Source organism: Juglans regia, chromosome 2 (assembly GCF_001411555.2).
Source record: "Juglans regia cultivar Chandler chromosome 2, Walnut 2.0, whole genome shotgun sequence".
Lineage (NCBI taxonomy): Eukaryota > Viridiplantae > Streptophyta > Magnoliopsida > Fagales > Juglandaceae > Juglans > Juglans regia.
Window position 1 is genome coordinate 36,301,170 of NC_049902.1, and position 69,689 is coordinate 36,370,858.

A 69,689-nucleotide genomic window follows, 5' to 3' on the forward strand; every position below is an offset into this window, starting at 1 on the left:
GCCATCAAACACATGGGGATCATTAGCAAAACTCCAATTTCAGCTGTAGCAAAATTGATGACCGACATGAGAGAGCCCAATCTCGTTTTTGAGGCTGAGAGGCATTGACGTAGTAAAATGAAGAACCCAAAATCAAGTACATGATTAGGAGGCTGAAGCTTGAGAGCAAAACACAGACTAGAAAGCTGATTGTTGGAGCGCGATGGGATATTTGACAGATGAAATAAGGGAGTACCGAAACAACAACACTCCACATGTAAACTATGAACACTTTTTTCACCGCATTAAGCCATTTGCATGATCTCATAGTGATGCCGAGTTCACCAGCAGCAATGGCTGGAAGAGTGGATTGGTTTGGACAGAGTGTCCGGTTTCGGTAGCTTGGGGACGAGGGCTTCCATTTCTCCAGCTTTTTGTTTTTGTTTTTGTTTTTAATCACTTTAAACACGTGGTATGGCCACATCAAGCGGTAAGAATGAGAGGTTAGAATGAGGTGGCCTGATAGCAGCTTTAAAAAACACACACACAAACCGCAACGATATGTAGTTAAAACTTTGAGAGTTAGCATAGAGATGGCCCACATTGACAGATGAGGCCCGAATATGTTACCCAGATGTTACAGATTTTACTGTATCTCTGTAAACAAAACCTGAAAAAATCCCCGACAAGAGTCGAGCCAAGCCAATACACCTGCGATAAAACAGATCGTGTTCCTTCGGAGAATGTAATTGAAGGAGAGGACACCTTCATTGTCTTCACGATTAAGATGGAAATATATCCTGAAAGAAAAGGCTGAGGTCCCCCTTGGAAACATCAAACTCCAAAATCTTGCCCGCTGCGTCCTGCATTTAGCTCAATAAAAAAAAAAAAAAAAAACCACTATGTAAGAACAGGAATCCCACGAGTCATGTGAGATTTATCGCTCAATTAAGACCTTGTATTGCCGATCTTGAGCTGATATATTCTCATTGCTCAATCGCTCAACATGCTTATTATTCCCGATGGCATCCAACACAAACGCTGCTCGCTTTATGACTTCCCCAGGGACACCTACAATAGCAATGCAATCAATTCCATTAGAAAATTGGAGGCAGTCGTAGAAGCAGCCCCTAGAAGACCTTAGTTTTATGGCTTCATCTGGGCCTCACTTGTCACAGCAAGAGGGATTATGCTTATATAGATTAATCGAACTTATCTCAATGAGGTTGTTAATACTATTATATCCGTGTTCAAGCATTCTAGTTTCAGTAAAGCTAGATTTTAGTTCAGATGTACCTGCAAGTTGTGCACAATGCAGCCCTGCGGGACGCAAACCGGCATGAACAATTGCTGGTAATAATTTTAAATTGGAATCCTCAACTTAGAAAAGCAATTATATACTAACCATAGCTTAGAAGTGCATGTCCGGGAACAAGCCTGCAAGCAATTAAAAAAAAAAAAAGGAGAGATCACAAATTCTAGCACATTACATGCAATGCAATGAGAAATAATAACTTGCGCATTGTTCAAAGAAGGTGAGGTCACAAAGACTGCCAGCTGAAACTATGATTCATAAATCCTTATGGGGATTGAAACTAATTTAACTCATTTGACTGAGGAACCATTATGACCTATCTGCCTTAAACCTAGAACAACTAGATGACGCTACCCACAGCTGCACATTACTACCCGAGTAAATGGCCACGTATGGATGCATGCTGAGCAGCCAGACAACATGATAGAACACTAAGTTGGAATAACTGAATATGTTAAGATGTTTTCTCACTGCTTCTGTTCAAATGACAATAATTTTCATGAAAATATCCCAAGGGACAATAATAATGGTTTCTAGAGATATTTCGGGCAAAGCAAGTGGAAAGCATCAGATATTTTATATAAATCACTTTGAAGGAAACAAATAGCGAACCCCCACCAAGCCAATTGCATGATGATTACCACCATAAAATGGTCACAGGACAGTATTTCTTGGCAGTAATGTAGAGAGCAAGCAGAAATATACCGATATAGAAACACAATGTCTTCGATATTCGTAGAATTGTTGTCAGGCCTCAGCACACTCATGGTGTAAAAGCTGATCATCTCAGTCTCAGACTGAGATCGTCAAAAGAATACATAAATATCAACACTTCCAATGTGCCCAACCGAGAAAGAGTGAATAACTGAGGAAATGAATCTATCAGGTCATAACCTTTGGTAGGCAACTCTTATCAAATATCTCAGTCAAATGAGTACACACCAGAACCTGCAAGATAATAAAGCATGGTTGAATTGAAGCTAGTAGTAGTTTCTGCTCGATTTTGTTTATAAATATTTACTACTTCAACCACTCTTGTAGGGTAAATTGATTCCATTGTTTAAGAAAACAAGAATGCATGAAAAATAATATCTCAATAATCACCAAATCATGCTAAAATGGCTGTCCTGTTTAAAAAAGGGTCTAGACAGTAATGTTGAAACGAAATTAATCTCAACAAAAGGCTTACTATTTTGAAGAAAAGAAAAAGAACCAACTATTAATAGTATGCTATTAATTACTATAGCAGGAAGTACAGAACCTCCAACCTTTGGGGGGTCATCACACGTGGCAAAGTGAGTTATGGTTCCACCAAGCAGCCCAATGCCATCTGAAAAATATTGAGATCATAAATTCATAGAAAACATCTGGCAATATTCCAGTTCTATAGACATAGCATTTCCAAACAGAAAAGTCCATTTGTCTGTCAGAGACTAACCTTCTGTAAGAGTACCTTTACCAAACTCATCCAGTAGACACAAAGATCGTGAAGTTGCATGCCTGTAGGGTTTTTCATAACATGGAAACAAAAAAGGAATAAAATTCCAGTTCTTTTAGTGAAATTCAACTCCTATAATGGAACCATTTAGCAAATATTATAACTCAGTTCAGTCTGAATAGATCTTCATATTATGGAACCAGATTTACCAGCCAAAACAGGGTTTATAAAACAATTCGAAAGGTAAACACCAAGGAACATGAGATACAGATGCGGTAAACCAGAACTATTTATTTATTTAGTAGTTTTAAGCTAATCTATTCACACTCATTCAGGTATACCTTAGCATCATCCCTACTTGATGCAGATCAATCATGAAGGTTGACAGTTCTGCAGTCATAAACTTGCTTCCCATTGCGCAGAATATCCTGTTATCATAGCAATTTGGTTGGTATTACCAATAGCATATTATTGTGTAGTGGCTGTTCCAAGAAAGATGTTGGAAATATTGAGGTCACACCTATCAGTCAAACCCACAGTTGCAGCATCTGCAGGAACAAAACTTCCAATGTGGGAGAGGAAAACAATTAAAGCTACCTGCAACATTAAATTTTCAATCATGATAAAGTGCCCAGAGAGAGATGATGCTAACATTCAACATCCACTTACACTAGGTTAACAAATCTAAGTTGCACAGTAATTGTCAACACCCAAAATGGTGTAAGATAGGTTTTGTATGCAGGTGTTTGGGACACAAGAATACGGATGCTAGTAATTGAAAATCTTGTTACATTGATGGCACTAGCTTGACTAGGATTAGCAATTAAAGGGATCGCGACATGTTTGACTGTCAAAACTTAAAAGAAAGAAGGAATGCTTTTGAAGCATTATGGATTCATTCACTCAAAACCATGCACAATCTTCATATATACCATTACAAAAGAAAATTTACTCTAAAATAGGATTTTCTGAAGCATAGGAGAGTTCATACACCAAAATAAATGCGCATGACATATATGTAACTATATCAGGAGGATTGAAAAAACCACGTAGATAGAGCAAAATCCATTTAGTTATCAGTGAAAATATGATACATAATGAAGGGTATGATCGTCTCTTGAAAGGAAAAAAGAATAACTGACCTGCTTTACATAGATACTTTTCCCCGAATAATTAGGACCAGTGATGATTTGAATTCTTCCTGAAACAACACAATCATGAAAATTTAACAAGAGTATGCTAAGACGGTGGTAAGATTTGTTGAAACTTAGTTAAGCTGAGATTCATCTGATGTACTATGATTGAGTGTATCTTCCATTTACCATCATCAAGTATCTTTGTGTCATTTGGAATAAATGTATCTACTGTCATTTCCTGCAAAATATGCCTGAAAATGGTATCTAGTACTTGTTACTAACCCATGCATAAATCTCAAATTTCTTAAGCATCAGAACACAGGGAAATAAGCCAGACACCTCTCACCTTCCATTTTGAATATTAAGCAAGCTTTCTGTAGTCAAAGTAGGCCTTACATAATTGTTTTGACGAGCAACAAGTGCTAATGACAAAAGGCTGAAATAAAACAGCTAATAATAAGTTTGAGAGAGAGAAAGAGAGAGAGAATCAACAAATGGGGATTCTCATGAGAGAGCAAAAGAAACACTTATTGTCCAAAATAATTCTCACCAATCAAGTTTGGCCGCAAAATTGATGGCCTTGAGCAAATGGGTTGAGAATAGAAGAATATGTGACACCAGATCTCTAGTAATTGCCCTCTCCATATCTTCAAATAATGAATTCAGATTAAACCAATGTAAAATAGGTCATATCATTGCACTTAAAGCTAGAAACAACGGCTCCATTACTACACCTGTGGTCTGATTGTAGATCATTAGAAACTTGTACCTTCTTATCTTCAACAGTGAATTAGGTAAGAGAATGCTTATAGAAAATGTATTCGATACAATTATGTTGACTATTTCTTTCAAAAAAAGTTCCCATATCTCGGTAATGGGGTCTGTTGATTCAGAATCACGGGATGGGTAGATGTAACAGATCATGAATCCATTTAATTTTCTACCACTGTCGCTCTATCTTTCTTAGTGCCGTCTATAATCAAAGCATTACACTTAGAACTAATAAGACAGAGTCTCTGTTGTTATTCTTAATGTCTATTCTAGATATCAATAAGCAGCCACAGAGTGGGGTGGAGTACACAGTTTATGGAACTACACGGGTTCAAAATATTAAACACCAGACTTTTCCCATATATATGCTAGTAAACAATTAAAACTAAGAATATCTCCAAAAGAAAATACAAAACGGGAGAAACTTATACTGCATACCTAGGATTTTATGATAGATATCTCCAAGCAGGTCATCCAGTTCTCTTGTCTTTGGGGTACGGTAAAAGAATCTTTTTGTCTCCCCATCCACATCAGAGAACTATGTTTGACAGCTACGTATTTTCTTTAGAAAAATCCACACTAATAACATAGGGTATTCATTTGATTTAAATGAAGCATTTACTTACAGCAAACACAAAATCTTGAAGTTCCACCAGTGTGGCTTCATCAAGGTTTTCTTCAAAAAAGCACATCAAGTATCCTAAATATTAACCCATAAAAATCAGCAGGCATGGCTAAGATGTGGTAAATTAGCTTAAAGCCAATAGATAAATCACGATCTGTTGTCAAATTCATTGGCATTATGCAAGATAAAAAGTAGCTCAGAACCAAGATAAACATCATGGCACAAACTTACATATTATTTTACTAGTCACTCTAAACCATGTTGCCTTTTTCCAACAAAAGGATTTTATATTTCGCTTATAAAAAAAAAATAGCTCATATTTCTTTTAGGATTTGGAATGCAAAAGACCTCTAGAAGGTGAAATTTACATTTAACATTATGGGCAATGAATAATTTCTATTTTGGTAAATGTATATATATATATGCATGTATAGTTGTAGTACCATTTGAAATTACATTTTCACAAAAGAAATATTTTGGATCATTGTTGATTTTTTTGTATTAATATAGATACCATTTCTAAAGAAAATAAGTCGACCTTAGAGGCTGACATATTCTTCTAGAATTCTAGTTCTGGGCTGCTGCATTGGACTGTGGTGTAGCATCAATGTTGATTTAAATGTTTTGTAAAAACTTATTCTCCAGTCATTTTCAAGTAAAGTCTCATTGTTTCGCAACTAAGATGACAGACCAACACAAACTACAGCTTCATCATCTGCTGACTATTTGAGACATGAGAAAGAGAACATCAAATAACTTAAAAATTTATTATTGAGTCTGATAAAACAAAATTCTGTCAGAGGAAAATATACATAGAATGTGTATCACTCATGAAGAAATATTGCATGAAGTTGCTTCAAAAAGCAGACTAACCTATTTGCTGTATATAAACAATACAAGGAACAAGCTTGTCTTTACATAGATGAGGAAGTTGTGCCCGTTCCAATGATGACAACTGCAAAACAATGCTATTGAGTAAAACAAATTTACCAGTGGATTAGGATTCCTGTTACTCTCATTAGATGTACAGAATAATGCCAACAGGCACCTCCTCCAGAAATTCTGGTAGTTCCTCGTATATTTGCCTCAGCTCATCCAACTATATGACAACAAAATAGTATGATTTGTCATGACAGGTATAACCTGATTTCAGATGTTTGTGAGGTAGAGATAAATGAAAACCATTTTATGTGAAGCATGAAAGTTTTACTAGATAAAAAAATAAAGAATCTTCATCATCGCAAAATTATATAGGTAGCAATCTTTATCAAATTAAACATACAAGAAATTTTTTTTATTAAATCATTCTATTTTATGTAATTGATGGAGTTGTTTTGCTGCTGTATACCATGGTAAATGCTTGAGTGAAAATTGGAGTTTCTTTATTGGGAAATTTTGCGATACATGGTCAACTTTAGCTCAAGTGAATGTGCCTGATTCAGAAATCCAAGAGGATTTTGAGTGTTTTAAACCAAATTTGAGCTCTAACGATATAATCATTAAGCTAAAAGATTTCCCCTCCTTATACACAAGTCATCACTTATATGTTCTATTATTTGTCTTTCAATTGAGATCTTGCTGGATTTCCACTTTGTTGGACGAGTTTGTTTATGGTTTGATGCTATATAGGAGTCTAAAGTTCCAGAATTATCGAGGTGCAGAGATTGAGTGTGTCATTCATGGATTGCACCGCCAAGTTTAGTGTCTAAACAGTTTTTGGGAGTTTCAGAATTGGTTGTGACGAACTCTTCTATGGTGGGATTTTGAAGCGGTGCCCAAGAACTCGCATTGGTTTTTTCTTTTGAAGAGCTCGTCAAAAGTTTCCACTTTTGTCAACAAAAATCTCGTGTCTCGAATCTTTATTTTTATTGCTTTCAATACTTATAGCTTTTGTTCATTGTGGTTACTTGCTTTCTTAATTTGGTTGAGGAGATGTTTGGATTCGCAAGTCATCTCAGCTCATCTCAGTTCATCTCAACTCATCTCACTACTAGTCATTACTATTCAGTAACTTTAACTCACAAATCTCACTACTATTCACAACTCATCTCATTACTATTCACAACCCATCTCATTACTATTCACAACTTATCTCAACTCATCTCAGCTCATCTCAAGTCATCTTCGAATCCAAATGTCTCCTAAATGTTTCGGGACTATCTTGGATTTTCACATTTCATTTTAATTTGACAAGGTGAGTAGATCGATGAGTTTTTACTTTTCATTTCTTAAAATTAATATTGAATAATTCAATATTGAAGATGCAAATGCTAGGAGAAGATAAGGATGGGAAATTTATGTCTAACCTCATCACAAAAACACTCTTTCACGATGGTTTCATAACCCTTTTCTTTACCTCTATTGACATCAAGAACACCAATTACCTATAAAACACATTGCCAAACAATAACACCAATTGTATCTGAATGTAGCAGGTAAGCATAACAAACCTAACAGAATGTTGAGGATGTGATATAGACTAACCAATTCATAGATGTAAGCTAGCTCTGTTGGAATGTATGAAGCAGCCTGTAATAAAGTTATACATGTACATACACAAAAATTAATTACAAAAAAGAAAAGAAATCATCATTAAACTGCAAAAATACACTCAACAAATAACTAACATAAAATTCTGTTGAATGAACTAGTTTATTTACCTCCTCAACAATGTCCAAGTTGAAATGCTTCACATGCTCTCTAAGACTTTCAGAAATCCCCACTTCAAATATCTTGCTCACGTGCAATAGTGAGCAAACACTCTACAAGAGAATTATTCAAAGATTTCAATTTAGAATTTCTATTAAAAGAACATTCTGCTTAAACAAAAACAAAAGAAGAAGAAGAAACTATCAGCAATTCATATGAATATTTAATATATCCACAAATATAGTGCTGCTTTAGGGTAAAAAATTAGTAGCATTCAATCTGAGAATGTGAATAAATAGCTCTTTGCATCCTCAACAACACACTTGTTCGGTGTAGAATCAAACCACCAACTGAAAGTTACATCTCTCCATTTTTTTCAATTGAGTAAAGTAAATGAAGTATGAAAAAAACTCTACACAATGGCATACAAGGAAGAAATGAGTTTATACATTAATTGTTTTCCTTTGATAACGGGCATGTCTAATAGGATTCTTTGAAAGTTCCGAAGTAAACAAAGCAAAGTTTTTACCTTTTCAAGTAAAAGCATGAAAAATTTTCCGAAGACTAATCGTCCATAAGAGGGTTGCGTATTTTAGCATAAATGACATGGAAATTCCTTGCCTCAGTGGCTCATGTCAATCTTTTCCCTGCTCGACAGATATGACTACACATCTTGAGTTGAGTGGACGGGTACTTCTCAAATAATATTGTTATTTTTTTCCGTGCTGGAAGACATTTAATAAGAAAATTTCCACGTTTTCATTTTATCCACGTACTAACATCAATAAAGGATACTGTCCTGCAACTATAATACAGTTCCAACATCTCAGGCTCTCCAGGTGAGTAACTTATACATCTTTGTTAACTAAGAAAGGAATGAAACGTGAGAGAATACGATATTACAAAAACTTACCTTTAGAAAAGCTGTCCAGTCGCTGCATGTGCATTTAGAGCTTGGGGAGTTGAATTTCTTCGGGGAAGAAAAAGAAAAAGAAAAGCTTCAAAACATTCAGAATTCAAGGGAATACAGGGGCAACTGAGACACTGTTATATGAAACAAAAATTTGTCCAAAAAGATAGAACAATCAGAATTATAATTATTGCCAACCATATATTAAAACATTGTTGGTTAAACAATAAATTTTATTACCGTGACATAAATGCCAGGCGAGCATCTAAGTATTCAAAGTTTGCGGCAGAGAAAAGTAATGAAAATAAATTATTTGATAATCTTCCAAGATTGGATCAAGTTTAATAATCAAGTATGAAAAGAAACAATTGAGCAAATGGTACTAAAGTTTCATAGATTGTTCTGCACTTAACAATCAACAGACCCTGATGTAACTGTATATACATAATAGAACCGTAAATCTTTATTTGGAGGGGAAGTAATACAATATTCTTTCAAAGGAAAGGACTAAGAACAAAGGACAGACATGATTTGTACCTTGAGTATGTGAGGAATGTCCTTTACAGACTTCAGAGTTTCACGTAAGGAAGCCATCAGATCTTCAGAGAAAAGAAAGAAAGATATCTTTCCCTCGTTAAAGAGAGTGTGCTTTAGTTTTGGTTAATAGATGCATAAAGTTCAGAACTCTTTAGGAAAATCATCTTCACTTCAATAGTTTTAAGAGCTTGTTTTCAGTTCTTAGGTGGTACAGATCAAATTAATTTTCTCTGCAGCCAAATCATCTTCAAGCAATGTTGCTAGGAGATCGTAATAATATTCTTTGCTGTCAGATCAAATTAATTTTCTCTTGGTTCTTTCCTGAATCCATACAGGTTGGCTAGACATAGATAGGCCTCACAAGTTTGCACAATGAAAGGATACCGCATTGAGCCGCCTGTTTAAATTTTCAATGTCTAGTATAGGCCTCATGAACCAGCTTCTAATATAAGAGAACATTTGTCTAAGTCATTGAGTTATAAATTATGTCTGACATAGTAGCATAAAATGATTCTCTATTCAAATTTACCTCAAGAGGCGTCTACCCATTGGTGTTACGCACTGCATTGAGGGCAAAGGAATCAGTTCAATATGCAAAGATAACACAAGATTATAATCCAAAGAACTTCTGCAAACCTTATTCATCACGCCAAACACGGAGAACCTGCAATTAAATGAAATATTAGAGATCTTTTGCCAGGAAATACATACTGGGTTCTTCATCAATTACCCTTCTTTTGCTCTACCAATGCCCATATGGCTAGGATGTTTGTCTATTTGGAAAATCTGTAATGCCTCGTGAGCTGCTGCATCGAGTTTGAGAAAATTATTTCTATTTTTGTTAGTAAAGGAGTACATTATAGTCCAAGTTTCATTCCAGAATAAGTAATTTTTGAAGAAGAAGAATATAAGTTCGAAAAGCTGAAAAAGTTTTACACATTGACAATAATACACAAATAGATACAATGAAATTTCTATCACGGAATCAATTGCGATTGATGCATTGCCACATTCCTTTTGTTCCAGGGTATCCACAATCCTTTCATTCTCCAATATCGCAAGAAGACCCCCACTTGCACGAACTTGAACATCACTTCCCATGTCCATCATGGAACTCAGCTGTGTTGGAAAGGAAAAAAAGAAGTTTAATGTAGAAATCAGGACTAAAACAGCCTATATGCTCCAGTGAGACGTTTGCTTCACAGAGATGGGTTTGGCGGTCGCTAGCACTGCCGTGTGAGAAAAAGAGAAAGAAACAAAAGAAAGAAAATCAAGAAGCACAAAGAACCCAATATTCATTTTGTCCAAACATATAATTGCAACTTCAAAGGATCAAAAATAGAATCCATGTAATGAAGAATACAAATTCAGAATATTGGAATATATAATCAAGAAGAAAAAATTAGTAGAACTCATGGTAAAGTATATGTATATTTTGACATACATAACAAACCCTCTCTTTGATGTTTAATCCATCATCCATTCCTGCCACTCGAAGGTATATCAACCTATAAAATCCCGAAGAAAAAAGAATAGGGAGTCAGGATATATATATATATATATATATATAGGGAGGGGGGGGGAGAGAGAGAGAGAGAGAGCGCATCCAGTTCCTCAAAATAATAATAGCATCACATAGAACATTGTCAGAATCTCTCTCCAAATATATACAAGCAATGTCAACCATCTTGATTCAATTCCAACTAATGAAATGAAAAGAATGTAAAGAAGTTTAAATTGCATAATAATTATCAAAAGACATGACCCTATATAGAAGGTTTTTATGGCAGAAAATAGTCAGATAGAAACCTCATAGACTTGATTTTCCTCCATACAATAAAGAATTTTGGTATGAAATCCAGTTTTATGACCAGGCGTACAAGTTTGCAATAATTATAAGATTTGCTGATAGAGTTGAAGTCTGTAATGCACCACAGCCAAATACACATACATGGTAAGTATTTTTAACCAGTTCTTTCGTTTAAATGAGTTGCATATGACACATCAATATGAAGTTTTCAACTACTAGTATCGGAAACATTAAGCATTACAAAAGAATAAGAAACAGCACTGCTGCCAAACCTAAAAAAAATACTAATCAATTTACTTTGGATAAATTTAACAAGGACTAATCTGCATATGCTCTGAAGTTCTATTTGTCTCCTTAAATTGAGCCCAAGTTTGATATCCCCAACATGAGATTAACAAGAACAACAGTGAACATTTTGCTGATGCTTTTATACCTGTGCCATGCTTGCTCATAGCTGAAAATTGAACTTTTCACAAGCTTCACAGTGGGAGCCTCGGTTGTTCCATCTGCATCACTTCAGAGAGTAAACAAGGCCCCAAGCATAGTTCATAAAATCAACAAAGAGATGAGCAGCATACCACTACGTTGTAAAGCACACAAAAAGAATTCTTCACTTTTAGTGCTTGTGTAAATGATCAGTGGCTTTGCTTGATATTTTACTGAACCAGTGATACAGCCAAGGTGAACAAAAGAAGGCATATGAAGTATATTGTTACAAATATTTAACCGAAGAAAATAAGTAAAGATTACATGGATGAATAGAAATAATTCGAGTGGCAAGAGGCAAAAACAAAGCTCTTTAATTTAATTATCAAGAAACATAGTACCAAAATATTATTTTTTATGACGGGCGAAATACCCCACGGCAGAGCCCTTAGCACTCACCCATGGAACCTAGACCTCCTGGGAGACTAGCACAGCAACCCATTGCCATGGCCTCCCACTTAAATTGCAGTTTGATCCCAGGGAGAATCAAACTTGTGACATGGGGCTCATGCACACAAGTTCGCCCTTACCACTTGGGCTATAGGACTAAAAGAAATAGAATCCATTCATAACAAGGCAACATGAAACTCATACCTAGATCAATCAAGAGAAATTCCGTGATACTACCTTCCCAAACTTCAAGCACATGAAGTTGGCGGATAAGATTTTTTTTTTTTATGACGGGGGAACCACCCCACAACAGAGCCCTTAGGACTCACCCCTGGAAGTTTGGAACCTAAACCTTCGGGGAGACTAGCACGGCAACCAATCGCCATGGCCTCCCACTAAAATTGCAGTTTGATCCTAGGGGGAATTGAACTTGTGACATGGGGCTCATGCACACAAGTTTGCCCTTGCCATTTGGGCTACCCATGGGTGGGTCCCAAAACAATAGGACTAAAAGAAATAGAATCCATTCATAACAAAGCAACATGAAACTCATACCTAGATCAATCAAGGGAAATTCCGTGCTACTACCTTCCCAAACTTCAAGCACATGAAGTTGGCGGATACTGGGATCATAAAAGGAAACTCCAACTCTGGAACAAAAGAATTGCAGTCATTGTTTGTAGACAATATCTGTTTTTATGACTTATAATCCTAGTCAATTTCATAAAAGTATCAATCAAGCACAATCATGACTTTTACCTACATTTACCATTCATTATTGCCTCAGTTCAATCTGGTTCTTCATTTTTTATTTTTGTCAGTTCTACAGTTTCTGCTTCCAAAAGAGACAACCATTTGATGTATTTAGTTGTCTATGGGTTGTAGTCCATTAATCTTAGGAGTCTAGGAATTCTATTTTTTCTCAGGATCAACGGTCATTCCATTTTTTCATAAGCTTTCTTCATGTCTATCTTAATTCCCCTCATTAGTCCATCTGCTTAGGAGTATTTGAAATAAAAACTCCAATACCATCAGCACATCTATTGCCCAGGTAATTATATTTAATTGCTCTGTAAAAAGCATTAAATACTTTTGATGGCTTAAAATTTTGAGGCAGTTTTCCATCTACTTCCTTTTCCCTCTCTCTTTACTCTCGTGGCTTGTTTTTTTTTCTTCTTTTCTCCCCCCTTACTTCTCCTTCTCTATTTCTTCTTCTTTTCTCTCCTCTTCTTTCTCTTTCTTCTTCCATACTTGCTGTGCTACATCCCATAATTCTAGAAAATTTCCCTCTTCTTTTTTTTTCCAGCTTCTTTCTTCCAAAGTTTCATCAAAATTGATAAAGGAAGAAAATAATAGCAATTTCTAATATATTTTCATTTTAACGCGAGGAAAGAAGGTGTCATATGAGCAAGAGTTATTTTTCTCTCTAATCTGAGTTTCAAAATAAAAGGAAGTCTAAATATTTCCATCAGACTTTGACCCTGATTCAGTTTGAACACTTATCCAAATCCAGACTTGGTTAAACAATCTCAAAAACCTCATACGAAAAACACTTGTGAGTTGTGAGAAGTATCAACAGCAAAAACCAGACTCAAACTGCATTTTTCTAAACCGCACGCCAGAAAGTATAAGGCTGCTTCCGTCAAATATGCAACATGGTTATTGGCATTTTTTCTATACGACTATACTATGCAAGTCTTGACATTAACCTGATTAACCAATTATTTAAATGAGCTTTAATTAGACACCAGTTTTTATTTCTGTTGTTGTGGCAACGAATCTATGTAGTGGTCGGGGAACAGAGGATGAGCATGGTAAGAGGAAGCTCACCGATGGCCGTGTTGAATGCATGCCATGTAAACCTGCACTTATACCAAAAAATCCAGATAAGTTGGAAAGATTGCATGCTAACATGACAGATCTGAGGATCTTTACATTATACACTCCACAGGAGAATAAAGATACCAGCGTTAAATTTCGATTCAAGTTCTCACAATTTTGTCTGCAATCATTAGCGCAAGTAATAGAATATGGAGATTCCCAAACCTCATCATGTTTAATATAAATTTACATCCGCCTGACATAGTTTTTTTTTAGGTCGGTGGTATACGTCATATTTGAGTTATAATATAGTTAAGCACTCGATTTCCGCTCAGTCTATGTATATAGGAAATTTAGATACTGATGTAAATACGTTTTTGAAAAAATAAGTTGACATAGAATATAGCATTGTAGAATTACGTTTCTCCTTCTCCTCCTCCTTCTTCTTGTTTCTTTACGTAGATTTCATCAGAAGATATAAACACAAATAGATAATTTTCCATAGTTTTTATGTGCGCCAGTTGGCCGAAGATAAATAAAAAATAACTAAATAAAATGCATAGAGCTCACTCAACTAAGCCCGGTCGGACAGTTGACTTGGTCGAGTAGGTTCAGTTTATAGTATTTCGGAAACGAGAACAGTATGATGCATTGTAGAGAGAACTTTATTTCCTCCTCTTCTCTAAGATTTTCTCGGCAACCAAACAGAAGAGTTATAATTGCTGAATCGTATACATTTCGTTAATTAGGACAAGAAAAAACCAAAGCCTCTTCTCCAAATTTAACCTGACAGAGCTATTTTCCTCAGCACAAATGTTCAGTTTGTTCGTTCGCATTTTAAAACTAGAACCACCAGAAAATCCCGGAACCGACTCGAAACTTTGTTTTATTATATCTTCCTTAGTTTTCTTCGCAACCAAACCGAAAGCAAGAAACGCAACGGATGAGAGGAGAGAGTGGCGGAACTCGACCTGAGGTACCGCTTCGGTTTCGTCCATTTCCTCCATCTTTGGCGCTCAAATCCTTCTGTCGGTGTTTCAGAATGGGAGCTCAGTTTCGACCTTTTTTTCCGCTTTTTGTAATACAGTTTCGACTTTTGAGCGTTACAGAATACAGAGTAGAGTGTTTGGGCCAGGGATCAATTTATATAGGTCATCCACGGCGCCACACTTTGAAGTTTGAACATATGCGTTGGGCTTAAGAAGTGAGCTGAAGATTTGTCAAAGAGAAATGCTAACGTGCTATTAATTTATAAAAAAAATTTACTCATCATCATTTTCACACTACACATCAAACATAATTTTTATTTTTTTATTTTTTCTCTCTTACCAAATTTATAGTATATGAATGATGAGTAAAAGAACTCAATTAATTTAGAAAGAATAAAACAAAAAAATAAATAAAAACAAGTATGATGTATGGTATGTGAAAATGATGAGTAATAAAGCTCTAATTTATATCACTCACTTTGTCTTCAATGTATTGTTATGTGGCTTAACTTTAAGGGGTCTTGAAGACACTCACCTTTCTCATATGGCTAAGAAAAGTTGACTTAAAGATGGGAATCAAAATTCTAATTTTTTTCATGCATATTTGAATGCTAAGAATCATAAGAGGGTCAATGACATGCATATTGCTAATGGTATGCTTTTAAATACCGCTCTCAATATTCATTAGGTTGTTGTTGAATACTTCAAGCAGTTTTTAAGTGAGAGTAGTACTTTTGAGTTTTCCAATTTAGGGGATCTGATTACCCCTATGATTACTAAGGAGGATAATTTGATGCTTTGTCATGCACCTTCTACTAGTGAGATTAAGGACGCTTTGTTCAATATTTTGGTTCTGGTTTTTTCAGGTTCTGTTGTGATATTGTTAAAGAGGATTTATGGGAAGCCGTTTTTTAGTTTTTTCAACATCATTTTCTTCCCAAATATTATACCGCGTCTTTTATTGTGTTGATTCACAAGGTTGACTAGCCAACTGGTTTTAATAAGTTTAGGCCTATTAGTCTGTGTTCAGTGGTTTATAAGATTTGTGCGAACATTATTGTGGGTCGTCTGACAAATTTGCTCTCTAAGATGATTTCCCTTGAACAATGGGCCTTTATTCCTGGTCGTAGCATTTTTGAAAATATAAGTATTACCCAGGAAATGGTCCGTTATATTGATAAAAATTCTCGGGAGAAATGTCTTAGTTAAGCTTGATATGTCTAAAACTTATGATAGAGTGAATTGGAGTCTTCTTATTCATTTTTTGGATTCTTTTGGTTTTTCTCCTTAATTTTGTACCCTGATCAAGTTATGCATCTCCTCACCTTAGTACTCTATTATGATGAATGGTATCTCTATGGGTTTCTTTAAAGGTGAGCGTGGTCTGAAACAAGGCGATCCGCTCTCGCCCTATTTATTTGTCATTATGCAAGAGGTATTATATCGAATGCTTAAGAACGCTTTTGAGAATGGTAAAATTAGCCGATTTACTCAAGCTAGAGGTACTCCCTTGGACCCTTATCTCCCACCTTATATATGCGGACGATATTATTATTTTTGCTAATGGTGGGAAGAAGTCCATGAGAGGATTGATGGAGGTTTTACATATTTACGAGTTTTGGACCGGTCAGATTCTTAACAAAAATAAAAGTGCTATCTTCTTCTCTAATAAGATCTCTGCTCCCAAAAAGTCATCTCTTATTCGTATAATTGGTTTTTCAGAAGGGTATTTTCCTCTTAAATATTTGGGTGTCCCTATTGTGGTGGGTCGCCTTAAGGTCTGTGATTTTGGTGAGTTGATTGGGAAAGTTAATAAGAAGATTGCAGGGTGGAAGATGAAAATGTTATCTGCTGGTGGTCGTGTGATTCTTTTACGTCATGTGTTATCGAGCATGGCCACTCATCTCCTAGCGTTTTTACCCGTTCCTAATTGGGTGTCTAAGGCTGCGTTTGGGTAACGAAAGTATCTCAGCACTTTCCAAGTATTCTCGTACTATTAGAAATACTCTACATGCCAAACAACTTAAAATACTCTCAATGGGACCCACAAACTCACTTCAATCTCTACTCATAACTATTCACAAACATTCTATAATATTTATTATTATTATATATAAATAAAAATAAAATCACTATAATATTTATAACTATTATGTATAAATAAAAAATAAAATCACTATAATATTTATCACTATTAAATAAAAATAAAAAATAAAATCAATAATATTTATCGCTATTATATATAAATAAAAAATAAAATCACTATAATATTTATCACTGTTAAATATAAATTAAAATTAAAATCACTATAATATTTATCACTATTATATATAAATAAAAAATGAAATCACTATAATATTTATCATTATTATATATAAATAAAAAATAAAATCACTATAATATTTATTATTATTATATATAAATAAAAAATAAAATCACTATAATATATAAATAAAAAAATAAAATCACTATAATATATAAATAAAAAATAAAATCACTATAATATTTAAATAAAAAATAAAATCACTATAATATATAAATAAAAAATAAAATCAATATAATATATAAATAAAAAATAAAATCACTATTATATATAAATAAAAAATAAAATCAATATAATATATAAATAAAAAATAAAATCACTATAATATATAAATAAAAAATAAAATCACTATTTATCACTATTATATATAAATAAAAAATAAATTCACTATAATAATTATCACTATTATATATAAATAAAAAATAAAATCACTATAACATATAAATAAAAAATAAAATACTATAATATTTATCACTATTATATATAAATAAAAAATAAAATCACTATAATATTTATCACTATAATATATAAATAAAAAATAACATTACTATAATATTTATTACTATTATATATATGAAAATAAAATTATTATAATATTTATCACTATTATATATAAATTAAAAATAAAATCATTATAATATTTATCATTATTATATATAAAAATAAAATAAAATCACTACAATATTTATTAATATTAAAAAATTACTATAATAAAATCACTATAATATTTATTACTAGAAATAAAATCACTATAATATTTATGGGACCCACACATTTTTCAACTACCTATCCAAAAGTCAACAACTCAACATACTTCACACATCCAAATAATTCAAAATATTCTCAATAGGACCCAAACTCACTCCAATCTCTACTCATAACTATTCACAAACATTCTCAACACTTCTCAAGTATTCTCACTATCCAAACATACCTAGACTTTGAATAGGATTATGAATTCCTTTTTCTAGGGTGATTTTGAAGGGAAAGGCAAGCAGAAGTGGGAGGCCTAGAAAAATATATGTCGTCCTACTGAGGAAGGCGGTTTGGGTATTCGAGATTTTGGAAATGTTCAGAGGGCTTTACATATGAAATTTGTTTGGCGTCTTCTTAAGGGTCAGTCTTTGTGGGCAGATCTTTTTAGACGTAAGTATGTGCAAGGTAATCATTTATCCCTTTTGAACCCTAATAAAGAAACTCGATTTTGGAAAGCTATTGTGAGTTGTATTCTGGAGGTTCTGAATCATTCTAAGTTGGCGGTGAAAAAGGGAAATGTCTATTTCTGGCATGATAATTGGGTGGATGGTGGTCCTATTAGTGATCATTACCTGGTCCTTGAGAGACATTCGCTTAAAATCAAATAATGTCCTATTGAAAATGGGTGGGATATGCCTCTATTGGAAAGATTAATGGGTCAACAAAAAACTCTAAAATTGTATCAACTTTTTGCCATGAGGAAGGATGGGCAGGATGTTCTTATATGGTTGAAGGATAATAATGGAAATTTTACTACTAATAATACTTGGGATTGTATCTATGTTAGAGCTCCTTCGTTACCTTGTGCCCATTGGATTTGGCATACTAATCTCCCTAAGAAAATTTATGTCATAATGTGGAAGGCTTTTCATAACCGTTTGAGTGTTGATGATAAGATAAAGAAAATTGGCATTCCCCTCGTTTCTAAATGTAATTGTTATGCCAATGGACATATGGAAGATTTAAATCACATGCTTTGTAATGGAGAATTTGCTAGACAAATCTGGCATTTGGTTGCGAATTACTTAGGTGTTCATATGGGTGTTTTCCATACGTGGAATGAGCAAATTAATTTCTGGTTCCGCCGTGCTGGTAAGTCTTATCAATTAAGGATTATCTTTGGTATTCTCCTTTCTATTATCTCTTGGAAGCTTTGGGGTAGGCATTGTAAAGCTCGGGTTGAGGACAGGGTGGATTCAGCTCAGGCAGTTTGGCATGTTATCAAGCTATGGATTCGCAGGATGATTTCCTTATTTATGAAAGTTTCTAAGATCTCTTCCCATGATGTTGATATTCTGCAGAGGTTGGATATTCCGGTCTTACCTCATAAGCCTAAGCAGGTTTGAGTGGTGAGGTGGATGAAGCTCAACTCTGATGGTAGTAACTTAGGGGGTAATTCGTGATAATTTTGGTAGGTTGCACTCTGCTTATTTGGTGTTCTTGGGTCCGGGGTCTAATAATTTTCCTGAGTTGAGAAGTTTGTTGGAAGGGGTTAGGAGGTGCCATCAGTAAAGTTTTCATCGAGTTGAGATTAAGATTGATTCTCAACTGATTGTCAGTTGGATTACAAAGGGTTAGTGTAGTATTTGGTACTTGGAAGATTTTTGGGAGGATTTGCAGGGTCTCTTGGGTTGTCTGGAGTATCGTTTGACCCATATTTTTCGTGAAAGTAATGTGGTGGCTGATTATTTAGCCAAACGGGGAGTCGATGGTTTAAATATGGATTGGTCTTTTAATGATAATCTTCCTTGCCAGCTCCAATATCTTCTTCGTATGGACATAATTGGTCTCCCCTATTTGTGCATCTCGTAGTCCTTGGTACGTTTTCTCGCTTGGTCTGAGTTTTAGCTTTTTATGCCTGTGTGTTCTTTTTTACAGGTGCTTAGTGTCTTTGGTTTTAGTCCTGGTTTTCTTTTGCCTTGACTTAGGTTTGTTAGAAGTTGTTTTTATGGTTTTTTTGGTTGAGAGGAAAATAAACGGAATGAAAATAAACGGAATGACTTCCGTTTTTTTATTATTACTTTTGGCACATTCTCTCTCTTATCTCGACATTTTCTATTTCAAATATCATTCCGTTTATTTTCCTCTCAAAAAATTATAAACTCTCTTCCTCACGACCTTTGTTCGACTAAGGAGCTCCGCCACCGTATCACCACTGCACTACCAACCCAAGTCTCGCGATCCCTTTAGTTATGTGGTTGTTGCTGGCCGGGCAGTTTTAAAGGCCATAATGTGGGTGTATCGAATAGCTTGTTATTTTTCAAATATTTCCTAGTTAAAAAACATATAGTTGGATGGGAAATATAGAAATTTTGATTTGTAACTAAGACATTTATATAGGATTTTAGATGGATTTAATTAGACGTTTGTGCTTATTAGCATTAAATGATTATTGAAAATATGATAAAATTAAATAAATTAAAAATTAAAAAACTTGGGTTTGGCTTTAACTATTTCAACAAGAGTGCTAGATATAGTTTGGAAATAATTTCATTTCATTTCATCACATCTCATTTCTTTCCTAAATATCATTAAAATATAAACACTTTCAAACCAATCATTATAACTTTCCAAAATTAAAATAATAATAATAATAATAATAAAATAAAAAAACCTCAAAGACAAAATTTATATTATAACAATATTTTAATTTTATAATATTTGTTATTTAACTTGTTATTTCTCATTTTCTAAAACTCAATAAATACTTAATCTCTCATTTTCTAAAACTCAGTAAATTATAATATTTGTTATTTAACTTGTTATTATGATAGTTAATGATCTGTAAGCCTATTTGAAGGCTGGTTATCAAAGTTGGAAAATGATAAAATAACTACCTCTTTACAATTTTTTCTAGAACTTTCTAATAAAATAATTTACTTTTTAAAAATATTTATTTTAATTTTAATTTTGATTTGATGTGTTTGAAATTAATAATAAAAAATTATTATTTTATGATAAATTGTAAATAAATTGTAATTGGATTGTAAGGCTATCATCTCTCATAAAAAATTGTATGGGGCACGTACATTAATATTAATTGTAACATTATCAATGAAACACTCAGGTGGTATCAATAATGTGATATATGTGTACTATGTTATAGTTCAATCCTTGAATTTTAAATCTGTTTTATCAACACGTGCCTACCCTACCACATCAATAATGTTGTCTTGATATAATATTGGTGATGTTTTAAACGATAAATATTATGCATCAATCGTTATTTATTTTTATATTTTATATTTATATTTTTATAGAGTATGACAATATTTTTTATAAGGTATGGAGTATGAGAGTGATGAATAGTAATTGATGAAAATAATTTTTTGTTACAAATATACTTATTTTTATTTATTAAGGTTTCTCTTTTGTGAAATATAGGGAATCGAAATAACAAAGCTACAATCCTAAATCTATTAATATTACTTTTGAATAAAAAACTTATTATTATTATTATTATTATTTTAATATTTTTTTCATCACTCCCTATTATGATTTCAAAAGATTTAAAAACTATTTTATTTATAATAACACAATTTTTTTTCATCACTTTTTTGTTTATAAAAAATACACAACAGTTTCTTTCAATCTTATTTTAAATGAATGGCATTTTTGTGGAATAATAACATGCTTATAATATATTATAATCTTAATTTATTAAAAATTAAATATAAAATACTCTTTCTGTTAATTATCTAATAATCTATCTTTTAAGATCTTTTATATTATCTTTTAAGATTTCTAATTCAAGTCTTAAATTATATTCTGTACATTTTAATTCATACAAATCACGAAAACCAGTATTATGAGCATAATAATAATCCATCATAAATTATTCAACAGCAATTAAAACTAAAGGCGTATATCTCATATATGAAATAGATAGAAATAGATAAACATATAGTATTAATAGTAATAATAGTAGGAGGTATAACCGGCCATATGCATGCTAACAGATAGAGCAGGCGGTTTAACCGACCATATGCATGAGGAAGTAAATAATATAAGAGAGATATATAAAATAAACTTATTCATTAAAAACATAATACTTACAAGGAGACTAATTCTCAAAGGAGTTGAAGGTTGAAGACATTGGAAAAAAGGAATGGGAGATGAAGTGAGAGGGACGGTCTGGACGGATAGAGAGGTTTGAGCGAGAAAGGAAGGGATTTCAGATCAGGAATTCGAAATGCCCTTCTTTCCTCGTGAACCCCTTTATATAGACACTTAAACAGTAAGTATAATAATACATGAACAGTACCAGCCGACACTAAAAACAAGAACAGTATCAGCCAATGTTAAAAACAAACATAGTACAGCCGACACTAAAAACAAACACAGTACAGGGCACGTAAACTTGTATGTACACAAACAATAATAATCTTCTGGAGAGATAATATTATTGACAACTTACGTATGTTTTGCTGACTGATCGAAAAGTAATAATCTTTTAAAGTCACATATTCTGAGGATCGTAATTTGCTAATTTAAGTTCAAATAGGTATTGAGAATCCATCAGTCGTACTGGATGATAAGGTGAGTAATCTTGAGAGGGAGAGGCGGCTTGGTTACTTTGGGAGGCCTGTTGAGAAGGAGAGGCCTGATGAGCTGGTGATAATGCGGATTGCTGTAGTGGAGATAATCTGGCTTGGTGTTGTGCTTCTTCTTCATCGTCATTGTATGATATTTGTGACATTGTTTCAGCTAATTTTTTTAAATTTTTCTTGTTGGTAATAGATGCTAATTATGTTTGAAATCTGCTCCGTTGGACCAGGACTTCTGGAGTTTTGGTGACTTTTGAAAACATTTTTAATACATGATCATAATTGTATTTTTCTCACCATTTGACAGAAACTTGGCGGGCTAGAAACATAATGGTTTTGAGAGAGGGATGAGGTTTGATAACATATTTCCATATCATAATCCAATTTAATTTTGTTTTGAAAAAGAAAAGTAGAACTGGAGAACAATAGTTTAATGCTGATGAATTTTTTAAATTTATTAATACATATTTTGTGAATAAATATAATAAATTATAATATATATTTATATATACATAATTTATAAAATATAAATATATACTTATATTTATATATATATATATAAGCGGAGTGGAACCGCCACCGAAGAAATATGAGGCGGAATTGGGTCCTCCCTGCCACCTACTCCCGCTAGGGGTCCTAGATGCGGGGAGGGGCCCGCCCCCGCATGGGCGGAGTGTAACAGATACGCTAAAAAATAGAAAGGAATGGGCAGACGTGCTTGAACTGCAGAACAGCTTCGCGACCGACTCTCTGTGCCTGTGGAAACCCTATCTTTGATCCACTGCGTCTGAAGAAAGCTCGGTATTTTTCAATCAGGTCGAGCCTATAGAATCACTCATTCCCTCTGGCATTGTTTTATGCAATACTGCTATGGTTTTTATTCTCTTGTTCCCCTGTTTGGTTACTAGTAAGAAACTGAGGAAAAATTAAATTTGTTTTTTTCGTTTCTTTTAACTGGAAAAAGTTATACCTCAGCTAAACCGGACAGTTCATATGCACGGTTTCGATTGAGAAGGCTTTTCAGCCTTTTCTTTTCATATATTGGAAGATTTCAGATTCAAACTTTCGATTTATTTCATGTTCCTACGTTTCCTCGGCAACTAAACAGTACGACAATAATCCTTTACGTGATTTAAAAAAAAAAATAGAAGTCATTTATATATTCACGTATAATGATAGATATTCACATGCTCATTTTTTATGAGCTTGTGTTTATATTTTCATCGATGTTGATAAACTCGTTTACTCTGAAAACAGAGATCAACAAAAATGATGTTGGGTGTGATAAGGCGAAGAGTCTCTTGCGGTGGCTCATCTGCTTCGGTAACAGCTGTCAATGTTTCTGTCATTTCTTAATTCATAACTCCTTGTTATGGTTTTTCCTTTTATAGTTTGGGTCATTGCTTAGATTTTGACTCATTTTTCAAATCCAATGTGCTTCCATGTTTCAGTTTTTGGGGCAGTCATTGCGGGCGGGTCGGTTTGTGCTGTTTACTTCTAGATTTTCTTCCATTGTGGAGAAAAAGGTACTTATCTCTTTGCAGCTGCTATTTCTCTTAAATTTTATTATCAACTCTAATCGTTCATGGTGTCTGTAGTTCAATCCATAGAAACTAAAAACGGCGATATGTTTCGTTTATGAAGTAATTGAAATTTATGGTAACATGTGCTAGTGATATGTTGTTTTGGCATGGGCGATGTTCGATTTCTGAGGTTTATTTTATTATATTTGTTCAGCCATGATTGATTTATTTGATATTTAGCTATTATATTTTTCCTTCCTGCAAATTAGTATTGATAATTATGGTGTTATCTTTCCAATTATTTTCCTAGAGAGATCCTAAGAACTATTTTTTCGATTGTTTGAGCAGATTTTGCTTCAGCCAAGAGGAATTGGGCATGTCCGGGATTTTTGTCACCTCATTTTATCAAGTAATCTTTTGTGTTCTTTATGTCATTTCATCACCTCATTTTCGTTGTGATTAGTGCCTTTAACTGTTTCTTGTCATTACAGGTTGTGCCGTTAGTTTAAGGCCAACAAGGTTAGTGACTCCATTCTATCACTTCACTAATTTAAGTTGTGTCATGAGGATTAATTTTTTTTTATTGGCACCGGGTGTCTGGAAACAATGTCCCGACTAATATTAAGGGTGCACAGGCTCTCGTTAAGGAGTTTCCTGCAAGTGCACATCGGGTAATTCAAGGAAAAATCCCTCAGTCTGATGGCTCCTAGAGATTGTTTGTACCCAAGAAGATTTGAACCTTAGACCTGGGGGAGCATATCACCAAGCCTAAGGCCTTTACCACTTGAGCCAGCCCCTAGTTGTGTCCTGATGATTAATAAAGTGAACGGTAATGTGATGGGCTTGGGGCTGTAGTAAAATTTAAAAAAAAAAAATGTTTGTACACACTTGCATAATCTGTAGTGTAAGAAGTTGTGTGTGGAAGGTAATAAACAATGCAGCCACTAATGTGGGTTGCCCAGAATAAACTTCTTTGGAGACTTGAAATGATTAAAAATTTCCAATACACTCCTGACTGGTTTTTGAGATTCCATGACCCAATGAGGGTGGACAGGATTTGTTTCCTGATTATAATCATATGTGAACAGAATTCTTAAAGTTTCTATTGTTAAAGGAGGACTCAAATAAATAATTTTTCTGCAAGCTGAACTGCTACTCTTGGTTTCTTCTTATAAGGATTTTTTTTTCTTTGAACTTTTGTGGGGTACAGGGAAGTTGTTGCTGGGATTCAGCGAGAAGCTACAATGCAAATTTGGAGTAGGCCATTCTCTTCCGACAATGGTGTGATATCGACACGTTTCTCCTGGAGATTTTCTTGATTGGTTCATATTAGAGTGTTCTTTACATCTGCTTTTGTTGAAGGATTGATAAGTACCTTGCCTCCTTTTGGAATAATCTTATTGTTGCCAAAATTAGGAGGTAGACTTTGTTATTTGGAGAAGCAGTACATCACCTATAAATGTTGTTAAATAAAATTATTTCTTAATGAGAAATTGGCCAATTGGATTATAGTGCTAGGTGATGTCTCGTCCTTGCATTTTTTTTTTATTTTTTTTAAGTAAATGGTAGTATTAATAAGGATAGGCATAGCCCAAGTACTCCTCGCATTTTTTTCTTTCATCTAGGAAGTTTGATATTGAATGGCCAGTCTTTGTCAGGAAGCTTGTATGCATGACCTGTCGATACCTATGAGTCAAGACCAAAAAATATTTGATGGAACAACTGAACAACTAGTGCCAAAACTAAAATTATGGCCCATGCCTTGGAGAGTGTAGAATCCTGATATTTGCACTGCACCACTTGAGAGTGTCAATCTTGGAGAGTTTCTAAACTTCCGTTGCTTGTTTTTATTGTTGTTATATATGATAACTTCTCATATTTTTGTGTGATTAAGGGGATTTGATTGATGCTGTCGTCCCTTTCATGGGTGAATCCATCACTGATGGGACTCTGGCAAAATTTTTGAAGAGTATGTTGTCCAAGTATTAGCTTCCCAATTCTTTCATTTACTAAAGTATTCATTTTCATTCTTTGTGAGTTTAGCAATTAATTGTATGTTCTACTTGTATTTTGTGAGCAGATCCTGGTGACAAGGTAGAAGTAGATGAACCGATTGCTCAAATTGAAACAGATAAGGTGCTCATGGGATGAAATGTTTAACTGTGTTTGAATCTTTCTACAGTCACAAATTGTTATTTTCTTCCCATGGAACGGTAATCAGGGATATGATTTTGATACTTGAATCTTTTAAATTTACCATCAGGTGACAATTGATGTTGCTAGTCCTGAAGCGGGTGTGATCCAAAAGGTTAGATGATAGCGGCTTGATTTTTCTTATTAGCTACTTTTACAAGTGCATGACTGCTATTTCTTTGCTTCTCAGAAACAGATACAATTTGAATGCTTGTCTTGGCTTCTGAATTTAATTTAAATGTCGGCAGTTTGTAGCCAAGGAAGGGGATACCGTGGAACCTGGTACAAAGATTGCTGTGATTTCAAAGTCTGCTGAAGGTGTAGCTCAGGTCGCTCCATCTGAGAAGACATCAGAGAAAGCTGCTTCTTCACTGTCTCCCCCTACTGAAAAGATTGAGAAGCAAAAGCAGAAATTGGAAACTGCTCCTGTTACTGAAAAGCCGAAATCATCTTTCTCACCACCTCCCAAACACGCAGCTACAGAACCTCAGCTGCCCCCTAAAGAAAGGGAAAGAAGAGTAAGTATTTTCCTTTTCACAGTACCAAAAATGCTGTTCTTGGAATGCTTTCTTATTGTGTATAATATTTGATGTAAAGAAAGAAGTTTGTCTTCCTAAATTGTATAGAACCTGCCCAATTGCAGGTTCCTATGACAAGACTCCGAAAACGGGTTGCTACACGACTGAAAGATTCTCAAAACACATTTGCAATGTTGACAACATTCAATGAGGTTGATATGTAAGTACAATTGAATTGTGATGTGTACTGAAAGCATGAGTTTCCCCTGATTTTAGGCTTTGCTGGTAGTAGGGCCATTTTTTTTTTTGATAAGTAAAATAAGTATTTATTCTTTCAAACAACTGTCAATTTCAAAAACAGAATATGCCCTAATTATGTAGGAGCATTAGAAACTAAAAACTCATGAAAGTCCATGTCATTAAAGTCCACTGCAATAGCCCAAGTACAAAGGGTCCTAAAAAATAACATTTTTAGCTCCGCCATTGATCTCTCTTTGTCTTCAAAAATCCTCTCATTGCGCTCCTGCCACAAGCACCACATAATACAGATAGGAATCATCTTCCAAACTGCTTTGATCTGTTGCACGCCTCAAATTGAGGTCTAGCAAGCCAAGGCATCCAACATGGTTTTCGGCATTACCCATAGAAGGGCCATTTATTTATGGAGTTGGTCCGACTATGCTCAACCTGGAATTGAACTGATTGGGATTGAATCTTATTTTCTCTGTTTGCATTGATATAAATAACGGACAAAGTAGGCTTAATTCAGTGAGATTATTAGATAAGTTAATTATGCCTACATTTTATCTGTACATGTGCAATTATTTTAAATTAACAGTGTTGGAGTTTGCAGTTCATTCAAGCTACTAAATAGCGTGAATAAACTTGAATGGATTTTTGGTTAGTTTTTAGCATGCTAATCTGGGTTTGAAACCTGGTGCTCAGAGAACTTAGTTCCCAACTATTTATTGGCTTGTAACACAGAAAGTCTCTCTTTTAGTTGATGATTAATCCCCTGTTTTCAATCAAATTACTGACAACTATAACAATAAGAGAGAAAGAAAATAACTAAATATTTAAAGTATTAATGGACTACTTTTATATTTACATGTCACGGGTTTTGTGCACTCCTGCTCTACTCCTTCAGCTAACTGATTGCTGCTTCTTGTAGGACAAATTTGATGAAGCTCCGTTCTGATTACAAAGAAGCTTTTGTTGAAAAGCATGGAGTCAAGTTGGGATTTATGTCGGGATTTGTGAAGGTATGAAACTTCGAAGACAAGGAGCGGTCTCCGGAGGAACTTAGAACTCTATTTTTCAGTACTTTATTTCTATGGGCCATTGCTTTAGATTTTAATGGCCTGAATTTTCAAGACTTTTTAGTTTCCCTTACTTCGACCTAGATAGGTCTTATCTCTTGTATACCATCTTGTGTACTTGGGCTTTGCCTATCTCTATTAATATATTATTGATTACTAATCAAAAAAAGGTATGAAACTTGCAATACATGTGTGGATTTTAACATCTTTTACTTACCAAAAAAACTACTTAGATTTATTTTATTCTTTTTCTCCTCATATTTCAGGCTGCTGTCAGTGGGCTCCAAAATCAGCCTATTATAAATGCAGTCATTGATGGGGATGATATCATATATAGAGATTACATAGATATTAGTATAGCCGTTGGTACACCAAAGGTTTGTCATCATTTCTATGTTATATTGGCTATTGAATATATAATGGTCACCTTCGTTTCTATACTTTTCTTTTTGTCCTTTAGTAAATTTTCAATTTGTTATTAGATAATATGATTTTAATTCTTTCTTGAATCTTTTTCAGTTTTTTGCATATAGCTGTGCCGCCTTGTTTGAATAAATGAAATTATAAAATGGTGATCCATAAGCTATGTTAGATCATAGGGCCGCAGCTGAGATGAGGGGAGGTTTGAATAGTGAGTTGAGATGAGATGAGATGAGAGTTGAAAGTTGAATAAAATATTGTTAGAATATAATTTTTTAATATAATTTTTGTTTTGGAATTTGAAAAAATTGAATTATTTATTATATTTTGTTTGAAAGTTTGGGAAAGTTGTAATGATGAGATGAGATGAGATGAGTTAAGAGTGTTTTTGAATCCAAACATCCCCCAAGTTTTTTCATAAAATCCTCTCTGGCATGAATACTTATTCACCCTGAATATATACTATGAATACATGAATAGATTGAAAGCACCATAGGGAGCTTCTTACTTAGTAGGAATGTCACTGTCTCAAATCATAAACCTTGTATATGTTAATTGCTACTTAAGTATATTCAAATTTTCTCCTTCTAGGGCCTTGTTGTGCCAGTTATCCGCAATGCTGATAAGATGAACTTTGCTGAGATCGAGAAGGAGATCAACACACTAGCGAAGAAGGCAAATGATGGATCTCTATCTATTGATGAGATGGCTGGAGGTTCATTTACAATATCTAATGGTGGTGTTTATGGAAGCCTTTTGAGTACCCCCATCATTAATCCCCCTCAGGTCTGTGCGATTAATAACATGAAGTTTGATGATTTTTAATTGATTATAATTAGCTTTTCCTCCTGTGTCTATTGGGCGTTCGTAATTTGTGCATGCCTTTCCTTTGTATCTCTGCCTTCTTTCTAGTCAGCTACTCTTTTATGTGGTCAAAAAGAGAGAGTTTCACAATTATGAACCTTTCATTTGCAGTCGGCAATATTGGGTATGCACTCGATAGTGACCCGTCCCATGGTTGTTGGAGGCAACATAGTCCCAAGGCCAGTGATGTACATAGCTCTAACCTACGATCATAGGTTGATTGATGGAAGAGAGGCAGTTTTCTTCTTGCGTCGTATCAAAGACGTTGTAGAGGATCCTCGCAGACTGCTTCTTGACGTATGAGGCACCAAACTGCAGCCTGGTATATGATCATTGTTTTTGGGTATACCTTGAATTGGATACAATTTGAATTTATTAAAACAAAAATAAATTTCCCCATATTCAAGTTTTGTAGGTCCCATTAGTTACCTTGACCCCAATAGTGGGTTCTACATATGCGGCTTCATATAATTAAATTGGAAATGAGATTTTTCTGTTATGTTTGTGTTTTTTTTTTGAATAACTGTTATGTTTGTGTTGAACAGGGATACTAAGTTCTGGCCAAAAAAAGTTGTAGGGAACTAGTATAAGAATCATATTTTATGGAATCATCCCAAAATAAATGCACGAAACTCATCAATGTTCTTTTGGCTTTGAAATATGTCAGCTTTGGTGTCCTGGCAGTATTGTTTAGAAGCCGACTCTTGATCCAAACCTAGTACCTACTTTCAGGAGCCCGATCCTATTTTTTTCCCCCTTTTCTTTTGTGTAATCAAAGGATGAAGTCTCGGGTAAACGAGAAACTTGCGGATCTATGATGCAAGCAATACAGAAAGCATTTGTAGTTAAGTTCCCAAATAAAGCAAAGAACAATAAAACCAAAAGGAAAAGAAAACCAACATTTGTATTTTGGTGATAAGTTGGCGAAACAGAGGCGTTAGGTACTCGAGAAATTATGAATGCATAGTATTTTGAGTCAAATTATGAATACTCGTGGATGGCACGTTTTACACGGGCCTAATAAAACGACTTGTCGTTAGAAAATGATTTAAGCCTGTGTCACATTAGAAAATCATTCCCTCTTATATCTTTTAGCTACAAAAAAATTACATAAAAATAAACTCACAAACTGATGTGACTTGATGTGATACGCCAGATTATAAAATTACTTTTATTATAAAATAGATCTAATGGATTTCATGAAGTCACATCAATTTATAAATTTATTTCGTGTAATCTCTTTGTATTCTAAATACTAAATATGTTTTTATTAATATATATATATAATACTATAAAAATAATTACGACATTAACAGGTCGAACTTTAAGTAGTGGCGGACCTACACAGGGACGCGGGGGGCGCATGGCCTCCCCTAAGTTTGAAAAAAAATAAAATTGTATTAGTCTTTTTATGATTTAATAGGATTATATTATCTCATACTGTGTTGATTTTCTCTTTAAAACGTTATCTTAACCTTCTATACAAAATTATTTTGATCTTATAAATTATTTTGACTCAAAAATAGAATAAAAAATATTTTATTATAATTTTAACTTTGCTCGGCTCTCCTATAACAAATTTCTGGTTGCGCCACTAACTTATAGGCGTTTGATATGTTTAATAAACGATCCTAAACTTTTGTTCAAACTTTCATTTATTAAATGAACAAAACTCGAGTTGAGTTTATATAAGTTAAGCTCGAGTTTTTCATGAACAACCCTTTTAGTATAGGCTTGCAACTTGTACTTTTCCACAAGGTTTTCAATTACAAATCATGCTTTTCCTTCTTGCAAAGTTCCCCAGCCGTATGGAGCACCTTATTTAATGAGTAGAGAAGACAAAAGTGAATCGTGTAATAAAAGGAACTCGGCAACTAATATTGTTTATTTTTATTTTTTGAAATCTGCAACTAACATTTTTTAATCATACTGAAGATTACAGAAGCAAAAATCTTCAAACTACTGCATTGATTGGTCTGCGATAGCTTAATTACTGAGGAGGAATACAACACACTCCCAATTATAGCCTCAAAGTCCCCTACAGAATACTCAACTCTTCTCAAAGATTGGATTAGATTCTGACCTCTATGCCTTCCTTCGACAAATGCTCTTTAACAGACTGAAGAGGCACCTGCAGCAACCCCCATATATATATATACACATATATCAGATAATATGAACCATTATTGCAGATAAAAGGAGGAAATACAAGCTGTGTTCGTCGAATGATTTTAATGTGTTAAGACGGTTATCACTTTGTTATAAATAAAGTCAAAAGAAACATTTGTATAGTTGTACCTCCTTCCTATGGAAGATGCCTGCAGCAAGGGCAGCAGATGCACTTGTTTTCATGAACACCTCTGAGAAGTGATCAGTTGCACCAGCGCCACTACTTGCAATCACAGGGATGTTCACAGCATCTGAGATCAACTTTATTAGATCTATATCAAAACCTTTCCCTTGACCTGAAAAGGAGGAAACTTAACCATGAAACACGAAAAGTAATTTACGACTGAACCAATCACAATTATGAATGTTGCTAATAGAACTTCCATCTGATACATTGATCAAATCACTCTAAAGAAATCAACAACCACATGAATATTAAAGGATGTTCATGGTATTAGAACCGTTCAAAATTTTCTATGAAAGGATCAGGAGTATTAGAGAAATAGTTTTTGAATAAAACTTACAATGAACATAAAATCCGTCATGCAAAAATTTTCAAAACATAAAATCTTAAAACAGTTCTCAAAACCTCCAAGAAACTTCCATTTTCTGGCCATGAAATCTTTTTTTTTTTTTTTTTTGATAAGTAAGATATAAACTTTATTGATGTGAATGAAATAGGCATATACCTAGTACACCGGAAGTATACATTTGAACACCTAGATACATTCTACGAGTGTTAAACTAAAGATAGGAATTCATGTATATCATCCCCATTTAATACAATAGCTGAAAACCAAAGCAATAAAGTGTGCATAAAATAATTCTTCAGCTCCAACATTGTTCGTTCCTTGTCTTCGAAGCAGCGCATATTCCGTTCCGTCCAAATACACCACATGATACATAACGGAATCATTCTCCAAACTGCTGCCACTTGATGACTACCCTGCAATTTTCTCCAACAACCCATGAGCTCCACCACTCTCCTAGGCATTACCCAAGCCACCCCGACCCGTCGAAAAATCTCATCCCATAGCCCTCTTGCTACATCACAATGTAGTAAAAGATGATCTACCGATTCTCCATTCTTCCTACACATGTAGCACCAATCCAATACAACACATCCTCTTTTCCTCAAGTTATCCGTGGTTAAGATCTTCCCAAGGGCAGCATTCCAAACAAAAAAAGCAACTCTAGAAGGCACTCGAGACCTCCAAATGTTCCTCCATGGGAATGAGGTGTGATCCTGAGAAATCAGAATTTTATAATACGTTTTTACTGAGAATTTCTTATGATCCTGGAGCCTCCATTTCAAGCTGTCTTGTTGTGCCATAGTAGACCCAAAAGAATGTAACAAGCTGAAAAAATCTGAAACCATAGATAATTCACAATCATGAATATCTCTATTAAACAGAATATTCCATTGATGCGAGCCATGTGCAAATAATCGCACTTCCGCCACAGACACGTCCTTGTTAACTGCAATACGATATAAAGCTGGAAACACCCTTTCCAATGCGTGCTCTCCACACCACACATCTCGCCAAAAACTGATTCGGTTACCCTCGCCTGCGACAAAACGGATATGATTTACGAAAATAATCCACCCCTTTCTTATAAACTTCCATAGCCCCCCTCCATGCCCCCCTCTCACTTCTTTAGAACACCAACCACCCCAATCAACTCCATGTTTAGCATCTATTATTTCCCTCCACAAAGAACCCTCTTCCATATGATATCTCCAAAGCCATTTCCCCAACAACACTTTATTAAAAGTTCTCAAATTACACACACCCAACCCCCCATACTCAACTGGAGAACATACTGATTTCCAATTAACCAAATGAACTTTCTTCTCCTCCCCTAAGCCTCCCCATAAAAATGCCTTGAATAGTTTCTCGATTCTATTCACCACCCCAACAGGCATAGGAAAAAGGGATAAAAAATAAGTGGGAAGATTTGTAAGGGTACTCTTGATAAGAGTGAGACGACCCCCTTTCGAAAGATACACCCTTTTCCATCCAGCCAACCTTTTTTCTATCTTTTCGACCACCCCATCCCACATAGCTCTACTCTTGAAAGTAGCACCTAGCGGAAGGCCCAGGTATTTCATTGGGAGCGAGGACACCCTGCAACCCAAAAGACTAGCTAGATTGCGTATATTAGGGACCACCCCCACCGGTACCATCTCAGACTTGTCAAGATTCACCTTGAGTCCTGATACTGCTTCAAAACAAAGTAATAATGCACGCAAAGTTTGGACCTGACTCCTATCCGCTTCACAAAACAACAGAGTGTCGTCTGCGAAAAGAAGATGTGAAATGATACAAGAGCTACCAGAGCCATTTCCCACCTGAAAACCAGATAAGAAACCCCCACTAACAGTAGCCTGCAACATCTTGCTCAGCGCCTCCATAACTATGACAAAAAGAAAGGGAGATAAAGGATCACCCTGTCTCAAACCCCTCGAACTATAAAAAAAACCTGCAGGAGTGCCATTAACTAACACTGAAAACCGGGCTGTTGAAATGCAAAAACGCATCCAGGAAATCCACCTATCTCCAAAGCCACACCTCTTCAATAAATACAAAAGGAAATCCCAGTTCACATGGTCATAAGCCTTCTCCATGTCTAGCTTGCAAAGAATACCTGGACTTCCCTCCCTCAACCTAGCATCCAAACACTCATTTGCAATGAGCACCGAATCAAGTATATATCTCCCATGAATAAAAGCATTCTGGGGCTTGGAGATAATATTTTCCAGCACTAGACTGAGCCGGTTAGCAAGGACCTTTGAAATAATCTTATAGACACTGCTAATCAAACTTATTGGACGAAAATCCTCAATATTCGACGCCCCACTTTTCTTTGGAATGAGTGCGATAAAAGTCGCATTAAGTGATTTTTCAAGCTTTTGATAAGCATGAAATTCACTGAACACCCGCAAGACATCACCTTTCACCACATCCCAACAAGTTTGAAAGAAACCCATTGAAAAACCATCCGGGCCCGGCGCTTTGTCCTTAACCATACCAGATATGACCTTGAAGATCTCATCTTCCACAAAAGGTCTCTCCAATACATTAACCAGCTGTGAATCAATTGTCTCAAACGGTAAGTCATCAAGCTTCGGCCTCCAAGTTGCTGGTTCGGTAAGCAGAGTCTCATAATAATGTGCAATGTGACTTTCTAGATCAGCCGAAGAAGATAGCACCTGTGTACCTGAATGTAACAACTCAATCGCATTATTGCGTCGATGAGAATTAGCCATTTTGTGGAAAAACTTCGTACACCTATCACCCTCTTTCAACCAGAGGGCTCTGGATTTTTGACGCCATGAAGTCTCTTCTAACAGCAAAACCCTTTCCAATTCTGCCACAACCGTCACTTTTCTCAATAACTCCTCCTCCGAGGCCCTTCCCAATAATTCCTTACCCTCCAACTCCTGCAACTCCTCCAACAAAATAGACTTCTGATTGTCAATATGACCAAAAACTTCCAAGTTCCATTTCTTCAGGTCTTGCTTTAGAGCCTTCATCTTACCTGCAAGAATAAAACTCGGAGTGCCACTAAACTGGTATGAAGTCCACCAATTTCTCACCATCTCTACAAACCCGTTTACCTTAAGCCACATATTCTCAAACTTGAAGTACCGGCGACCCCCTTGAATACCACCACAATCTAAAAGGATGGGAAAATGGTCTGAACTGACTCTAGCTAACCTTTTCTGGCTAACTTCTGGGTAGTGTGCTTCCCATAATGGCGAGACAAGAAATCTATCCAATTTCGACCAAACACGGCCATTAGACCAAGTAAACTCACCACCCACCAAGGGGAGGTCCATAAGATCCATATCAAAGATGAACTCAGAGAATTCCGCCATGGCCAAAGTGTGTCGATGATGCCCCGATCGTTCACTAGGAAAGCGAATAATGTTAAAATCACCCCCATACACCACGGCACATCCCATAAAGAGTGTATTCCCGCCAACTCCTCCCACAACCGTCGTCTATCACTATCTATGTTAGGACCATAAGACCCTGCAAAAGCCCAAATCCACCCATCACTCACATTTTTAAACAACACCGAAACCGAAAACTCTCCAACACATTCCTCAATCTCCTCAATCACTCTTTTATCCCACATTAATAATACTCCACCTGATGCTCCCTGAGAGGCTAAATAAGACCAACCCAAATAAGGGCATCCCCAAATACTACGCACAATACTTCTATCAATAAGACCCAACTTTGTTTCTTGCAAGCATATCACATCTCCCTTCCATAGTCTCAATAGAGCTTTGATCCGAAGGCGTTTTTCCCTATTATTGAGACCCCTTACATTCCAAGAAACGAGCTTAGGCTTCATTAAAACTTAACTTACCCCTCCCTTTTGATCTAACCCTTCCACTACTCCCCTCCTTGACATCGTAATTGATGGAGCATGTTAGGCGTTTAAGTTCCCTATCTTGCTTTGAGGCTGATTTTGAACGGCTAGCTTCAATAGCCACTAAAAGGGCCATAAATTGTTCCTCATAACCTCCAAAAGAAACCCCGAATATTTTCTGTAACTCCTCTACCTTTTTAAAAATCCAATGCGTCGAATAACTCCTATAATCACTGGGAGGGAGTGTACATAAAGGAGTAAGAGTCCCCTCTTCCCCAATACTGTTCTTGGGAATCACCGAAACCATCAGTTTATTTGTTTCACCATTTACACCCATATTATTAATAAGAGAATCAACCCCATCAACTAACTCATCAGAACTGCTCCTCACCAAAAGTGGAAGACCACTCTGAATCACGTTGCTGTCCCGCGAAAGCATCTCCCCACAACGATGCAGCTCTCTATCCCTCAACCCAGACTGCTCATGCCCTTCTTCTGGAGCTTCGTCCACCACACAAAATTCCGAGAATACATTTCCCAACAATAGCTCTGAAGACAAAGACGCAGACGCACTCTCTAACGCCAGAAACTCCCCCTCCTCTGTCTCTTCCCGTCGGACCTCCTTCGCCGCCTCACCTGAATAGTCGTCCGAGTGTGTCGGCAGCTTCTGTGCCGGCAGGGTTGCCGATAATCCATTTATCGGCTCCACAGAAGCATCCTGGCTCTGGTCCGAAATCTCGGATCCGAGGCGGATCTCGTTTCCCATCTCACCAGAGGGGTCGACCGAGGTTGTCGGCCACTTCTGTGCCGGCATGGTTGCCGGTAATGAGGTTATCGGCGGCACTCTCTTTCCCTGGTCCGATATCACGGATCCGAGACCCTTCCCCGACCCGGCTTTCTCCACTGCCCTCCAGACCTTCACAGGGCCTGAAGTCTGACCCTTGCCCAAGCCCATTGTTCTGCTCAGCCCCATACCAGGCCCACCAATTCGGCCCATCACCTCCTTGCCTTTAACACAGCGTTTTAGATGATTTATTTCATCTAGCACAATGCCGATCTTCTCCTCCAATCCCGTTAACATCTTCAAAATACTTCCCTCATTTAGCCCCGCCAAACTGCTTTCTGCCACACCATTCCGCTGCACGTCCTCAGGTATGGTTACACCTGACACCACTACCGCATCCTGATACGGTAACTTCTTCAACACTTCACTGTACGTCCTTGCCCCACCTGCCAACGATGATGGAACACCTCCCTCACCATTGTTCTTCTTTGCAGCAACTATCTGAAAATCAGCCATCTCCATTAAAATGTCAGCAAGCTTTTTCCATCCCTCCCCCTTCCTTCCTTCCGGAATCACTAGCAAGCCTCTTCTCTTATCACGACCAAATTCTGAAATGGAAATAAAACTACCATTAAAGTTATGTCCCTTCCTCACTATTATCACAGTGTCTCCTTTTCTACGAGTTTGCAGAAACTCCTGAGAACCCACTGTTACTGTACAATCCTTCACCATAGAACCCAGCCAGCCTAGAGTTTCCCCGTCCACTGAAATGTACTTCACCCCACGATGGCTACTTTCTATAATCCTCCACCACTTTGCATTCTCCTTTTTGAGCTCGAACAATTTCTGATCAATGAATACCTCCTTGCACAACCCCATCTAAAACCAACCCACAGCCAATGCAAACCTAATGATTCAGAGGAATACACTAGACTACATGCTAATCACCACTGGACTACATGATAATCACCATAAGAAAGTACCAACACAGCAGCAATGCACAAGAAAACTAAGAGAAGAAAATATTGTACGGAGAGAAAATTTTTAGGAGAGAGAATAAAACTACATTCTGTTTTTTAAAAATAGGATCGGCATAACACATAAATATATATTGTAAATATCAATGAAGGAAAAAGGCACTCAAATGGTGATTTGATGCTCGAAATCATAATAATGGGGGGATTTTATAAATGAACAAGAATTAGATTCACCATCACAATCAATGCAGTTTAGTAGTATTTCTCCAGCTCCCAGCTCTTCAACTGCTTTGGCAAGTTCATAAGCTCCAATCGGTCGACCTTCTCGCCCACCATTCACCTTATTAACAAACAACTAAAGTTGTTTACTAGATTTAAAAAAATCTTTAAAGATGGAGGCAGCTGGGCAAAAATTTATAATTGCTATGTACAAGGACATAAACAAGCAGTATTCACAAACTACAAATGCCACTGTACCATCACAAATGAAGACACTTAGTAGTGCTGGTGTTGTGGCATAGTGATAGCCTGATAGATTGAGGCCAATTGGAATGAAGCAAAAATCATGCCTGATAGCTAGTTCGTTAACACATTCAGGGTTGAAATGTCTTACCAAAGAGTGCACTCATGCATAAAGAAAAGTAGGCTTACCGTACACTGATACCAGGCATACTCTTCTCCATTTGGACCTAAACCAACATAAGAAAGATGGTTATAAACAACCTTGGCAAATTATGAAAAAAAGAAGGATTTCTTCTCCGTTTGGACCAGCTCACTCTAAAGCGTGGACATAGCTTCCACCAGAAATGGAAACTAACAATCCCACCACACCATGGGGTGCAGAGAAAGCATTAAGAATACCGAGTTTCCTTTTTCCCCAGTGAAAACTAATCATTTTAACCACTCAATTTGATAAAGAATCTACTAGGTACACCAATAATGTTGACTAGCAGTTACTTATAAAAAATAATAATAATGTTGACTAGCAGTTTCCTAGGAAGACTTGCAACATTTTGTACCAACACCAAGCCAGACAAGGGGATCCAATAAGAACCTAGCACTAGGATGTACAAACCCATATCAGATTTTCTGAGCATGCAGTGAAAGTTTGAATTTATATAGCAAACTGAGAACAAAAAAACTTCAAAAAAAAAATCTTAATTCATTTCCTTTTACCTGACTTTGTCAACCTTACAGCCTTGAACTCCACATCATTGGGATTCTTGAGGTACACCCTACGAGGATCAATACTTACAACTACTGCCTGAAAAGTGAATAAATAACAGCTGACTATAAAAGCAACCCCGATTTAAATTTTTTCATTTCTCTTCCCTTTCCATGTTACCTTTATAGATCATCTTAAATAATACATAATAAGAAATGCAGAAAAATCATTGGATTGATTAAATGTGGAATTAGTCTGCCGAGGATATTTTTTGTCTCACTTGTGCAGATTAGCCTCAGAAAATGTACATACATGGAAGAGAGGTATGGACATGCATGCATCAACAATGGAGACATAAGTACCTGATTTCCATAAACCCTAGATATCTGCTCTAAGCTACTCTTTCCAGTCTTTACCTGAAATAAAAGGGTGTCCAAAATTATTAGAAGGGATACACATGCACAACCATATGCATAGGCATGCGTATATCCGCTAAGGAATTAAATAATGGGAGGCATACTCCAGTTCTTAGATATTCTTCTGCAGCATATACGGCATCACTTCCAATGGAAATTTTATCAGCCCCAGATCTGAAATATTCTGAAGCAACTTCCAAACTAGTATAGTGCCTTCAAAAGAAAAAGAATTTGTTGTAATTCAAGACTTCACTACACTGTGAATGGTCAAATAAATAATTATTTACAACTACATATTAAGATCATTTCCAAAGAATCTTATGGAAAGTGAAATATATAATCATAACACTAAGTACCTGCCATTTGCATCTGTGAAATCTCTAATGCCACCTCCAACAGTTAATGGTACAAAAACATTTTCAGAAGTGTATCTCAATACCTACAATAGCAAGAAAACAGAAACATGTAGGGTTTGTAGTAAAGACAAAATTACTTTTTATAGGTTCAAATCAAAAGATTAATGTTGGGCAGTGACAGACCTGCAGCATTGGCAAATCGCCCAGAGGGAAGTCTCTGAAACCGGTAATGTTCAAAAAAGTAACCTGCCGTTTAATTTTGACACTTGATTTAGAATCTATGCTGAGGGTAGAACAGAGAATAAGCACTCGATTCTGTCCAAATCCTACCTCATCAGCCCCATCTTTGTAATACTGTCCAGCAAGCTCAACTGGTTTGCCAAGGTTTCTCACCTATAGAAGTTCAGGATTTTTTTTTTGGGGATAAGACAAAAGTTCAGAACATTGTGATTACATTATAGCAAAACACAACTGATTTAAGAGGGAGGAAGAGGCAGCTTCAGTAATGGTTGAATTACTTCTCTTCACTTTGATAATGACTCATTGAGTGCCAGTGTCCGTAACCACCAATCATATATATAAAAAAAATCCCAATACCTCATTCTCTTTTGTATGCTCTCTCACGTCATATTGATCCCCTTTGGTTACAACAAGATCTCCTTTATCATTTGTCCTCACATCAAGGCAGGCAATTACCTAGACATAATTAAGCATTGACCCTTTAGTCAAAATATCAAAATTATAATGCGATGGCATAGCCCGAAGAGGAAAAGGTTTAGATTCAACTACTATTACCCTTTTTGCAAGTTTTGAAGCTTTCCCTTCAGTAGGCTTCTGTCTTCACATCAACATTTGAGGATGTTAAATAGTTTAACCGAGAGGTTGAGAAACAAATGAGATGCATAAACATCAAAAGTACAAAGGCTACCGTCGTTATGGTTGACTTAGGATACAAGAATCTTCTCAATATCGAAAGACCAACATCTGAAAAATTCATTTCAAGTATTACTGATGTCAATGGAAAGATCAATACATTTATGACTCATCAAAACCATCTTTTAATCCATGTAAGGATATGAGATTTGCACCCAAAACTATTTGGTAATCATATAGTAGAGCATATCTGGGAGAATTCACTATCTAAACCCTGGGAAGACATTTTACACTTGGATTGGATCTTGGAAACAATGTGGGAAAGAAAGTTGTTTTTTAACAAATAGGAAATGAAACTAATTTCTTATGCAAGTACAACATTCTCTCTCTCTCTCTCTCTCTCTGTTTTTTTTTTTTTTTAAAGAGGTGAAGCCTCGAGGTCTTATCTCCCCCCATATCCTTCAAAGTGCATTTCCAGGAAGAAGTCCCAAGTAAAACATCATGAAAAGGGCTCCCCAAACTCTCCCCCTCTTAAATAAGTTGCTCCTAAAGAAAAATATGGAAGATTTCAGCAATATCCTAAATGCCAACATGGGCAAGTTTACAATCTGTACAAATTGAACAGGCACGTAAAGACCAGAAAAAAAAGAGACAACAACAAGTTAGAACGGGTGAGAGTAAAAGATATCTTGCCTCCACTCTTTTCTGGGTGGAACTGAACTGCATGCACATTTCCTTTTCTAACAGATGCTATAAAATCGACGCCATAGTTGCAGGTAGATGATACCCACTCTTTGTTAACATCTGACTGGGAAATAAAAGTTCACTTTTCAAATTACATGGAAATCAAGGTATTTGTGGTTAATTATGCAACGTCTACAATAAGAGGAGAAGGATAAAGCACATACTGGCATGGCACGGTAAGAATGAACAAAGTAGACATGGCGGTTTCCAATATCATCCAAGATTTCAGAGTCTGTTTTGATCTGCAAAGCATTCCAGCCAATATGGGGTACTCTGTAACCATTGGATGAGTCAAAACGCCCAACCACACCCGGTATTAAGCCAAGGCCATTTACTGTGCAGATGTAAAGCTGTTAATTGATGCTAAAAGAAAGGAAGATGGAAGTATAGACTATTTTTAGTTATGAAACGTAGAAAGTTAGAATGCACTCTGTTCAATTCAGAGAGAATTTATCCCCATATTAGCAATAACAATGTTTTTGCCTCTCTATTTTACTGATTCCAACATCTCCAAATCTTCCCACAGCTCTCACCATCTGAAGTTTTTTTTCATTGCTCTGGGTAAGTCCTAGAAGATTATTCATTTTTTACTACTTATTTTCATCACAACTGAGTATATTAAGCCATCACCATAATCAACATCATTGGCACCATCATTGTTATAATAAGTCCACTAAACTGCACATTGTAGATGCTGACTATGCAAAATGATCCAGAAATAATTATCGTGAGAAAAAAATAAACACAGATAAATTACATAATGAGTAATTTCGCTCACTTTTCCATAGGCTTCTAAATTAGATATATGTTCAAGCGACTCCCAAATAAGAGAAAACTTTGATATGATTACAGATATGACTTACCAGGTCCATTCTCCTCACTGGACTCAAAAAGTAACTGAAGTCCAAGACAAATGCCCAAAAATGGGCGATCCTTCTCAATATAGGTACATAGTGCTTTAGCCATCCTGCAAGACATCAAAACACCAAAAGCACCGAGCTGAAATGAATTTGCATAACTTAAACATTATTACAAAATACAAAAGCAATCTTACATGTATCACTACACGTACCCTATGTATTGCCCAAGAAAACAACTTAGCTCCAACCTTATATTTCTAGTCAAGGGAATTGTTCCAAAAATACTGGTATCGTTGCAGAATTCTGTAAAGCTACTGTGGTAGTCACTTACCAAAAAAGGATCAATTGAAAGTTTGAGGCACTTTTCAGAATATACACCCAAAAGGAGTATAATTCCCACATTTGAGTCATTACCACCGCTACACGTATATGCCACTAACCCACTTCAGTGCAACGGGCAAGAAATTGAACACGACAAACAGTCCATAATAAGTGATAGAAAAACACATACCCTCTTTTGTTCAGAACATCCATGGCCGCCGCAAATGCTCCAACGCCCGGGAAAATAAGCCGATCTGCCTTTAAAATGTCCTCTGGAGTTTGTACCTACGTTTGAAATTTATAACAGAATTACAACATATGCATCCATTTTAGATTTTTGTACGTCCATTCTCGGTAAACCAGATTTATTTGTTTACTATATGTTAAAGACTTCATAGCTAATCATAAAATTCCGCTGAATCACAGTTACAAACCAATAGAAAAGTAATAATTAACGAGAAGTGGTATGAATTGAAGGAAAAGGTGAAAAAAGTTTACATCTTTGATGTCAAAGCCCAGATAGCGAATCGCATTCCTCACGCTACGAACATTTCCAGCACCATAATCAAGCAAAGTCACAACTGAAAAAAGAAAATAAGTACCAAATAACAAAACAAATAATTATCACAAAACATAGACATAATGAGAGAGAGAGAGAGCGAGCACGAGTAAGAGGGAGATAGTACCAGAGTCTCCAGAGGCTCTGACCGATAAGTTTCTAGGAGATTTGAATTTGGCGACATAGTAATTACAATTTCTGCCGAAATTATTGCGACGAAATAAGAGAGATGAAGAGGAAGATAAAGATCGAGCTGTTACAGAGAATGAAGGTAAAAACGAAGCTGAAGAAGAAGGAGGAGAAGAACAAGCAAATGGTGCCGCCTCCATCGTCAAAGCTAGAAAGCTACAGAGTCTGGACTACGGGGTTCAGTAACAGAGCTGCTCTGGTTATAAAGTCAGAGAGACACCGCCGTTGTTAGCTCTGGGTCGCGGTGGGCTTGAAAAGTGGCCGAAAGTCGCGTTTTTAGACCTGTTGGGACGACTCTAGACCAGTCCATAGTTTAAAAATATTGAAAGAACATGAGCTGGACGGCCCACATCTGACCACTCTTCAGTTGGATCATCTTTCTAAGAAAAGCCCATTGCTCACTCCTCAGTCCTCTTTTATCCATTTTCAGCCTGTTCCGTTAGATGTGAGCTGAGGAATCTTATGCCTTGTAGGGATAAAGTATGGTTTTATATATCAATCATTTAAATATATAAATAAGCTAAAATGTATCAATTGATATAATTTTATCATTTTTCTTTGAATAATGAAAATTAAAGAGAGATTGTTGTTCTTCATGCCTATATTATCTTGTGAGTTTCGAAGGTATTTTATGATTATGAACCGTAGGCATCATCTATTATTATTTTTCCTTCAAATTACTTGCCAACAAGGTATATATACATTTTTTTTTTTTTTTTTTAGAAGAGGACGGTACCTTAATTTTATTGATAGTCCTCATTTATGATGGAGGAAAACGTGGTTATAACCAAATACTTGTATGATACAAATAAACATATATACATATCTACATATATATATATATATATAAATAAACATTTATTATATTTTAATCATTACATTCTGAACATTTCTGGATGTGCTATCAAATGATTAGCCCGCAAGTAAAATAAAACAGATAGTCTGGATCCCATCATTAGCCTGGTTTGTATTCACAGTCTATTTCAATTTATCTCAACTCATCTCACTATTATTCATTACTTTAACTCATAAATCTCATTACTATTCACAACTCATCTCACTACTATTTATAACTCATTTCAACTCATCTTAACTTATCTACGAATCTAAACGACACCTAAGTATCATATCGTGGAATATATGGTGAGTAGATGATGAAAAATGGGTATCATTACTTGTATACATATATTGTTAAAAGAAGAAGCAGTGATATTACAGTACTTTGAGGAGGACTCCTGCACAGCTCGTTGATTGAAGATATCCTGTACCTTGATGGAAGGTATTCTTTGGTTGAACTTGCGACTCCTGCAAAGAATGCAGGTCAAGAATTCTAAAAGCAGATTCCAAAAGTAACACAAGACCATACGTGTTCTGGCTGCTTACTTTTTAAATCAAATCCATCTTCAAGCTAGCCATCAATTCTGCACGTACATGAAAAGAACCTAAAGTTAATTTGTTTGTGATTAGCAAAGATGATTCATCTAATGTTTACGCTTGTATTGGCGGAAATGGCATTGATTCTGACCCTCTTGTTCAGAACCCCACTAAGGAAGCTGGTGATGATGGGTTTGGACAGGTTGAAACAGGGACGAGGTCGTTTGGTTGCAAATACCGTGGCTGCAACAATGACGTTGCTCTTTAGCTCCATCATATATCATGCAACCATAATCCATAAACGTTCGGCAGAAGCCAGCATGGTTAATCCAACTGAGGAGGTTCTTATGGCACAACGTCAATTGGAAGCCTGTCTTATAGGTACGACTCATGCAAATCTCTTTTTTCTACTGGAAAAATGCAGAAAGACATGATCAACAATATTAATTTAATGATGTGTTGATCTTTTTTTTTTTTTTTTTAACGTTTACGCAGGATTCTCCCTATTCCTTGCACTGATAATAGACAGACTATATTATCTTATCAAAAAAAAGAGCTGTATCTACTGAGGATGAGCTTGGAGGCTGCTATAATATTGCACCAGGCAGGTTAGTGCAAAAGGCAAGTGGGGTGGGGATCGAGAAGACCAAGGAGGAGATATATATATATATATATATATATATATATATATATATATATAAAGATTAAGCTGCTCGAATGTAAATCCAAAACAAAGCCAAATGGCTCTATAAGAAACAATAAGAAAGGCACTATATTCCATAAAGTGCTTTGGATTTGTAGAAATATAAACAGTAAATAAATGTTGTAAAATCTCATTGTGATTGTAGCTCTTTTTTAAAAAATATCATCACTCAGTACAACATGATCGATGATTTATATATATATATATATATATATATATATATTTATATGTAGAGTATCTAAATCTAGTTCATGACATAGATTGATAGAGGAATGTGTGATTGCAATAATTTGATGGAGAATAATATTTAAAAATAATAATATTAAATATCATCACTTGTACATAGATATATATATATATATATATATATATATATGTGATTATCCCTCATCAATTAGTATAATATTGCTGTTAGTTTTGGTATTTTAACTTGTGTATTCTTCTAATTTCTCCTTCACGGGCCAAAGCTTGTACCTATTTTGCCGACCGAATAAAATATTTCTATATACACGTTATTTTATGTTTTCCGGACATGATTTGGCCAGATCAAGTACTTATTTTTTTATAGAAAATATTTTTATTTTCAACTATAATAAATTTTGGGATATAATTAAAAAAAAAAAAACCTGTCTGACTCTCATTTATTTTAAGGCAGAAGATATAGTCCCGTTTAGATAGTGAGATAAGGTAAAATAGTTTTAAATGAAAATTAAAAATTAAAAAAAAATATTTTTAGAATATTTTTAGAATATTATTTATTATTAAGAATTTAAAAAAATTGAATTGTTTATTATATTTTATGTAAAAAATTTGAAAAAATTGTAATTATAAGATGAGATGAAACCGTTTATGTATCCAAACGAGGCTATATACTTTCATTTTACTCATCAATGTATTACTCTATTAGTATTAGTTCGACCATTAACAATATACAGTTTTGTGTATAATTTCTTGATACAAAATAACACTGAGATTTTTAAGAGAAACGTACTACCCTTAATATCATGTCCTCAGAATGACGAAGCCTATAAAATATTAATTATATAGCTTGGAAACTCCGAAACCTGACTCTGCAAATTGCTTATAATTCAGGATTCATTTGACATGTATGAACATAGTACCAGCTCGTGTAAGGCTCCAAAGTCCAAAGAGACGGAGCGGCATCTTGAAAGGCTACAACTAGTACTGTAATTAAGTTCCATCCCCATTTTCAGAGGTCTAAGTCAAGATCATAAGGCTTGGTACGATGAAAAATCCACATATAATTACTCCAAATGGTGCAATTTTCCATCTCCATGCGCCGCCGGCTAACATGATCTGCTTTGAGTGCCTTCTCCCTAATTTCACACATGCTTCTGCTATGCAGATGGGGTAGGCAAAAGTCAACTCACCAACCAATGACGGTAAAAAAGTTCGGCAGGCCTAAACATATTGACCCTACTTACCCGGAAAATGTCAAAATAAATTAAATAATATTGACCTCCAACTTGGTTCCCAAAGTCTCTTCTGTTCACACAGCAAGTTTCTTTAGTTCACAAGAGATCAGAGAAGTTGACCTGTTAATGAAGTCGACTTTGTTTAAAGTCTTGCCCTTAGATTAGAGTAAGAGTTATACACCCTCTATTCTCCCTTCTACGGTGCCACTGCATCAATCAGAAAAGTCAAATGTCTAGATTCAAAGTTCTAAAAGGAAAGAGAATGCAGAGAAGAACATTTCATGGAGATTTTATTGAGAAGATCTATAACACTCCACATGTCAAAAGATTAGATCTGTGTTGGAAAGATGCTTACAACCACTCTGCATTAAAGCGAGTAGACAAGTACCGGTTTAATGATGATGCATAACATGATATTCAATATATTGGACGCCAGAATAAAGGGGTGAGATTCATGCATTCACCAATACATTTTCTGGTCCATTGGCCATTCTGAGTCTTAATAATTAGGTAAATCCACTATCGTTGGTGGGATTGGTCAATGTCTCAAGGGTGAGTTAGAAAACAATGAATTCAGAGTGACTGTTTATCCACAACTATGCCACCAAGGGTTGTGGCAGCAGCACTTTGAGAGTGTCTCTTGCTGGCAACTTGTAAAAGCGGATGGCAAAAAGAAGAGGAAAAAAAGTGAAAAAAGTTCGTCTTTGTGGGCTTGGCAAAAACTACACACAAAAAGAGGGATCATTTACTGAAAGGGGCAGGAAAGCAACATCCTCCCTCTCAAACTTCAATCTAAAAAGTCTCTTCTCCTGTTCCGAATAGAGACAAGTTGCAAAAACAGAAATTGTCCCATGAGAGGACTCGCTCAAAATCGGTCCTACACAGCAGCAGAGAGGAAGAAAGGGTAAAAAGAAAAGGGTCATCTAATCAAAATCTACAAGCTACCTTGGCTTCGCTGGTAAAACTAGGCAACTAAGAAATCGTAATTTGTAAAGCAAGTATATTGTCACAAACAAGATAAGATTATATTGAATTGGTGTAGAATTCGAAGGAAAAGACTGAGTTTCATTGTCAATTTCGGAATCTGAAATAATCAATACAATATCATCCTTATTAACACTCTCGCATCCCGTCACAAAGCCTATCCTAATACTAATCCTGCTAAAAGTACTTGTGCTGTGATTGGCAGAGTATTCAAACAAATCCTCATCAAACATCGAACTTCCGAACACTTCCAATTGAGTACCAGGACCCATGATCAATGCAGTTTCAACTGAATTCTCATCTTCCTCTATGACATTGCTTCTCACTGTGATCCAATCTTCATTCCAAGTCCAATCTGATGGCATGGTCTCTCCAATCAACATCCCGATCCTTTCAGATGGAGAATTGGAAGAATTGCTCTCCTGGGTCTGGTTCCCACGACCTTCCAACACATTCATTGACTCCCAAAAACCATGATCCAATACACTATTTGGGGAACTCATATTTAATTCCTTGACTTCTATAGAATGAGAATCGTTTTCTGCAAGAAATGGATGTTCAAGAAGCTCTTTAGCTGTCCAACGCTCTCTTGGATCCCTCATAAGACACTTGCTCAAAAAGTCCTTGGCCCTCTCCGACAACCACCTTGGAAGCTCCAGCACATCAGCGGAAAATCCAATCCTGTAAAGAACTGATACCGGGTCATTCATCTCAGGCCATGGGGAACTGCCGGTAGCCATTTCAATGATTGTGCATCCAAGAGCCCATACATCAGCTGGAAAACCCTGCTCTTCTCCACGCGCCACTTCCGGAGCCATAAACATTGGTGTGCCGGAAAGTGTTGACATGGAAGAATCTCCATTTCCAGCAACTTTTCCTACCAATTTAGCGCAGCCCAAGTCAGCAATTTTGGAACCATCCTTGCCTATCAATATGTTCCGACTCTTTATATCACAATGCACCAACCCATTGGCATGAAGATATTCCAAGCCTTGCAGAATTTGCTTTGTGTACGCTCTAATCATGGCCTCATCCAGCCGCCCTTGGTGCCTCTGAATTGCATCGTAAAGCGTGCCACCAGGTACATACTCCATCCAAAGATTATACATAGGCTTATTACCTTCATATGAAACATCAAAGCCTATGTACTCAACTATGTGAGGACAACAGAGTTGAGACAGAAAATATTGTTCTTTCTGCAAGAACATAGAGCGGGAGAGCTCGGCGGACTTGACCGCAAAGAGCTCGCCAGACGGGACGGTGGTGGCCAAGGAGACAGTGGCTGTAGAGCCGCGGCCAACGATGGACCCTCTGATCCATTCCATGGAAAGAGATGGATCGGAGTGCAAAGGAAGAAGACTAGAGGAAGAAGTTTGGTTTTTGCATATGGTTTGGTGGGTTTATACAAATGGGGAGAGGTGCTACGGTTCAAATATAAATGTGACTTTGTCCTTATGGCTTTGGTATGAACACACACCCAAAAAAAAAAAAAAATTCTTTCTTGTAGACTTGGTAGTTGGCCAATGTTGCTGCACTTTTATTTGCTCTCTTCTTTTCCAAGTTTGAAAGATTGAATAATCTTTGAGATATAGCATACCCCGTGGCAAAAGGAGGGGATAGATGACAGCCGTCTTCGAGCGGCCCTTAAATGGAGGGGCTTCGAATAAAGCCATCCACATGTTGACACGTGAGCATGTGCAAAAAATTGCACTATTTGAATGGGGAATGTGGGGATATTACCAAGAAAGCAAATAGTTAGGGAAGTTATTTTGCGGCGGAAAAAGGCACTAATATGACGGTGCGAACTGAACACTTTTACTTTTCAACTCCCAAATGATGTGGAAATTATCTTTTTCTTTTTCTCGGCATTTTCATATCTAAATCAACCGAAGTAACACGTGAATTACTAACTACAACATTTGGTCCTTTAAAATTTTTGCATTAGTCTTAATGCATGTGATTATTTCCAAAAATAAATTAAACAGAAAGATCTCAAATAAGCCAAAAACATAAAAGGTGTTTGATAAAAAAAATCCATTTTCTTTTGGATAGATTAGTTTCATTTATCCCAATATCATGATTGTAACAAAATTTTATTAAGGATTATGATTTTTTTATAGGAGTCTGATTTTGGGATTTCTTTTAACTCTCTCGATTCTCTTTGTATAAAATATTTATCTATCATAAGTGATGGCTAAATAAATAAAATTGGAGGACCATCATCTTCTAAAAAAATTATAAACAGCTTTGATCTGTTTTTCATTTCCATCATTGCTATTAGGGTTTTTGAATTAAATATCTAATCATTTACGTTTAATTTCCAAGAAAAAAAGCAACCATATATAGGAATCTACCTAGCTCGGTGAGTTCCATGCAAGTGACAGAGAGAAAGGGCTGAATTTGAGCAGGATCTTCGAAGCAAAAGCCATGTGACATACCAAGGTGAGTTCTGATCTGCCAAGTCTCAAAGCCATGATCTTATGGTATTGCTCTTCAAAACCTAGGGGAATTAGATTAGCATCGTTTTTTTTTTTTTTTTTATTAACGCCAATTAAATTGGAATATTCTTATGTACAAGTCAGTGGATAAACGCGTACTCCCTAAGAAAGACCCGCCTGCATGAGGGTCCAGCTTTTGCCTTTTCATGGAAGTAATCAAAGGAAAAGCAAGGCACATTAAGGAATTAAACCAAGACCGGATGTAAGGATTCTCGTGATCTGTATCACAGGAGGTCCAACGAAACAAAAAAAAAAATATATATACAAATAAAAAAGGAAAGTAAAAAGCTTTGGTTTAGAATAATGCAAGGCGTTTGTTTTGCTGCTAAAAGATTGCAGCGGTATTGAATGAGTAACCTCTAAGCAATGCCAAATGGTAAAAGAAAAAAAAAAAAAGCTGGCTTTCGTTCATTGCCTTCCTGCCCACATCTGCAAATTCTCTCTCCTTACTTCCCTTTTGCCTTATGTCATTTGACATATACAAATTTTAAATAGATAAATTTTATTTATATAAATTCTTATAAAAAAATAGATTCAACTTAAAAAATAGTGTAAAAAAATTATTTTTTATTAATAAAATTCAATTGTTTATAAAAAAATTATATAAAATTTATGTATTTAAAATTTATACCTAACATTGCTTGCAGCAGAATAAAATAGTTACTGGGATATTGTATCACAACGTGAACCCTGTAGAAGTTGTTCGTATTCAGTAACTTCAACCAGCTGATTGGTGTCGGTGAACATACCCTTTAATGTGGCTGTGCCGACACCAATCATAATTTTACAGCTACACTGAGAGCTGGACAAACGGGAAACAGCTGTCGTCCAAGCAGAAAACAAAGTTCACTGCTTTGCTGCTGGGTCTCATAATGCATCCAACATAGGGTAGAGAGAGCCGAGAGGAGATCAACAAGGCTCCCCTGGCCTGGCCTTCTCATCAGACCCTTGATGCAGTAATCATAATACACAAAAAATCTACTCCACAGAATCCTGCATTCTTCATGATTAGAGAATACTCTAGAAGTCCAATGTAACCTTACAAAGGCAGGTTCAAAATCATTTTGTATTTAAATCATAGTCCAGTTTTTATTTACTCATGGATTCTGGCATTCTGATCTTCTTTACTGTTGGTTACGGCTCTTAACTCCTTGATAGAATCCTTGCAGCTTTCAACTTGGGCACAATAACTGCTTGGTAAATGCTCCAGAATTTCATCCATCACGCTACCAGCAATATTAACTTTCTACAGATATATTTACTCTCTCAATGTTTCCTTTAAATGTTTCGCCGATTAGCTACCGGGAAACTATGAACGAACACATCAATTCCAGGTCGAAGAAATTAATTCCAAGTTGGTCCGATTGTCATCGTTGCAGCTTTCATCTTTGCGCTCAATTACTACTTCATGGTAGATGATCTTGAATTTCATCTGTCACGCCACCGACAATTACTACTTTCATATGCACACATCTGATACTAAATTTATATTCCATTGTTATTGCCAACCATACACCAATCACCATTAACCAATTGATGGAAAAATGTAATAAATTAATCGAATAAATTCTTCTATCATCCTCTCCCTTCTACATCATCTTACCATGCACGAGGCTAATCAATAGGTATCCTTTATTGTCATGCCACTCAACATTGAGAGAACATCTTCCAGCTCTGCGGCCTGTGCTCAATGCATTGGCATTTTCCATTTTCTTCTTGTTTCAAAATTCTCAAATACGTTAACTGTTTGTTTTTGCCAATGCATCGATGGTACTAATGAAAAATCAGTAGGAAATTGACTTCTCACTGTCCATTCACATCGTATCGTTTCCACGTCTGTTTTAGAAGACATGGGTTGCTTTCAGAAAAGAGTAAACAATTGAGAGAGAGAGACGAGAAAACCATAGATATTGTATGTGTAGTAGTGTGAGGTAGCGCAATGATCCGTTTTCTTGATTACAAGTTTTGACATGTAGGGGCGGAACAAACTCCACAAAACGACACAGTATACCCAGACATATTTACAAGTAGTTTTTCGGTTTGAAACTCGCTTCCAACACAATATAGGTTACTACAAGTCTTTCAGGACGCAGATAGATGTATTCAGAAAAGAGATGGATACAGAAGGAAACGTTAATGGTAAAGATTTCATTTAGGCAGCTTCTGCAAATCCAATTCTCTGATTCCCGTAGTCAAATACTGTATGGTAGCGACCCATGAAAACATCCCCCAAGATCCTGTGTTGCATACGAAATATTTAGCGAGGATAAGATTCCAGACCAGTGTATGTCATCTCAATTATATGTCAATATTCAGTCGAATCACTCTATTGATTTATAATGACAGAAATGAGGATGCAAAGATAATAAAAGTACAACAGAATTTAGATATTACCAGAGAGGTCCACGAGGAGGTGGCACATCTAGAGCTGTAAATCCACTAATGCATTGAGCTGCATCACCCTCTCCAACTTTAAGGACATACTGATGATCGATCATCCAAAAGAGAAGAGTAGCAAAGAAAAAAAACCAATGTTAGGCGTGAGCCTCATGTCCTTCATAGGCCACAATGCATAAAAATACCAAAAATAGCCACTAACACATTACACGTTTCACATTTCACATTCACAATTGGAAAAAATATCCATTTTCATCACCTGAGTTAACATTATATGCCACGAGGACTAGGAAAAAAAATCTAATTTACGAAAGCCTTGATAATGAACTTGTGGTAATTGGAAGAAAATATTGTTATGAAATCCACTGAAATACATGAGGAAAACCAACGATGCAACACTTTTAATGGCTGGAAAAAAAAATCATGCAAAACTAAATTCCACAACTAATTGAAAAAACTGAGAATATCACACCTGCTCAGGCCTGAGGTCAAAAACCCTGCCGCCAATTGTAAAGGAAACATTTGGCATTGAAGACAAACTGGCACAATCAACTGCTGATTCTCCCATTGGACTAGGCAGCCGGTCACAGAGCTGCAGTTACTACCATGTATGAGGAAGCATAAAAGACAACAGAAGGGAAATAAAAATAATAATAAAAAAGAAAACTAGATAGGAGGGTTGTTTCACATCATTGGCATAGTTAATAATACGATCTTGTGTTTGATTCTGCTTAAGTTGGTTCTGCATCCAAACGACTGCCATCTCACACGTAGAGCACATTGTATCACGCAAACCGCCAGATGCTTTTCGAGTGTCGTCATCAACAACACTCTCAATGCCAATACTGACAACGACACGTTCAGGTAAAAAAAGAGAGACATATTAGAAGTTGAAAAGAACACCCACACAACAAAGGAGTGGAGTAAGTGTTAAAAGTTTGATATTTTTCAAATTACAGCAAACCAGTTGTCTTACCTTACATCTCGTGTCCCATCAAAAGTGCACAAACCAATCTGTGCACAGATTTTCTGTGGTTGGTCCTGGCAAAATATAATGTTGGTTATTGGAAAGTTGCACAAGTGGATTCATAACCTCATCAAGTACATTGATGAGTTTGATGGCATATCAACTTTGCACATACCTTTCTAATAGAACTAATAGAATCTCTCATCAATCATATGGAAGTATGAGTTTGATGGCATGTCAACTTTACACATACCTTTTCTAGTAGCATCTTGATTATGGTTTCCCCATATTCTGCAACTACAGCCTTGCATTCTTGACTTACAACTCCAGTGGCTCCAATTGCATGATTGACTTGAGTAATAATAGTCTGCATATGAGATACAAACCAATATTGAAAAAGCATGGATAAACACGATGGAACTCTGCATATGTAACATGTTCGATGCATCTGAACATTGTGATTGTCATAGACAAAAGTTCAGTCACATATAAATTACATTTCCCATTATAGTGATACGGAAGAGAAACTTAAGTTGAAATATGCATTCAATGGCCTCTGAAAAGACAAGCTAAAATGGGCGAACTAGAGACGCGAAAAAAGGTATTAGAAATAGACATCATCAACTCCCTTATTTTTATGCCAGCCAATATAACAGATGGTTAGTGAATCATGAATAATAAACACTATTGGGCAACAATTTTGTAAGGACAACAAAGAATAGGAATGAATGAATGTCTCGGATGGACAATAGAAAAAACAAGGGATTCCATCCAATAAGAATGTTGAGCATATCAAAATCAATTGTATCCACCACACGATGTTGCAGCTACAAGCAATGTGAGTGACATACCGTTGGGCCGGCCAGCAAAGATGTTCCAGAATCAGCAATTGCAGAACACCCACTGCCACAAAATCCTGAAATAGACATGCTTGTACCATGATGGAACTAATAAAGGCTACAGGAACTGCAACATAAACTAACGGAAGCTAAAACTATGGTGTCCTGGGTAACGCAACTCCATACTCCCTAAAACAAGAAAGCAACCACAAATACCATCATTCTTACCAGTTGTTTCGCCATCAATCATGACATCACCCATGTCAAACTGCCAACAGACGGAACAGCAACTAATTTAGAAAACTGAGATAAGAAGTTAATGAATATTACAAGTACTTCAAGCAAAGTTTGGAACACCAACCTGCCAATAGCCTTTCTGCGTCACCGGAACATATGTGTGCTCACCCTTGTAATGATTAGGATCCACCCCACCAAAAACAATCTCACCCCCTTCTTCTTCATCAGCATTTCGGTTAAACCAAAAAGAGAAAACTGGTTCTTTAACAAGACCTTGATTGACCATGTTGTACCTGGAACACTTCAAGATTAGCATCTTGAAACTAGAAGGCGAACATAACAGGAAAAAAATCGTTAACATCCCACATAAGTTAGAGGTGCAATAAGATACCACACAGGTACAGCATTTCCAACTGAGATCTCTTGAAATCCAAGGCCAAGTATGCCATCAAACTTGGCCACCAAAAATGTGATGCTTGGCTCCCTAGTTGCCTCAATAAATTCCTGCAAAAACCACTTTTATCAGTAAAAGGGAAACTGCCAAGAGAGCTCAAGTATAGATGCACATATATGTATAAACTAGTACCAAGACCTTGAAATTACCTGACCCTCGACCACAAGATCACCAACTTTTACATGGTCTTGACTGAAGTACCCAGAAATAGCTCCAGTTCCATAATGGATATCAGCTGGCTTACCTGCGTCATGTATTAAATAACAATCTTATTGTCATTTGTAGAAAAGTTTCACCAATCATAGTGCGCATCCATTCATTTATGCACTATCGTGAAGAACTAATAAAGAGATTTGTCTGACATCTTTTACTTGGCAATTTTTTAGGCAAGATTAAAATCATGGGGCTGAAAATTTATTTCCACAAGAGGAAGCATTGGATAAGATTATATATACAAGCATGATAAGGCAGTTAAGGGTAGGGTATTGAGCAAGAATGCTTATACTGCTCAACTATAGAGCTTAAACCAGATTTACACCCACGAAATCTTGGTGCCCATTAGTCAGTCACAAGGCACTCTCCTATGAAATAATATAACCTATAACACAGGATGTTTACAGTTTAAAGATTTCAGATTACATTGGTGAAAATCAAATGCGGTCTAAAAACTTGAAAGAATTCCAATGAGAAAGACAAGTATTTCATGGCCATTAAATGGAAAGAAAAAAAAAAAAAGAACAAACAAACAAACCATTCTTCTTGTAGGTACTCGAGCTGCTTGACTTGTACTTGGAATGGAAATAGCATGCAACCTGGACCCAAGATGAAATACATTGACATTCTCTCCCATTAAAATTTACGTGAAAATTAATTTGAATGAATTAGATATCCAATAGCAAATTTAAGCACAACTCACCGAGAAATAACACTTAGAAGAAGGTACCCACAAATTAGAACTACCAGTGTCGAATATTACTGTGAACTTCTGAGGAGGAGTACCGATACCGATCTCGCCAAAATATTGGGCATCCATGTAATTCTTTAGAGCTACAATATCAGTATCCTCTGGATCTCCTGAGTTCCCACGAAGATGATATTTCCTAATAGAAGCTTTCCAAGCCTTCCCTTCCTTTGACTCAAGCTGAGCAGCAATCCGGTCATTTTGATCAAACTTCCTCTTTTTTAGTCCGACTCTAACCAACCCACCGTTGGAAGCAGAAAAGACCAAGGGAAACAAGAGCAAGCAAAAGAAGAAGGAAGCCACAACGGGTTTGAGTTTGGTACCCATGTTGTTACCTGTGAATTGGGAAATTTAATTTCTTCTATGAAGGAAATATACTAATAAAATGCAGTTAGTATTATCATAGACAAGCTGCAAAACCAATCAAGCTGCAGTTAGTCCACCACTGCTTGAGTCAAGTTCCAATCTCACCCACCCACAAATGGTTACTGCTTACCAGACCAGTCCAAGTTCACACATGCTTGAGGCAAGTTTTGCCCCACCCACCCTGAGGGAGTAAACCTCGGAGATATAACCCCACCCGCCAGCATTTTGTATCAAGTAATCTAGCATAACTTCTAATGCAGAACCAAGTCCGGGATGTCTGAGCAAATAGCTCATCCCAAGCCTGCCCCTTGACCACTAGGCCGCACCCTAACTGGTGTTATAAGTGGAGAATCTAAAATGTGAGAAAAAACATGTAATCAACGCATCACTCCATCTTTTTTCAACCTCTATCATCTTCATGAGGTAATGAAGAATTGAAAATGGATATAATAATAACTATCACAATTTCTCTTGTTTGTTCTCTAACAAATGCAATACCACGTAAATAAAGCCATGCAGTTACAGTACACAACTAAATGAAGGCTTAACTTCTGTCTGGTCACAAAAAGTGCAAATTATAAGACTCAGATAAATTTATTTTTCCCAATTCCAAAGCACCCAATAGGACTAAAAAAAGAAAACGCCTAACAGGATTTCACCCTTAATGACAGAAATAGCAATCCACTGTGCAAAACTAGAGCCTATTGTGATTGATATGATTAAATCCATTTCAATTATTTATTACCTCATGAAAAAAATTGAGGTTTAATCGGTACTGCCATATGCTACAACAGTACTACCTTAATTTATATAATTTTTTTTGCTTATTTTTCTGCTATATGATCTGTTTCGGCTTCAATTGAAACACTAGCTTAGCATGCAAACACGGTAATTCCCTAACCCTCTGTTTCTTTCCAGAGGAGGAAAAAAGAACAAAGAAAAAATATGAATAGATAAAACTATGAATACCACATACTGTCATTCTGGTTTCTGAAATCTTAAATTCAAGAAAAAAATCTATTTATCATCATTTTTATCGTTATCTCCTGAACAACAAGATGTGGCATCATCAAATGATTAACAGAAAGTGAAACATATCAAACAGTTTTCAATCATTTACCAACACATCATGAGATTATGATGATAAAAACAATGATCAGTAGCATTACTCTTCAAGTGGTGATAATTTCACTCAAGTATGTGAAGTTTCTCGGTTTCTCCGCAAGAACTATTGAAGTCCCGAAGCGAGAAATCTAAAATCGAAGATTCAATAACTTTATTTACCCCAGAGTTTCTCATCACCCAAAACAGAATAACAAGAGAGAAAGTCAAACTCATGTCAGAAAAGGAAAAGCTACAGTTTAAGTATGAATCAATCACGGAGAATTGCAGCTGTCAATTACAAGGAAAGGAAGGGTTTCGATCAAAGCCGAACAAGTTCATCACGGATTGAAGAATTCGAAGAGAAAATTGCACAAGATATTACAGAGAATAATCGATGAGATAGAACTACTCACAGGTCTTGAAGATCAACCGCACCGGACAACTAGAAAGGTAAAGGAGGGACGAATCTTTGCGGCTCCTTTTAAAAGGAGATAGTTCAGTTCAGCGAGAGACTTTGAACCTGAACCGTACACGTGGAACTTAATGCTGAGTCGACGTAGAAGAAAAAGGATATTCTTTTCTTAATTCGGAAGGAGAATTGAAAAGTGTATTAAATAACATTATATTTATAGACGAGCATGTTAAGAAGAATTCGGTCAAATTAAATCATATAATTATTTCAATATAATTATTAATGGTATCGGAATTTTTATTCGAGAGTATATGTAATTTGGAAATTAATTATTTCTTTTAATTTTATTGATTTCAATTAGACCATGAGTTTTTATTTGATATATAGCATGAGAAATATTATAGACAAACTTGATTCTTTTAATAAATAAATATTTATATATTTTTAATATTTTTTTAGTTCATTTCCATTATATTATATTTTGTAAATTTGATAAAACGTGAGCCGAACTTAAATAGAAGAAATAAAAATATTAATTGGACTCGAAAATTGTTTTGGGGTAAAAATTCAAAAGCATCATGGTGGCAAAACCTATACCAATTAGGGGTTAACTTGTAATGATATAATCAATGTCAATTCCATGTTAACATCGTAAGGTTGAATCAACAGTACGTAACGTTTTCTTTGGAATAATTACTTAATGCGCGCATGCAACCCAATGCTTCAAATATGATAATTTTATTCATCACCCCATGTTTTTTTTTTTTTTTTATACAAATTCATCACCCTATGTTAGTACTTATAATGACAAATGGAAAAAAACAATGTTGCACCAAAAATCAAATGTCCTTGGCAACATGCATAAGTTGATAATATGAGTTTTGTTACAAATCAGAAACTGTTCACATCACACACGTGAAAATTTATTTTTATTTTTTTCATAAGATGTGTGGTGGACCGATGGTGAATAATGGCTGAGAAGAATTTATATGTATATATATATATATATATATATATATATCAGGTGCTGCATGGATCATAAAAGTTCACTATGCATTTCTAAATTAATTTACATTTTAGATCCTAAACTATCAAAACTGACATATTATACCATCAAACTATTAAAAAAAATAACACTCTACACCCTTTATTAAGATTTGACAGTGAAGATTATGGCGCATTACCCTTTTTTTATCCATCTAAATGGTCATATAATCGATTGGGAGTGTACTGTGTTAGTCTTTATAATTTGAGCGTGCAAAGTATATTTATCCTTTCTTTAGAATCTCCAATGTTGCTTGGCTTTTTCCAGGTTGCCTCCGAGGCTAATAAACCTAATGGCAACTATAATGGTGTTGATCTCGATATATACACATTATATGAACAAAATAAAGGTGTTAACAAATTTTTTAGTCTAAAACGAAGAGTACTCACAATCAAAGAAAGGCAATGAACATCTACAGAGCGAACTTCCGATTTAACAATCACAAGACCTTCATCTGTATTTCAGACAGAAATGGATGATACAGCCACCACAGGAGCTCGCAAGTTTTTGTCCAAAAATTTAATGGTCGACTGTAGATATTTGTCACTGGCACTCAAACACGACTTGGCAGTTTCTATCAGTTCGGAGCAGATTTGAGATATTTCGGGACTTACCTGCCATATAAACAAGAAGAAATGTCATAATAAGGTAAGAAAAGAAGCAGAAAACAAATATAAAAGTATAGCAAAAAGAAAAGAGAGAGAGAGAGAGAGAGCATAGCAGCAAAGTTTTAGCAGATTCATGACAAAGAAGCCCTCATTTTTGCATACCACATTGCTTCCGGATCATCATGGGAAACCATCTATCTTTATTATTTATGCAGTGTCAATTCAATACAAGTCATTCGTTTTTTATTTATTTGATTTGTTCGAATCCAGGTTGCAAATCAAATAACTTATAAACAGTAGCTCTCTGTAAGCTGTTTAGTTGATATCAGATTGTAATTTGAGCATTTTAAAGATCCTAGCATTTGGAATTTTGAATACCATAAAATTATTCAAGGCCACCCCTTCAACCATGACCAATTTTGGTAGAGATAATTGGACAAGGGAACATAAGGTCCTATCCTGCAAAAGGGAATTGGAGCCTAAAACTTTGTTCACTCTCTAGGAAGGAAGCCAGAATCTCAACATCCACCTGCAATATAGCTAGTGAAGTGGTCAACCATTAATCTAAAATTACTATTCCTGAATTTAAATTACATATATCTCCTAGGGTACAACGTGCTTCATGATGCGAGTCAATTGCATGTCACATGCAGTCCTTTTAGAGAAGGGAATAAGATTCTCTCCATTGCACTGGAAGTTGATCATATTCATTTTGGCCATTTCATTAGTTAATCCAAACATTCTTAGAAACACAATGACCAAAACACCCCATGTTTTGCACTTAATGGATATGATTGATTTCTAGTGATATTTACAAAATCCTACTCCGTAGAGGAATTCCAAGTGCTGTAATTGCAAGGATGAGAACTTTGTGATGTACCTTTTATTTTGACCTTTGATAAAATTATGGCTACTAAGATCAACGAGTCAGCCCAAAGATGGCAAAGGAACCTACCACGAAAGACGATGCAATACAGTTGCAAGCTTCAAGCGCGATGCATCCCCGAGCAGCCTTAGATTCAGCATAACACATTAGTAAAACATAATACTGGTCATTTTATATAGCAACATAGTGCAACATAGTTACCGGAGATGGCTCTTTCTGAATGGAATCAACCAGGTTCTGGAGAACAAACTCAGATAACGAGACAAGTTCGTGTAAATAGGATGAATCGCCAAAAAACAATAGGTCATTGCCAAAAATCTGGAGGGAAAGACAAGGCAGAATAATATTAGGAAAAATGAGAGAGAACAGAAAATCAGGCTCTTGTTTACAATGACTACTGCACCCATTGATGCAAATTGCAAAACCCAGTATAGAGCATTTGACTAGGAGAAAAATTTTAAACTAAAGTAAAACTTTGTTAAGTATGGAATTTATATGCAGATTAAGCGGCGGCCTTGAGGAATAATAAGTCTAATCAATTCATTTGAAGTTTTTAATTCAACTAATATTTGCTTCTTTTTCTTTTGTTCGGCTTCTTTGTAAACCATCAGTCATAAAAGGTCTGTCGTTGTTATCTAATAAGATGATGCTGATTCCACCTGGTAATAACATCATGCAATCAGCAGGATTTGAATCCAGTAAATCACTCAACACTTCATACTTATGCAGGGTGGAACCGCCATTAGGCCTAAAGACCACTAACTAGCAATATTCCATATCATACAAGTATACAAAAGCCTTGAAAAGCTTAACAAACTAATCTATTTACACTAGATGACACCAGCAAAAAAATATCTGGGATTTAAAAAAATTATTTTCAGAGCAAGTTTCAAATATTAGAATGTTTGCATTTTGAAAATATAATTCACACATTAGTAAAGAATACAGTAGATGTACCTGTCCGTGAACTGCATGGTATGGGAGCTTATTTTGAGATAGGGTAGCTGTCAATGTGAGTGTCGTATAAAAAATTCTTGTTCTCATTGCTGGTGTCATCCTGCAACAAAATCTTCAAGTATCAAACTAAGATCTATGCCCATAGAAGGAGATAAAGGAATATCGATTAGAAAATGATAATGGTGCAATATTTTGATATTAAATATGCAATGGAGGGCTCACCATGAGCTTGAATTAACAAGTGCTAAAATGTTGTTTGCAAAGTAGGTGACTCCTTGCTCAGGATTACCTTCAGATGGGAAATATTGAAGTCAGGAAAAGAAAATACTAAGACTGTGATCTTAAAAAAGTTTCCAAAATATATTAAAATGTTAAGCTCATGCATCAAAACCATCTCTTCAGAGCCTTCAACTAGCATTAAGACAACTTTATATCAACGCAGTTTATTCTTTGCATTTTTATATATCCATTCTTAAGAGCTACCTCTATGGGTGTCTATTTATCATCTTAGACCCCAGTTACTACAACTGAGCTAGATCCACCTGAATAACAAAATCAACGGGAATTGATACATTTCTGCATCCTCATTTTAGCTTTCTTTGTTTAGAGTGATACCATCCCTAAATTCTACATAAGAGATCACCAACTCTAAATTCAAGTATGTTCCTTTTTCAACCTCCATTTCTGGAACAGGTTATTACTAGCCCCTCGTTCCACTTCAATCACTCAGCCTAGAAGTCCTTATTGATTTTGTTTTGGCAATATTTTTCCTTAAAGTGACAAAGGGAGGTTGGGGACCTTATGTAGAATAAACGAACCAAAGCATCTTTGCCCAGAAAAAAAAAAATCAGAAAGGAAAAATAACTGCTCATCAGTGTTTCTGATAAATCAAAAAGACATTATATTAGGTGAATGATCTGAGTTTCAGTTTCCATTTTCCGTTCTTTTTAGGTTAGTTTTGTTTCTACACATATTAACAGGAAACTAAAACAAAAAATTAAGATCCATTCATACGATAATGAGAATAGTCAGGAAAAGGGAAAAATAAACAAGACGACGAAAATAAATGATTTTAATTACCTGGAACCATAATCAAGAGACAAAATAATTTCCGAATTGCAGACAGTATTCCTTCAATATCAGTTGATGTTCGGGAGCCTACACAAGCGATTAAGCAAAGTCAGCCATAGATTTAATTTGGAAATATCCATCTTGGATAGCATATACAAGCAAATTGACCATTAAAACATCACGTACGATAAAAATATAACTGCATGCAATCGTAAACGAACAAAAACACACTAAAAAGCTAGCAAGTTAGCAGATTAAAAAAACATATCTGAATAGAAACATATTTATCAAACACGTTTGATATAGATTTTATTATTCTAAGAAACAATGAGATCTTTCTGTAACAATTTTGAGTACTGAGATGCCTCTTCATGGTAAACAGGTAAAGAAATTAACAACTCGCAGAAACTAGAAGGTAGCCCTTAACTTCTAATCAGCTTATTTAAATTCACATTAGGGCAATTCATCCAAGAAGCATCAGCTTATTACTTTCTCAAACATTTCATGCTTTGGAAACTCACACACATAGCCCTCTGTATGCACTTTATTAAATATTTGCATTGCTGGAACAAGATTGTGATCATTACATGTCAAAGATTTGATCCAAAATTTTCCAATAGGGGTAGCCCTCCCCTATTTCTTGGATCCCTCATTTTTGGTTTCCACACAACTTTTGGACAATGATTTTACACCTTTAAACTCACAAATGCTGGTGAAAACCTGGCAAGATGCCCTGATGCAATTACTAATGCAAAGTTTCACAAAAGAGGGATGAACTAACCATCCACGAAGTCCAAACTTAGCAAACAGCTGATTGCAGAATCTATCAGTCCATCTGAATGAGAGACTAAACCACATACCAAGGCAACCTGGTTTGCTGAAATGAATGAGCCAATATGCAGAGGAGCTTGTATAACATTAAGATTCCAAAGGAAGAAAAAATTACCTCTGCAGTCTCAAGATAAAGATTTAACTGCTTGATCTGAGCTGAGATAGAAGGTAATGTGACTTCACCAAACGCTATGCAAGATTTGATAAAACTAAGATGTTTTTTTGCATCTTTCAAAGCCTTGATGGCTAAACAATTGCTGGAGTGAACAAGAGTTTCCTGCCAGATTTAAGTGCTGAATCAAGCGTGAGAATAGTAGGGAGAAATCTTGTAATATGTCTTTAGTATGCAACACTCTGGTGTCTTTTTAAATCAGGACTTTTCTATTCATTGAATCTAATTAACTTCATGGACATTCTTAACCGTGTCCTTAAATGCAAAACCATAAATGATGCTATGACAACATTTAGAACTATTCAAGCCCACATGACCCTGTTTAAGTTTTTGAGTCTACATCTTCCTTTTTTCATTCTGCTAGGTATTCTTAGGCCTGCTGGGTGGGCCCCCGTATCCGGCCCATCCATCCACAGCCACCCACTACCGGCTGGGCAGGCGGGGGGCAGCCACTTATATTTAAAAAAAAAAAATAGGTGGGGGCCGAGTATGGTATCCGCCGGCACCAGGATATATATATATATATATATATATATAAACCTAGTTTTCTCTCTCTACCCTCACATTTTTTCAGCTTTAACTTGCCCCAAAAAGAGTGTTCATGAAATTTTTTTAAGTGCTTGAATATCCTCAAGAATCCTGCTACCTCAACTGAGTTGATCCTACTACTTTTCTACAGCAACTCATCAAATCCATAATTTTCTAGACAGTTTGGTCAATGTCGTCAGTGTTTGAGTATAATCCTATAATATAACAAGATTAACTGCATAGTGTTTGTACTATGTCAAGAGCTTCACAAGAGGATCGAGTAATGCCCTACTACCAGAGAGAACAAATAATTTTCATAGAATGCCAACTTTTTTCTTCATTTCTAACACATGACAGTATCAAAGGCGCTGTAAGATTAAAATAACTACAATGCTCATCCATGTTATAAAAAGCAAAATGATTACATGCCTTAAGTTCGTTTAAGTTACCAAAAGCTCCACGACATTCAACTAAAAAGGTTAAATGGCGTTCCAACTCTGAGCCATAGTCAACCTAACAATGAGGGGCAGCAACTCAAGTCAAGCTAGTATCATTGGTAACCACAAGGTAGTCCACCTTAGAATTTGACATATAGGAGAAGCAGCATGGACTTGGAATTATTTACCATATGCACAAAACGGGAAATCAAACGTGCTGGTTGGTTATCATCATCTTTTGCATTCACAAAATCAAGATCATCATGAAGAGCCTGAGAAATTTCAAAAAGCAACTGTATGGTTGTTGGATCACTAATAGAACTGTTCCTGCCCAATGAAATAAGCATCACATATAACTACCACCGGGAAATGAAATTGAATACTTAAAACACAACATATTTATACAACATCCACTATGAATCCGAAAGAAGTACATACTGTAAAGGTATATGGAAACAAAATAGATATCTACATGTGTGCACTCAGCATATTTTATCAACCATAAAACTACTAATATATCAAATCATGAAACTTAACAGATTTGTAATCAGTATCTCCAGGCATCTTACATATTGTTTGCAGATGATACACTGATATTTTGTGAGGCAAAACAAAACCAAATCCGAACATTGAGGGCATTATTACTTTGTTTTGAAGCGGCATCCAGATTAAAAGTGAACATTGATAAATTAGAATTGGTGCCGGTGGGCAATGTTCGCAACATACGGCAACTGGCTAGTATCCTTGGTTGTAACGTTTCCTTTCTGCCCATGAATTACCTTGGCCTTTCTTTGGTGGCAGCTGCAAGATCTATATCGATTTTGGATACAGGGGTGGAGAAGATTGAAAGCAGATTGGCAGGTTGGAAGAGATCATATCTCTCGAAAGGTGGTAGGATCACCCTTATCAAAAGTACTTTTTCTAATCTACCAACGTATTTTTTATCTGTATTCTCAATTCCAACAAGTGTGGTGAACCGTATTGAGAAGTTGTATCGTGACTTTCTTTGGAGTGGGATAGGAGAAAAATTTAAGTATCATCTAGTCAAGTGGGATAACGTATATTCTCCAGTCTCTTCGGGTGGTTTGGGTATTAGAAATTTGAGAATTTTCAATCGAGTTTTGCTTGGGAAATGGTTATGGAGATATAATATGGAATCGGAAGTTCTTTGGAAGTCAGTGATTGATTGCAAATATGGAGGCATGTGGGGGTGCACTAGGGAGGTTCACGGGGTTTATGGAGTGAGAATTTGGAAACACATTTGAAGAGGGTGGGGGATCTTTAATTGGCATAGACTGGTGTTAGGCGATAGATCTAGAATAAAATTCTAGACTGACTTGTGGTGTGGAAATCAAGCCCTAAAGAATTCATTCCCATCAATTTTTAGGATTGTAGGTGAGAAAGATGCTTCAGTGGCTAATTGCATGGAGTTCTTTGGAGACCTAGTTCAATGGAACGTGAATTTCACTAGAGCCACCCAAGATTGGGAAGTTGGCAGCATTGAGTAGTTTTTTTAGTCTTCTATACACCATGATGCTGAGAACCCAAGGAACAGATACAATGTGGTGGATACCCATAGGTAAAGGTAAATTCTTAGTCCGTTCTTTCTATAAGTCGCTTACACAACCACATAATACGCAATTCCCATGGAGAAATATATGAAGAAACAAGGCGCTTCTCAAAGCGGCATTTTTTGTATGGACAGCAGCATTAGGTAAGACCTTGACGACAAATAATCTACAGAGACATAAGGTGATCATAGTAGATTGGTATTGTATGTGTAGGAAAAATGGTGAAAATATGGATCATTTACTGTTACATTGTGAGGTGGCTGGAACGTTATGGAATGAGGTGTTTAATAGGATGGAGTTAGCTTGGGTTATGCCTGCCACAGTGACAGAGCTCATGGCTAGCTAGATAAATATACAAGGTCTCCCACAAATCTCAGTGGTGTGAAAATGGTCTCGATTTGTATCATGTGGTGCCAATGGAAAGAGAGAACTGACCGGACATTTGAAGACAGAGCGCTCACTAAAAGAACTTAGATTATTTTTTTTAGCACTCTTTCTTTGGGCCACAGCTGTAGATTGTCGTGGCCTCGATTTTCATGATTTTCTAGTTTCTATTGCTTCCCTCTAAATAGGTGTGACCTTTTGTATACCATCTTGTGTACTTGGGCTATGGCTATTCATATCAATATAATCGTTTACTTATAAAAAAAATGCCAGATAAGTGAACCAATAACAATCAGGCCAGAGGATCACATTTAGGTTCAACCTGAGAGCTCACAGAGACAGTTATTGACGGAATCTGCCCAACACTATCCTCCTTGAGCTTAAGGCAGATAGTGGCTGGTTCACAAGGCAAGTGGAGCCAATACAGGCGGAGCGTGGTCTAGGAGAGTAAGGTGCAACAACATAAAAGGTCAGGATTTAACTAGACAAAGGGCAAATACATAGTTATGGAGACAAGTACCTTGTCGCCAGGTTAAGGATATGCATATTGACGAAGCTCCGTGAACTCCCATGCATTATATCTAAGATCTCCAGAAAATGGTTCTACAAAGTAACAACAATTAATCAGTTCGTTTTATTCGATAAATTTTTATTACCACCATGAAAAAAAAAAACTAGAATAACTATTTCTTAATGGTTTTCTGGCATGTTTGTAGCAAGAGACAGACGGAGAGAGGTATCTACCACAAGAGTGAGAAGATTACCAAAGCGAATACATCTTCCAAGCCCTTGAAATGATTAAGAAGCTTCATCAAGATGGTTTGCAAGCTTGCCAATTCATCTTCAGCAACAGCTTTATTGCATGCTCGGTTTAAAATACCTCCTAAAATGGTGTTCAGATGGTTATCCTGGCATAACTGACAAGATTCAGAGGAAAGAAAACTAACATATATTTCCTTGTACATAGAAACAAGCTCATGTCCATGATACAAGAAGAGGTATCATATAACCAAGTCCATATTGCAAGGAGAAAGCCCAGAAAAGGTTAGCAAAAACACAGCCTGACATATAGTCTTAAAAAGCATCACAATAAGAAAATTAAGGAAATTATACACGGAGTGAAAAGCAACAGAATTGAGAAAGTATCACAACTCAAGCAAACTAACCATCTGATTTTGAAGAACAATATCCACATAAGCATCCACAACCTTCAGGTACTCATCAAGGCTGCTGTTTTGACTGAGAACCTGATTCGCAAATCAAATTTAACAGAAATATCCTATAAGCAACAAATCATTGGGAATCTAAGGAACTAAGACACATGTAAATAGCTATTATGTCAACCATATCATTAAGCTTGTCAAATACCACAAATGGCACTACATAATTGCATAAACAAACCACCAGGCAACTTTACATCCAAAATGGATACTGAGTTTTTTTTTTTTTATAAATAAAAATGGATACTAAAAATATGATTCATAGACAATTGAATGCAACAAATCTCCCAAAGAAGCAATAATGAGCAAGAACCCCAAACCTATAGAGTACTCATAATGCATCCAATAGAGATTAGGATTTATATGGGAAGACTACCTAGATTGTGAAGAATATATAAAATAAAATAAACTTCTGAAATCAAGCAAATGGTAGTAGATAACTCTAAATACCTGAATAACTTTATCAACCACATCATGGATAATGTCCATTTGAGATCTCCTTTCAGACAGCCTGAGTCCAAGCAACCTGTAATTCAAGCACTGTTCCAACAAAAGAAAATTTTCAATTTTAAAAATTTGAATAGTGAATATCACAATAAAAAAATAAGGGCCAAAGAAAAGGTTATAGCCAAACAAGTGTGACACTACTTTTTTTTTTATATGTCAATTTATTAAAAGCACAAAGGGGCTCAACCCGCACAGACATGGTATATACAAGAGAAAGCTCCCAACTAGGAGGAAGAAGGAAAATTAAAGGACATAGAATCAATATAACTAGATAGGATTATCATATGAAAATAAATGGGCATGGAATCAAGTACACAGTGTGACACAACAAAAGTAACTAATGTCATTAGCATATGAATAATACCTGATCAGATGAATAATCATTGCTGCATTCAATGATATGAAGGATCTCCATGGCATTTGAAGTAACAACTTCAGCAGGAAGTTCCTTGAGTAGATGATGAAGAACCATTGAGATACATTGCAAACTCCCAAACAACTCCACTTGATTCCTTCTTGATCCAAGCTCCACAAGTACATTACTGACTTGACTCTTGCAACACATACAGTATAAAGATCATCAAATCAGATCTTGCAGAAAGTTAATAGTTCATGTGAGAGAAACTATAATTCAGGATAAGATAACTTCACTAGCATACTTTTAGATTCCTGAACAGAAGAAATGTAAGCAGTGGCTTCAATACTCAAATTGAGACTTTGAAGAAAAGTCTTACAAAGACCAAAAATCAATATTTTTTTTTACTGATAATGGACACTAGAGAAATCTTTTTCATTCTTGTGTTTTTAGGATTTTGCAAAAAAAATAGTGCTCTCAACAATAAAATTTGGAATCCTACCACGCAGAAGGTTTAGAAGAGGAATACAAATGTCGCATGAAACTCGGACATACCTTAGATGCATCCTTAAATATGATTTTCATGATATATTCAATGGTTGGTTCCATCAAAGTAAAAAGCAATCTCTTGTTGTCTGTAGAATTTCTACGTGTCATTTCCTTGGCTGACATAATCCGCATCAACTGAATATTGATATCATTAACGCATTGAACCAGATATCCTGTCAAATTGTTGTCAGGTATACCAGTGTTAAAAGGATTGAAAACAGCATATGAGTAGGCTGCTACACATGTTCACAAATGGACCAGTTCTGACGTGGTTATCACTAACAAAATGTAGAACATAGCATGAAAAGTTCGACCCAAGATCAGCTGTCGCCTGGGTCCATGAAAGACTCTTAAAATCAGGTCAAGTCATAGGATTTGAGCACAGCCATGACTAAGCAGGATTCCAGTTAAAAACTTTTGACACATAGCTAAATTGCCTCCAACTAGCTAAAGTGCATTGGGTTGCACCAACTAGCCATTTTTCTTTAATGAAGTTACTTACAAACACACAAGCAAAAGATGGCAAGAGCTGCAGATGCTAAAAAATTTCCATTCACTCATTAGCCAACAAGCATGTTTCAAGACATTCCTAAATATATTTTTGAGACATGCAGTATAAAGATAAGTCATGATACCATGCAAACCAAAGCAAGTATTACTTCAAATATTTTTTTATAAGTATTACTAGATCCGACTTGGTCATAATTTCGTTTCAATA

The 69,689-nt window shown here is 35.8% G+C and overlaps 8 protein-coding genes across 12 annotated transcripts in view; 2 read left to right on the top strand and 6 right to left on the bottom strand.

Annotated features, from left to right (window-relative positions):
* Positions 1-541: 541 nt before the first annotated feature.
* LOC108984317 (DNA mismatch repair protein MSH5) lies at positions 542-14,960 on the bottom strand. Its single transcript, XM_035687445.1, has 34 exons — positions 14,839-14,960; positions 13,877-13,908; positions 12,602-12,696; positions 11,749-11,829; positions 11,604-11,676; positions 10,805-10,868; positions 10,325-10,479; positions 10,091-10,192; positions 9,997-10,024; positions 9,890-9,921; positions 9,745-9,802; positions 9,361-9,447; positions 8,827-8,883; positions 7,925-8,026; positions 7,749-7,793; positions 7,571-7,648; positions 6,313-6,363; positions 6,138-6,219; positions 5,266-5,339; positions 5,078-5,177; positions 4,419-4,515; positions 4,215-4,304; positions 4,055-4,119; positions 3,875-3,933; positions 3,253-3,329; positions 3,074-3,160; positions 2,733-2,794; positions 2,563-2,624; positions 2,189-2,242; positions 2,000-2,091; positions 1,385-1,416; positions 1,276-1,299; positions 935-1,050; positions 542-842 (listed from the first exon to the last, which is right to left on the bottom strand). Exons 1-34 carry the CDS (start codon positions 14,872-14,874, stop codon positions 762-764), a joined length of 2,430 nt encoding a protein of 809 aa, XP_035543338.1. The 5' UTR covers positions 14,875-14,960; the 3' UTR covers positions 542-761.
* Positions 14,961-23,069: 8,109 nt separating this feature from the next.
* LOC108984324 (dihydrolipoyllysine-residue succinyltransferase component of 2-oxoglutarate dehydrogenase complex 2, mitochondrial-like) lies at positions 23,070-29,818 on the top strand. Its single transcript, XM_018956243.2, has 15 exons — positions 23,070-23,298; positions 23,740-23,805; positions 23,934-24,008; positions 24,354-24,414; positions 24,497-24,524; positions 25,216-25,286; positions 25,900-25,974; positions 26,086-26,141; positions 26,269-26,313; positions 26,447-26,716; positions 26,842-26,936; positions 27,888-27,978; positions 28,302-28,412; positions 29,047-29,241; positions 29,431-29,818. Exons 2-15 carry the CDS (start codon positions 23,752-23,754, stop codon positions 29,620-29,622), a joined length of 1,419 nt encoding a protein of 472 aa, XP_018811788.1. The 5' UTR covers positions 23,070-23,298; positions 23,740-23,751; the 3' UTR covers positions 29,623-29,818.
* A 1,353-nt stretch (positions 29,819-31,171) lies between these two features.
* Positions 31,172-43,330, bottom strand: LOC108984361 (imidazole glycerol phosphate synthase hisHF, chloroplastic). The gene is made up of 19 exons (XM_018956299.2): positions 43,057-43,330; positions 42,869-42,951; positions 42,561-42,655; positions 42,053-42,156; positions 41,354-41,523; positions 41,139-41,253; positions 40,501-40,556; positions 40,368-40,406; positions 40,170-40,268; positions 39,903-39,965; positions 39,756-39,818; positions 39,573-39,655; positions 39,321-39,429; positions 39,163-39,216; positions 38,812-38,899; positions 38,287-38,324; positions 37,870-37,975; positions 31,618-31,784; positions 31,172-31,450 (listed from the first exon to the last, which is right to left on the bottom strand). The coding sequence occupies exons 1-19, from the start codon at positions 43,256-43,258 to the stop codon at positions 31,391-31,393; spliced, it is 1,794 nt and encodes a 597-aa protein (XP_018811844.2). The 5' UTR covers positions 43,259-43,330; the 3' UTR covers positions 31,172-31,390.
* On the bottom strand, positions 33,119-37,862 carry LOC118347632. The gene is made up of 2 exons (XM_035687446.1): positions 33,996-37,862; positions 33,119-33,906 (listed from the first exon to the last, which is right to left on the bottom strand). The coding sequence occupies exon 1, from the start codon at positions 37,535-37,537 to the stop codon at positions 35,846-35,848; it is 1,692 nt and encodes a 563-aa protein (XP_035543339.1). The 5' UTR covers positions 37,538-37,862; the 3' UTR covers positions 33,119-33,906; positions 33,996-35,845.
* A 1,224-nt stretch (positions 43,331-44,554) lies between the features above and the next one.
* On the top strand, positions 44,555-45,142 carry LOC108983390. The gene is made up of 2 exons (XM_018955002.2): positions 44,555-44,873; positions 44,988-45,142. Exons 1-2 carry the CDS (start codon positions 44,591-44,593, stop codon positions 45,059-45,061), a joined length of 357 nt encoding a protein of 118 aa, XP_018810547.2. The 5' UTR covers positions 44,555-44,590; the 3' UTR covers positions 45,062-45,142.
* Positions 45,143-47,572: 2,430 nt separating this feature from the next.
* LOC108983203 (mitogen-activated protein kinase kinase kinase 18-like) lies at positions 47,573-48,993 on the bottom strand. The gene has a single exon (XM_018954764.2). The coding sequence runs from the start codon at positions 48,938-48,940 to the stop codon at positions 47,573-47,575; it is 1,368 nt and encodes a 455-aa protein (XP_018810309.1). The 5' UTR covers positions 48,941-48,993.
* Positions 48,994-52,003: 3,010 nt separating this feature from the next.
* LOC108984384 (aspartic proteinase-like) lies at positions 52,004-58,033 on the bottom strand. 3 transcript variants are annotated; one of them, XM_018956317.2, is made up of 14 exons: positions 57,738-57,862; positions 55,924-56,303; positions 55,759-55,819; positions 55,157-55,251; positions 54,945-55,057; positions 54,678-54,846; positions 54,545-54,584; positions 54,329-54,393; positions 53,731-53,844; positions 53,487-53,551; positions 53,199-53,355; positions 52,983-53,102; positions 52,508-52,596; positions 52,004-52,350 (listed from the first exon to the last, which is right to left on the bottom strand). In XM_018956317.2, the coding sequence occupies exons 1-14, from the start codon at positions 57,775-57,777 to the stop codon at positions 52,266-52,268; spliced, it is 1,593 nt and encodes a 530-aa protein (XP_018811862.1). In that variant the 5' UTR covers positions 57,778-57,862; the 3' UTR covers positions 52,004-52,265. The 3 variants fall into 3 exon arrangements, with proteins under 3 accessions (XP_018811862.1, XP_018811868.1, XP_018811875.1); XM_018956323.2 differs by having other exon boundaries at positions 52,005-52,350; positions 57,852-58,033; XM_018956330.2 differs by lacking the exon at positions 57,738-57,862 and adding an exon at positions 57,504-57,582 and having other exon boundaries at positions 52,007-52,350.
* A 1,167-nt stretch (positions 58,034-59,200) lies between these two features.
* The window catches only part of LOC108984397 (VPS35 endosomal protein sorting factor-like), a 21,287-nt gene continuing 10,798 nt past the window's right edge, over positions 59,201-69,689 (bottom strand). The window contains exons 8-23 of one of the 3 annotated variants that reach the window (XM_018956342.2): positions 68,978-69,144; positions 68,432-68,620; positions 68,011-68,100; positions 67,507-67,587; positions 67,105-67,248; positions 66,861-66,943; positions 64,574-64,712; positions 64,378-64,461; positions 63,364-63,525; positions 63,199-63,286; positions 62,427-62,504; positions 61,569-61,635; positions 61,347-61,446; positions 60,591-60,707; positions 60,459-60,515; positions 59,201-59,509 (exon numbers count right to left, since the gene is read on the bottom strand). In XM_018956342.2, coding sequence (XP_018811887.2) covers positions 59,357-59,509; positions 60,459-60,515; positions 60,591-60,707; positions 61,347-61,446; positions 61,569-61,635; positions 62,427-62,504; positions 63,199-63,286; positions 63,364-63,525; positions 64,378-64,461; positions 64,574-64,712; positions 66,861-66,943; positions 67,105-67,248; positions 67,507-67,587; positions 68,011-68,100; positions 68,432-68,620; positions 68,978-69,144 — 1,799 coding nt within the window. In that variant the 3' untranslated portion in view covers positions 59,201-59,356. The remainder of the gene's footprint in view (positions 59,510-60,458; positions 60,516-60,590; positions 60,708-61,346; positions 61,447-61,568; positions 61,636-62,426; positions 62,505-63,198; positions 63,287-63,363; positions 63,526-64,377; positions 64,462-64,573; positions 64,713-66,860; positions 66,944-67,104; positions 67,249-67,506; positions 67,588-68,010; positions 68,101-68,431; positions 68,621-68,977; positions 69,145-69,689) is intronic. The other 2 variants (XM_018956349.2, XM_018956356.2) reach the window with 2 other exon arrangements.

Bases quoted from the DNA above. Each gene is read 5' to 3' on its own strand.
- LOC108984317 (XM_035687445.1), bottom strand. From the start codon at position 14,874: ATGGAGGAAATGGACGAAACCGAAGCGGTACCTCAG. The intron at 10,869-11,603 runs GTATAAAAGCAT...GGGATTTTATAG, and splicing joins TATGAGCAAGCATGGCACAG to GTTGATATACCTTCGAGTGG. The intron at 10,480-10,804 runs GTATGTCAAAAT...TTTCCAACACAG, and splicing joins TCAAAGAGAGGGTTTGTTAT to CTGAGTTCCATGATGGACAT.
- LOC108984324 (XM_018956243.2), top strand. From the start codon at position 23,752: ATGATGTTGGGTGTGATAAGGCGAAGAGTCTCTTGCGGTGGCTCATCT. The intron at 24,525-25,215 runs GTTAGTGACTCC...TGTGGGGTACAG, and splicing joins GTTAGTTTAAGGCCAACAAG to GGAAGTTGTTGCTGGGATTC. The intron at 27,979-28,301 runs GTATGAAACTTC...CTCATATTTCAG, and splicing joins TTATGTCGGGATTTGTGAAG to GCTGCTGTCAGTGGGCTCCA.
- LOC118347632 (XM_035687446.1), bottom strand. From the start codon at position 37,537: ATGGGGTTGTGCAAGGAGGTATTCATTGATCAGAAATTGTTCGAGCTC.
- LOC108984361 (XM_018956299.2), bottom strand. From the start codon at position 43,258: ATGGAGGCGGCACCATTTGCTTGTTCTTCTCCTCCTTCTTCTTCAGCT. The intron at 40,407-40,500 runs GTAGCCTTTGTA...ATGTGAAGACAG, and splicing joins CTAAGTCAACCATAACGACG to AAGCCTACTGAAGGGAAAGC. The intron at 39,430-39,572 runs GTACTTAGTGTT...TTTCTTTTGAAG, and splicing joins TTCACAGATGCAAATGGCAG to GCACTATACTAGTTTGGAAG.
- LOC108983390 (XM_018955002.2), top strand. From the start codon at position 44,591: ATGATTCATCTAATGTTTACGCTTGTATTGGCGGAAATGGCATTGATT. The intron at 44,874-44,987 runs GTACGACTCATG...ACGTTTACGCAG, and splicing joins ATTGGAAGCCTGTCTTATAG to GATTCTCCCTATTCCTTGCA.
- LOC108983203 (XM_018954764.2), bottom strand. From the start codon at position 48,940: ATGGAATGGATCAGAGGGTCCATCGTTGGCCGCGGCTCTACAGCCACT.
- LOC108984384 (XM_018956317.2), bottom strand. From the start codon at position 57,777: ATGAACTTGTTCGGCTTTGATCGAAACCCTTCCTTTCCTT. The intron at 55,058-55,156 runs GTAATTTCAAGG...TGGTTTTTGCAG, and splicing joins ATCTTGTGGTCGAGGGTCAG to GAATTTATTGAGGCAACTAG. The intron at 53,845-54,328 runs GTATGTCACTCA...TCTCATATGCAG, and splicing joins CTTTGCTGGCCGGCCCAACG to ACTATTATTACTCAAGTCAA.